Source organism: Arachis ipaensis, chromosome B10 (genome assembly GCF_059453495.1).
Source record: "Arachis ipaensis isolate K30076 ecotype BB chromosome B10, ASM5945349v1, whole genome shotgun sequence".
In the NCBI taxonomy this organism is placed as follows: domain Eukaryota; kingdom Viridiplantae; phylum Streptophyta; class Magnoliopsida; order Fabales; family Fabaceae; genus Arachis; species Arachis ipaensis.
In genome coordinates, this window is record NC_142435.1 from 76,697,313 (window position 1) to 76,769,401 (window position 72,089).

A 72,089-nucleotide genomic window follows, 5' to 3' on the forward strand; every position below is an offset into this window, starting at 1 on the left:
TGGAAAGGAGTAAGACTGATTGGATGAAGATAGCAGGAAAGCAGAGGTTCAGAGGAACGAAAAGCATCTCTATTCGCTTATCTGAAATTCTCACCAATGATTTACATAAGTATTTCTATCCCTATTTTATTATATTATTTTCGAAAACCCCATTACTATTTTATATCCGCCTAACTGAGATTTACAAGGTGACCATAGCTTGCTTCATACCAACAATCTCCGTAGGATTCGACCCTTACTCACGTAAGGTATTACTTGGACGACCCAGTGCACTTGCTGGTTAGTTGTGCGAAGTTGTGAACCATGGTATTGGCATCATGTTTTTGGCGCCATTACCAGGGAAAGAAAGAGCGATGAATTTTACATAATCAAAGTGTAATCACAATTTCTACGCACCAAGTTTTTGGCACCGTTGCCGGGGATTGTTCGAGTTTGGACAACTGACGGTTCATCTTGTTGCTCAGATTAGGTAATTTTCTTTTTGTTTTGCTTTCAAAAATTTTTCAAAAATCTTTCCAAAATTTTTCTTTTGTTTTCGAAAAAAAAAAATAATAATAATAAAAATAATGTTTTCAAAAATAAATTATTCTATGGCTTCAAAACTTTCAAGAATGAATTCTAGAGTTTCATGGTAACATGTTGAATCCTATCTGGCTGAAAAGCCATACCCAAACTCCTTTGGGATTGGTCTTCAACTAATCACCTCAATGGATGTAAATCCATTCTAAAGCTTGAATGGCTATTAAGCCATATCTGACCCTTTGATTGGAGCTTTAGACTAAAGAGCACAAGATTCCTAGAATTCATATTAAAGATTTTGAAATCCTTATTTTTGTTTTTCAAATAATTTTCAAAAAAATACAAAAAAAATTAGAAAATCATAAAAAATCAAAAATATTTTTTGTGTTCTTGTTTGAGTTTTGAGTCATGTTATAAGTTTGGTGTCAATTGCATGTGCATCCTGCATTTTTCGAAAAAATCATGCATCCATAGTGTTCTTCATGATCTTCAAGTTGTTCTTGGTAAGTCTTCTTGTTTGATCTTTGCATTTGCATGTTTTGTGTCTTTTCTTGTTTTTCATATGCATTCTTGGATTCTTAGTGTCTAAGTATTAAATAATTCTAAGTTTGGTGTCTTGCATGTTTTCTTTGCATTAAAAATTTTTCAAAAATCTGTTCTTGATGTTCATCATGATCTTCATAGTGTTCTTGGTGTTCATCTTGACATTCATAGCATTCTTGCATGCATTCATTGTTTTGATCCATAATTTTCATGCATTGCATCATTTTTCTTGTTTTTCTCTCGCTTCATTAAAAATTCAAAAATAAAAAAAATATCTTTCCCTTTTTCTCTCTCAAAATTTCGAAAATTAGATTTGACTTTTTCAAAAATTTTTAAAATCTAGTTGTTTTTATGAGTCAAATCAAATTTTCAGTTTAAAAATCTTATCTTTTTCAAAATCTTTTTCAAAAATCAAATCTTTTTCATTTTTCTTAGTTATTTTTGAAAATTTCAAAAATATTTTTCAAAAATCTTTTTCTTAATTTTACATCATATTTTCGAAAATAACAATAATAATTAATGTTTTGATTCAAAAATTTCAAGTTTGTTACTTGCTTGTTAAGAAAGATTCAAACTTTAAGTTCTAGAATCATATCTTGTGATTTCTTGTGAATCAAGTCATTAATTGTGATTTTAAAAATCAAATCTTTCTCAAAACTAATTTCAATCATATCTTTTCCAAAATATCTTCCTATCTTATTTTTTCAAAAATTTGATTTCAAAATATATTTTCTAACTTCCTAACTTCTTATCTTTTCAAAATTTGTTTCAACTAACTAACTAACTTTTTGTTTGTTTCTTATCCTTTTCAAAACTACCTAACTAACTCCCTCTCTCTCTAATTTTCGAAAATATCTTCCCTCTTTTTCAAAAATTCTTTTTAATTAACTAATTATTTTAACTTTTGATTTTAAAATTTTTGAAAAATTACTAATATTTTTCAAAAACTATTTTCGAAAATCACTAACTCTTTTTTAAAAATTATTTTCGAAAATTCTCCTTCTCTCTCATCTCATTCTATTTATTTATTCATCTGCTAACACTTCATCTCACCCAAATTCGAACCCTCTCTTCCATCTGTGTTCGAATTTCTTCTTCTTCCTTTCTTCTACTCACACTGGGACCTCTATACTGTGGTAAAAAGGACCCCTATTATTATTATTTTTCTGTTCTCTCTTTTTCATATGAGCAGGAGCAAAGACAAGAATATTCTTGTTGAAGCAGATCCAGAACCTGAAAGGACTCTGAAAAGGAAACTAAGAGAAGCTAAAATACAACAATCCAGAGATAACCTTTCAGAAATTTTCGAACAAGAAGAGGAGATGGCAGCCGAAAATAATAATAATGCAAGGAGAATGCTTGGTGACTTTACTGCACCTAATTCTAATTTACATGGAAGAAGCATCTCCATTCCTGCCATTGGAGCAAACAATTTTGAGCTGAAACCTCAGCTAGTTTCTATGATGCAGCAGAACTGCAAGTTTCATGGACTTCCATCTGAAGATCCTTTTTGTAAGACCCAGAACTTTTGAAAAGTCTTATTATGATCAGGTCTCAAATCATATAGTTATTTATAGCCTTAATTTCAGAGATTATTTTATTAAAGATAATTAAGGCAAGTTTTGATTTATTGAACTTGAGATAAGTTATGATTATTATCCAATTTTATAATTATTGGATTATTTTCTATATTTAAGGTATAAGGCTGGTAGTTATGAAATAATAAGGATTTTATATGATTTGGACTAGATAAGTAATATTTTAAATATTAATATTGCTATTTTGGAAAAATGAAGAAATTAAGTATATTATTTCTAATTATTTGATTTGGGCATTTTATTGAAAGTAATTTGTAAAAATTGATGAGCAAATAGTATTTTCTATATACATCTAGTGTTGGATTTAATTTGGGTTTCAATTACCATATTATTCCCAATTTTATGTGAAATTACCACAATGCCCTTAACCCTAATTTTCAAAATGAAACCCTAAAACCCTAACCCGATTACCCAGTTTCCCCATCAGCAACACACTCTCCCCCTTTCTCCAATTCGGTGCACAGCAGCAGCAATGTTTCCCCTCCCTGAACCAGCAGCAGAAGCTGCTGCCCCTCTAACCTAAATGTACACAGCTTCCCTTCTTGAACAAAGGAAAAGAACGAAGCAGAGAGGGAAAGGGCTTGGCGCCGCCGGCTGGGTACTGCCGCCGTGGCCGACGGACTACCGCACACGAGGAGCATCGTTCATCCCTGCCCAGTCGCAGTTCTTCCATCCGGCACTCAGTCTCGTCACCTGAGGAGAATCGCGAAGGTGAGAGAGGACTCGCGCCGCCTCCGCCACTGTTGATCCATCGAAGCTGGCGCGAGAGAAGAGGAGAAAAGGCACTGTCTTACGCTGTCGCCGCCTCATCTGGGCGCCGTTGCTGCAAGCTCACGTTGCCGCGTCGCCATGTCATCATCACACCATGGATCTTCTCTGTTCGCGACCTGAGCTAAGGGAGAAGAGATGAACGCGACAGGGATGGGTGAGTGAGCCACGCCGTCGACAGTCCTACTTGTTCTGTCGCCGGGAAACTCGTCGCTGTTGGGGTCTCACCGCCGCCGTTCCTGCTGTGGCTGGTGTCGCGCCGGAGAACCATCATCGCGGGTTGGGGCTAACCCTTTTTGCTGCCGTTTCATCGTTGCTGCGGCTGAGTTGCGGCCGTTGGATCTAATCGGAGAGGTAGGCGGTAACGGTGGTGGATGTTGGTGCTGGTTAGCGCCGTCACTGCAGCTGGCTGTTCGAGCTGCTCCGCCGTCTCTGCCGCCGGAGAATGTAGCTCAGTCGCCGGAGAACTCTGTCGGTAAGGGTTTTAATTTGTTGTTTCGGTCATTTTGGATCTTGATAAGGTTTTGATGCTGCGTGGTTTCTATAGTTGATCCACCAGAGCTTCTGGCCGCCGCCGGAGCTGTTGCCGGGGCCGGTTCAAAATCGCAGCTGCTTCGTGTTGAAATTCCGGTAAGAAATTATGTTTCAAAAGCCCTACGTTAGTGTCCCGTACGTGTATTAAAGCCTTTACGGTATTAATGTTCCTAGAGTTAGTAACTGAGGTTGCTTGTTGTAATTTAGAGCTGTTTATGCTGCTGCGAAAATGTGTGGGGCTGTGCTTTGAAGCTGCCTTTGATTTTGAGTTGAGGTGAAAAGAACTTATGAGGCGCTTGGATTATGGAATTGCGTTTTGAGGTAGGGGCGCTTTCCAAAAACTATATTTCTATATGTTGGAATTATTACATATGGATACTGATGTGAGAAAATGTGTATTTGGTGATTGTATCGGCCTTATGTATTATTTGATTGACTCGAATGTTTATGAATGTTGGTTTGGCTGAGTTGTTGTGCGGCTTTGTGAAATGTAATGTTTTGAAGCTGATTCTTTAAATATTTGAAATCTGAGTTTAATCCGTTGAGGATTGATTTGAATTGAATTGATTATTTTGATGATGTGAAAGATAGAATACCCTTGAAATTCAGCCTGGGTTGCTTTAATTGATTTGGTTTTGATAAATTATTTATTGCTGAACTGATTCTTTAAAGCTTTGGAAATGAGTTAAATCGGTTGATATTGAGTTGACTTTGAAATGGTTTTCTCGAGATATGCCACTGAGGCGACTGTTGGAATTTAGCTTGCTTTGAATTGGTTTCTGGTTTTGAGCTGTTGAAAAGGAATGAGAAACGGTTTAGTTGGGACCCGAACCGGGTGGCAAGAGTCCAAGTTTTAGGGGAGGTGCTGCCGAAATTTCTGCAAAATCCTAGTCATGTTTGAAAAGTTATTTAAAAAGGGCTGGATTTGAGAAATTGTATTAATTAATTTATTAAGAGAATATTTATGTTTTCAAGCTTAATTTATTTAATGAACTTTATGCGTTGAGTTCGGCTTATTTAGAAACGAACTATTTGTACAGTTTGAATCACTGAAGGAAAGAATGATGCTCTAATATTGATTTCAATATAAAAAGGAGCTTTTAGTGATTTTAAAGGAATTTAGACTTTTGATTGAGTAATCAAGTTTGAGGCATTTTGGAAGAGTTAGAAAAATGGGTTCCAAAAAGAAACCTGAAAGTGGTTTGATTCAAATGAACCGGTTCCGTTTCAAATGAGTTGATTTTTGGACCGGGTTGGAACTTGTGATTTTGTATGATCGGTTTCATAATAAATTCAGTTTTATTTACTTGAACCGAGAATCTATGATTTTAAAAGTTTCAATGAATTTTAAGGAATTTATATAAGTTGACATTCCCTAAAGACTTGGGACTCTGGCAAGAAACTTTTGTTATAAAATCCCATTGTTGGATGGGTGATTTTGAATGTTCCCAAAAAGAATCTTTAACTTTCCATGGTTTTGGAAGTTTTGGAAAGAGAATGCCGAGAGTGGCTTTGTTTTAAAAAGGGAACTCACTTTGAGTAAATTTGGCTTATGAGCCTGAGATGATTTGAGAAATGAGATCTTTAAAGCCAAGGCTAAAAAGAGTTGAAATTTGATTTCAAAGTGAAATGGCTTGAGAAAAGTGATTTATGGCTTAAATGCCAGTTTTATGAATTTGATGATGTTGAATGGTGGAAGTGTTGTTTTGTTGTGAGCCGGAATGGCCGTGTATGCTATTGAACTATGGCTGATTGCCGAATGAGTTGTGAGCCGTATGGCTGATTATGAATTATGAACTTAAGCCGAATGGCTATATTTATTGATAAATTGGCTGGTTCTGGATTGAACCGTGAGCCGGATGGCTGAGATGGATGGCGATCCATGGTTGAGTATAAATGCATGTATGCAATCGAATAAATTGTGAATTTAAGCCGGATGGCTGAGATGAATGTTGTATGCGAGTATGCTTGTGTTTTCTCTCTGGTTGTAAGGGTGACAGGGCACCGATACCCTCTAATGGCGACAGGGCGCAGATACCCTCTAATGGCGACAGGGCACAGATACCCTCTAATGGCGACAGGGCGCAGATACCCTCTAATGATAATAAAGCGCAACAGAGAGACTGTGTCCGGGTTAGCTACCGGACACGTCGGGTTGGCTTGGTAACCGACAGATGATATCATCAGCCACTAGGGACAGGCATGGATCATATGCATTTGTGTGACATTGGTTGGGTGTGCATATTATACTTGGTTTGTCTATGTGATTAATTGCTAACTGTTCTACGTGGAATAACTATTTGTTTGTGCTTGAACTTCCTATCTGTGTTTGCATCTAGGACTCTGTTGGATTGTGGTGATTTGGTTGATGGTTGGATTGTTTGGGCCTAGGGCCGTGGTTGGATTGAGATGGACCGATGGTTGATTTTGGTTTTGTGTTTCTGATTTGGAAAAATATGAAAGGCTATTTTGGTTCAGTATAGATAAACCTTTTTGAAAGGCTTTTGGTGTTTTTGAGAATTGAACAGTTCCTCCTTCAGAAAAGATTTCTGACTTTACCTTATTGAAAACTGTTGTTTTTGAGAAGAGGCATAAGACAGTTATTAATCACTGGTGCGGTTATCTTCATGTATCCTATTACAGTAATTCCCAAAAACCCTCTACTGAGAACCCTTTCGAGGATGATGTTCTCACCCCCCTACATTTTTCCCCTTTCAGGATATGGGCGCAGAAGTTACGAAGAGTTTATTTAGTTGTTGTTGAGAACTCTGTATTGCTTTAGTATATTTTGTACCCTCGCCTTTATCTTGATATGTTCTGTAAGAGGGATAGGAATTGTATTGGATAATGCTTGTAATATTATCTATGTATATAAGTGTATATATGTATGTACTCTTTATGAGTTTTTGTAAGTTGTATGGTATTTATGGATGTATGATATTGGATGAAAGTAATTTTGGATCGGTATTGCGGTTTAAAGATTTAAACAGGCTCATATTTTAGTATTAAATAGTATAAAAGTCGTCGTAATGCCCGAGCTATCAGAGTCGCGCAGCCGGAAGTGTGAACTTTGGTAGTTAGGGTGTTACATTATGGTATCAGAACAGTCCTTCCTGTAGAGCTTGAGGAATGGACCGACTATGCTTCAATTGCATACTCTGAGCGTTTGTCATGTATTAGGTCTTGTCGAATGATGAGAATTAGAGCTTTATGCACATGACGGTCTATTGATTAACGCTGTTAGTCTTGCATTACAAAATTCTTGGTATTAAGTTTGGCCGGCTTAATACTAGTGAATTATGTATATGAAAGCACTGATGGGTTATCATAGATGATATACGAGTTTTGAGCAAAGTGAATCGCGGGTTTTGGGAACGTTGGAAACTATTTCTCGAGGCTATTCAGTTGTGTGTCTTGAATTCTGTTCGGTCGACCTGTTCTTTCGTATCCTAATTTGTAGTTCTTGTTTGCTAATCTTTTTGAAAAGAAGTTTGATTTTTCAACTCTATTCCTCTATTCATATGCATTCTTGTTTGATTTTAATTGCATATGCTTGTTTGGAATCCTTGTTGCATCTATTTTCCTCTGTTTGAGTTCTTCTTGATTCAGGTATTTTTTTTTTATATAGCTTTGAACTTGTCTTAATGTGCTGTGCCTTTTAACTCCGGGTTCTGAGTCTATTCTTTGAGAAATTGTTGATTCCGTTTTTCTCTTACTTGACAGTGATCACAGCCAATTTTGAGATTTTATAAATTGCTGTTTATTAGATATATACTTTTCTATATATGAAACGTTGAGGTTACTTATACAGTTTAACAACTATTTCTTTCTAATACCTCGCCTGTACTTTTACTGGTTTACGGAATTACACTTACTTTAAAAGTAAATTGACTTTCTAGTAATTCTACTATAGCTCCAGTGCACATCTTCATTTGATTATGTATATGGGTATTTTTCAGAATTTCGGAAAGAAATGGATTCTTCGCTTTTATTCCGGTTGACTTTCGTTGATAAACTTTACCTAAATTTTTTTTTTTTTTGGCTTGAGTTTGGTTTATCATACTACATGGTTTATGCCATTATTCTTTTGAAAATGTTGGACTCATGGCTTTTTTTTTTCTTATGAGCGAACTCGTTCCTTCTTAAGCTTATCATCTCTATGAATGTCATACGTGATTCTGTTTTTAACTATACATCTACCTTTTGGGAGCACTACAATCAATCTCAGCTTTCTTTCTCTGGTGAATCTCATTCTTATGAGTTAGTTTGATTCGTTTCAAAATAGTGCATCGTTTAATCTCTCATTATCTCTACAAGAGTTTTAGTCAAAGATTCATCCTTGAGAAATTACTAATGATTGAGTTGTCTTTTCCTATGACTTTTGTATTCTTTTGAATCAATTGAAAGCTTGTTTGATGTTTCATGCCTAGTGAACCTTGTTTGAACTATCTTGGTTTAAGATCCTTTCTTGCATGGCTTGACTTCTTTCTAGTACATCTTAAACTTCTTGAATGTTCTTCTGAGATTGTGATTTTAAGAACACTTTTGGAGTCTTGTTTTGAACTTTTTAAAGAAGTTTTGAATTCTCTTGTAAGAAGTTTTAAACGGAATTTATTTTCTGTTGCTTGATTCAGATTGAAACCATTGTTCAATTTTGATGAAGTTAATTTAAAAATCGGCATGCGTTATTTTAAATGAGGCTTTGGAGAACTTCCTTGTTTAGTGGAAATCGGTTCGTTTGTAACGCACCACTTATTTCCTTTACCAAATTGTAAGCAAATTTTTACTTCTGAGTTTTTTTTTCTAAAAAGAGTTTAACTTCCTCTTTCGTACTTGCTATAAATGTTATACATGCTTGTTTGAATATGAAATTTTGAGAATTTTGAACAAGCATTTGATTACTTCCGAGTTTTTATGAACTGCTTTTGGTTAAGTTGTACATCTAATTATCTTTCTAAGATATTTGAGGAAATATTTTAGCTCTTAGCCAAAGTTGTGTGCATTTGTTTTTGGAACTCTACAAAATCTACTTCAACATGAAATTGTATTGAAGTAAAGCCACATTTATGCTTTTGTTACTCTCTTGAAGAATATTTGTTGTTTAACTTTTCTTTTAGACTGCGAGGTGATTTTCCTGCAAGTTTTCGATTCTTTTAAGAACAATGTATTCAGAAGTATTTTTAATCATGCTCTTGAGTTTTGTGAGCTTTGCCTTGGGTTTGAGATATTCTCTTTTGTGAACCTCATACTTCTTCGACTCAGCTTGAATTTGTCCAAACTGATGCAATAATTTTCTTCTTATTGATCCTATTGAACTTCTTCGATCAAAGGGTCATCTTTAAAGTTGTCAATTGAGTTGAGTCTAGCAAACTTCATTGCTTGAGAGTCCTTGTTTATCTGGATCTAGATACATTCTCCCAAATCTTTGAGTACTATCCTTGACATTTGACTCTCCTTTCTAAAGTCTTGTATCCTTCTGAGTAGACTCGAGAATTATTTTGATATCACGTGCGACTTGTAGACGTAGTAACGCGATGCGTTAGTTCTTTAAGACGTGATATGTGTATACGGAAGTTGAAGCGGTAGGTGTGCAACGTTATGAGTTGTGGGTGTTTTGTTCCTTGCGGACGGGTTTGCGGTTGTAAGGCTTGTGATCGAGTATGGGGATTGTAAAGTGCTTGATGGAGTTGGAAAGTTGAAACTTTGAGGTTGATATGAGATTAGTGTGTGGATGTTAAGCACGTCATTTTAACCCCATCCTATTTTATAGCCTTGATGCTTTGCCCTACTATCGTATGATTGACCCATGTTATCTTTTGCATTGAGCCTACCTTGTAACGTTTGCTTTGCAATCACACTCCTACCTTTGCACCCTTATGCATATGACAATCAAAGAATTTGACAATTGTATATATGATTATATTGTGAGATATTTTTGCTTCTTCCTTAAATGTGTTCAAGGGTGAACTGTTATGGAATTTCTTTCATTTTGTATCAATTTTCGAGGGCGAAAATTTTTATAAGGTGGGTAGGATGTAAGACCCAGAACTTTTGAAAAGTCTTATTATGATCAAGTCTCAAATCATATAGTTATTTATAGCCTTAATTTCAGAGATTATTTTATTAAAGATAATTAAGGCAAGTTTTGATTTATTGAACTTGAGATAAGTTATGATTATTATCCAATTTTATAATTATTGGATTATTTTCTATATTTAAGGTATAAGGCTGGTAGTTATGAAATAATAAGGATTTTATATGATTTGGATTAGATAAGTAATATTTTAAATATTAATATTGCTATTTTGGAAAAATGAAGAAATTAAGTATATTATTTCTAATTATTTGATTTGGGCATTTTATTGAAAGTAATTTGTAAAAATTGATGAGCAAATAGTATTTTCTATATACATCTAGTGTTGGATTTAATTTGGGTTTCAATTACCATATTATTCCCAATTTTATGTGAAATTACCACAATGCCCTTAACCCTAATTTTCAAAATAAAACCCTAAAACCCTAACCCGATTACCCAGTTTCCCCATCAGCAACACACTCTCCCCCTTTCTCCAATTCGGTGCACAGCAGCAGCAATGTTTCCCCTCCCTGAACCAGCAGCAGAAGCTGCTGCCCCTCTAACCTAAACGTACACAGCTTCCCTTCTTGAACAAAGGAAAAGAACGAAGCAGAGAGGGAAAGGGCTTGGCGCCGCCGGCTGGGTACTGCCGCCGTGGCCGACGGACTGCCGCACACGAAGAGTGTCGTTCGTCCCTGCCCAGTCGCAGTTCTTCCATCCGGCACTCAGTCTCGTCGCCTGAGGAGAATCGCGAAGGTGAGAGAGGACTCGCGCCGCCTCCGCCACTGTTGATCCATCGAAGCTGGCGCGAGAGAAGAGGAGAAAAGGCGCTGTCTTACGCTGTCGCCACCTCATCTGGGCGCCGTTGCTGCAAGCTCACGTTGCCGCGTCGCCATGTCATCATCACACCATGGATCTTCTCTGTTCGCGACCTGAGCTAAGGGAGAAGAGATGAACGCGACAGGGATGGGCGAGTGAGCCACGCCGTCGACAGTCCTGCTTGTTCTGTCGCCGGGAAACTCGTCGCTGTTGGGGTCTCACCGCCGTCATTCCTGCTGTGGCTGGTGTCGCGCCGGAGAACCATCATCGCGGGTTGGGGCTAACCCTTTTTGCTGCCGTTTCATCGTTGCTGCGGCTGAGTTGCGGCCGTTGGATCTAATCGGAGAGGTAGGCGGTAACGGTGGTGGATGTTGGTGCTGGTTAGCGCCGTCACTGCAGCTGGCTGTTCGAGCTGCTCCGCCGTCTCTGCCGCCGGAGAATGTAGCTCAGTCGCCGGAGAACTCTGTCGGTAAGGGTTTTAATTTGTTGTTTCGGTCATTTTGGATCTTGATAAGGTTTTGATGCTGCGTGGTTTCTATAGTTGATCCACCAGAGCTTCTGGCCGCCGCCGGAGCTGTTGCCGGGGCCGGTTCAAAATCGCAGCTGCTTCGTGTTGAAATTCCGGTAAGAAATTATGTTTCAAAAGCCCTACGTTAGTGTCCCGTACGTGTATTAAAGCCTTTACGGTATTAATGTTCCTAGAGTTAGTAACTGAGGTTGCTTGTTGTAATTTAGAGCTGTTTATGCTGCTGCGAAAATGTGTGGGGCTGTGCTTTGAAGCTGCCTTTGATTTTGAGTTGAGGTGAAAAGAACTTATGAGGCGCTTGGATTATGGAATTGCGTTTTGAGGTAGGGGCGCTTTCCAAAAACTATATTTCTATATGTTGGAATTATTACATATGGATACTGATGTGAGAAAATGTGTATTTGGTGATTGTATCGGCCTTATGTATTATTTGATTGACTCGAATGTTTATGAATGTTGGTTTGGCTGAGTTGTTGTGCGGCTTTGTGAAATGTAATGTTTTGAAGCTGATTCTTTAAATATTTGAAATCTGAGTTTAATCCGTTGAGGATTGATTTGAATTGAATTGATTATTTTGATGATGTGAAAGATAGAATACCCTTGAAATTCAGCCTGGGTTGCTTTAATTGATTTGGTTTTGATAAATTATTTATTGCTGAACTGATTCTTTAAAGCTTTGGAAATGAGTTAAATCGGTTGATATTGAGTTGACTTTGAAATGGTTTTCTCGAGATATGCCACTGAGGCGACTGTTGGAATTTAGCTTGCTTTGAATTGGTTTCTGGTTTTGAGCTGTTGAAAAGGAATGAGAAACGGTTTAGTTGGGACCCGAACCGGGTGGCAAGAGTCCAAGTTTTAGGGGAGGTGCTGCCGAAATTTCTGCAAAATCCTAGTCATGTTTGAAAAGTTATTTAAAAAGGGCTGGATTTGAGAAATTGTATTAATTAATTTATTAAGAGAATATTTATGTTTTCAAGCTTAATTTATTTAATGAACTTTATGCGTTGAGTTCGGCTTATTTAGAAACGAACTATTTATACAGTTTGAATCACTGAAGGAAAGAATGATGCTCTAATATTGATTTCAATATAAAAAGGAGCTTTTAGTGATTTTAAAGGAATTTAGACTTTTGATTGAGTAATCAAGTTTGAGGCATTTTGGAAGAGTTAGAAAAATGGGTTCCAAAAAGAAACCTGAAAGTGGTTTGATTCAAATGAACCGGTTCCGTTTCAAATGAGTTGATTTTTGGACCGGGTTGGAACTTGTGATTTTGTATGATCGGTTTCATAATAAATTCAGTTTTATTTACTTGAACCGAGAATCTATGATTTTAAAAGTTTCAATGAATTTTAAGGAATTTATATAAGTTGACATTCCCTAAAGACTTGGGACTCTGGCAAGAAACTTTTGTTATAAAATCCCATTGTTGGATGGGTGATTTTGAATGTTCCCAAAAAGAATCTTTAACTTTCCATGGTTTTGGAAGTTTTGGAAAGAGAATGCCGAGAGTGGCTTTGTTTTAAAAAGGGAACTCACTTTGAGTAAATTTGGCTTATGAGCCTGAGATGATTTGAGAAATGAGATCTTTAAAGCCAAGGCTAAAAAGAGTTGAAATTTGATTTCAAAGTGAAATGGCTTGAGAAAAGTGATTTATGGCTTAAATGCCAGTTTTATGAATTTGATGATGTTGAATGGTGGAAGTGTTGTTTTGTTGTGAGCCGGAATGGCCGTGTATGCTATTGAACTATGGCTGATTGCCGAATGAGTTGTGAGCCGTATGGCTGATTATGAATTATGAACTTAAGCCGAATGGCTATATTTATTGATAAATTGGCTGGTTCTGGATTGAACCGTGAGCCGGATGGCTGAGATGGATGGCGATCCATGGTTGAGTATAAATGCATGTATGCAATCGAATAAATTGTGAATTTAAGCCGGATGGCTGAGATGAATGTTGTATGCGAGTATGCTTGTGTTTTCTCTCTGGTTGTAAGGGTGACAGGGCACCGATACCCTCTAATGGCGACAGGGCGCAGATACCCTCTAATGGCGACAGGGCGCAGATACCCTCTAATGATAATAAAGCGCAACAGAGAGACTGTGTCCGGGTTAGCTACCGGACACGTCGGGTTGGCTTAGTAACCGACAGATGATATCATCAGCCACTAGGGACAGGCATGCATCATATGCTTTTGTGTGACATTGGTTGGGTGTGCATATTATACTTGGTTTGCCTATGTGATTAATTGCTAACTGTTCTACGTGTAATAACTATTTGTTTGTGCTTGAACTTCCTATCTGTGTTTGCATCTGGGACTCTGTTGGATTGTGGTGATTTGGTTGATGGTTGGATTGTTTGGGCCTAGGGCCGTGGTTGGATTGAGATGGACCGATGGTTGATTTCGGTTTTGTGTTTCTGATTTGGAAAAATATGAAAGGCTATTTTGGTTCAGTATAGATAAACCTTTTTGAAAGGCTTTTGGTGTTTTTGAGAATTGAACGGTTCCTCCTTCACAAAAGATTTCCGACTTTACCTTATTGAAAACTGTTGTTTTTGAAAAGAGGCATAAGACAGTTATTAATCACTGGTGCCGTTATCTTCATGTATCCTATTACAGTAATTCCCAAAAACCCTCTACTGAGAACCCTTTCGAGGATGATGTTCTCACCCCCCTACATTTTTCCCCTTTCAGGATACGGGCGCAGAAGTTACGAAGAGTTTATTTAGTTGTTGTTGAGAACTCTGTATTGCTTTAGTATATTTTGTACCCTCGCCTTTATCTTGATATGTTCTGTAAGAGGGATAGGAATTGTATTGGATAATGCTTGTAATATTATCTATGTATATAAGTGTATATATGTATGTACTCTTTATGAGTTTTTGTAAGTTGTATGGTATTTATGGATGTATGATATTGGATGAAAGTATTTTTGGATCGGTATTGCGGTTTAAAGATTTAAACAGGCTCATATTTTAGTATTAAATAGTATAAAAGTCGTCGTAATGCCCGAGCTATCAGAGTCGCGCAGCCGGAAGTGTGAACTTTGGTAGTTAGGGTGTTACACTTTTCAGTTCTTGACTGAATTCTTGCATATCTGTGATACTGTTAAGACTAATGGAGTAGATCCTGAAGTCTACAGGCTCATGCTTTTCCCATTTGCGGTAAGAGACAGAGCTAGAATCTGGTTGGACTTTCAACCCAGAGATAGCCTGAACTCTTGGGATAAGCTGGTCACGGCTTTCTTAGCCAAGTTCTTTCCTCCTCAAAAGCTGAGCAAGCTTAGAGTGGATGTTCAAACCTTCAGACAGAAAGAAGGTGAATCCCTCTATGAAGCTTGGAAAAGATACAAACAGTTGACCAAAAAGTGTCCTTCTGACATGCTTTCAGAATGGCCCATCCTGGATATATTCTATGATGGTCTGTCTGAGTTATCAAAGATGTCATTGGATACTTCTGCAGGTGGATCTATTCACCTAAAGAAAATGCCTGCAGAAGCTCAAGAACTCATTGACATGGTTGCAAATAATCAGTTCATGTACACTTCTGAAAGGAATCCTGTGAATAATGGGACGCCTATGAAGAAGGGAGTTCTTGAAATTGATACTCTGAATGCCATATTGGCTCAGAATAAATTATTGACTCAGCAAGTCAATATGATTTCTCAGAGTCTGAATGGAATGCAAGTTGCATCCAACAGTACTCAAGAGGCTTCTCCTGAAGAAGAAGCTATGATACTGAGAACCCTGTAATAGCAGAGGTGAATTACTTAGGTGAACCTTATGGAAACACCTATAATCCATCATGGAGAAATCATCTAAATCTCTCATGGAAGGATCAAAGGCCTCAACAAGGCTTTAATAATGGCGGAAGAAACAGGTTTAACAATAATAAACCTTTTCCATCATCGACTCAGCAACAGACAGAGAATTCTGAGCAGAATCCATCTAGCTTAGCAAATTTAGTCTCTGATCTATCTAAGGCCACTGTGAGTTTCATGAATGAAACAAGGTCTTCCATTAGAAATTTGGAAGCACAAGTGGGCCAGCTGAATAAAAGGATCACTGAAATCCCTCCTAGTACTCTCCCAAGCAATACAGAAGAGAATCCAAAAGGAGAGTGCAAGGCCATTGACATAAGCACCATGGCCGAACCTGTAAGGGAAGGAGAGGACATGAATCCCAAGGGGGAAGACCTCCTGGGACGTCCAGTGATCAATAAGGAGTTTCCCTCTGAGGAACCAAAGGAATCTGAGACTCATCTAGAGACCATAGAGATTCTATTGAACCTCCTTATGCCATTCATGAGCTCTGATGAGTATTCCTCTTCTGAAGAGAATGAGGATGTTACTGAAGAGCAAACTGCCAAGTTTCTTGGTGCAATCATGAAGCTGAATGCCAAATTATTTGGCATTGATACTTGGGAAGATGAACCTCCCTTGTTCACCAATGAACTAAGTGATCTGGACCAACTGACATTGCCTCAGAAGAAACAGGATCCTGGAAAGTTCATATTACCTTGTACCATAGGCACCCTAATCTTTAAGGCTCTGTGTGACCTTGGTTCAGGGATAAACCTCATGCCCCTCTCTGTAATAGAGAAACTAGAAATCTATGGGGTGCAAGCTGCTAGAATCTCATTAGAGATGGCAGATAATTCAAGAAAACAGGCTTATGGACAAGTAGAGGACGTGTTAGTAAAGGTTGAAGGCCTTTACATCCCTGCTGATTTCATAGTCCTGGATACTGGAAAGGAAGAGGATGAATCCATCATCCTAGGAAGACCTTTCCTAGCCACAGCAAGAGCTGTGATTGATGTGGACAGAGGAGAATTGATCCTTCAATTAAATAAGGACAACCTTGTGTTTACAACTCAAGGATCTCTCTCTGCATCCATGGAGAGGAAGCAGAAAAAGCTTCTCTCAAAGCAGAGTCAACCAAAGCCCCCACAGTCAAACTCTAAGTTTGGTGTTGGGAGGCCACAACCAAACTCTAAGTTTGGTGTCAAACCCCCATATCCAAACTCTAAGTTTGGTGTTGGGAGGTCTCAACAAAGTTCTGCACATCTGTGTGGCTCCATGAGAGCCCACTGTCAAGCTATTGACATTAAAGAAGCGCTTGTTGGGAGGCAACCCAATTTCTATTTATCTAACTATATTTTTCTTAGTTATATGTCTTTATAGGTTCATGATCATGAGGAGTCACAAAATAAATATAAAAATTGAAAACAGAATCAAAAACAGCAGAAGAAAAATCACACCCTGGAGGAAGCATCTGCCTGGCGTTCAACGCTAGAACAGAGCATGGTTCTGGCGCTGAACGCCCAAAATGGGCATCATCTGGGCGCTGAACGCCAAAATTGCACCCTGGAGAGGAGCTGGCGCTGAACGCCCAGAACAAGCATGGTTCTGGCGTTCAACGCTAGAAATGGGCAACAAATGGGCGTTGAACGCCCAAAATGGGCACCAACCTGGCGCTGAACGCCCAGAGTTGTGTGCAAGGGCATTTTGCATGCCTAAATTGGTGCAGGGATGTAAATGCCTTGACACCTCAAGATCTGTGGACCTCACAGGATCATCTCAGGATCTGTGGACCCCACAGGATCCCCACCTTCCTTCCTCATAATCCTAGTTTTTTTTTCCACATCTTCTTCTTCATCTATCCCTTATTCTTTTGCTCGAGGGCGAGCAACATTCTAAGTTTGGTGTGGTAAAACAATTATGTAAAGGATCTATAGCTCAGTGGTAGAACATGTGGCTGCAAATCAAGAGATCCCTGAGATACCTCAGGGGATGCACTTCCCTCCACATAGTTATTAGAAGCAACTGAGGATAGAAATACCAAAAATCACTAGGAATCAAGCCACAAAGGCAAGGAAGAGACATAGAAGAGCTCAAGAACATCATTGGTTCCTCAAGAAGGAAACGCCATCATCACTAAGGTGGACTCATTCCTTGTTCTTACTTTCTCTGTTTTTCGTTTTCTATGTTAAGTGCTTATCCATGTTTGTGTCTTCATTACATGGTCATTAGTAGTTAGTAAACATGTCTTAAAAGTTATGAATGTCCTATGAATCCATCACCTCTCTTAAATGAAAAATGTTTTAATTCAAAAGAACAAGAAGTACATGAGTTTCGAATTCATCCTTGAACTTAGTTTAATTATATTGATGTGGTGACAATGCTTCTTGTTTTCTGAATGTATGCTTGAACAGTGCATATGTCTTTTGAAGTTGTTGTTTAAGAATGTTAAATATATTGGCTCTTGAAAGAATGATGACTAGGAGACATGTTATTTGATAATCTGAAAAATCATAAAAATGATTCTTGAAGCAAGAAAAAGCAGCAAAGAACAAAGCTTGCAAAAAAAAAGGCGAAAAAAATAGAAAGAAAAAGAAAAAGCAAGCAGAAAAAGCCAAAGCTCTTAAAACCAAGAGGCAAGAGCAAAAAACCAATAACCCTTAAAACCAAAAGGCAAGGGCAAATAAAAAGGATCCCAAGGCTTTGAGCATCAGTGGATAGGAGGGCCTAAAGGAATAAAATCCTGGTTTAAGCGGCTAAACCAAGCTGTCCCTAACCATGTGCTTGTGGCGTGTAGGTGTCAAGTGAAAACTTGAGACTGAGCGGTTAAAGTCAAGGTCCAAAGCAAAAAAAAGAGTGTGCTTAAGAACCCTGGACACCTCTAATTGGGGACTTTAGCAAAGCTGAGTCACAATCTGAAAAGGTTCACCCAATTATGTGTCTGTGGCATTTATGTATCCGGTGGTAATACTGGAAAACAAAGTGCTTAGGGCCACGGCCAAGACTCATAAAGAAGCTGTGTTCAAGAATTATCATACTGAACTAGGAGAGTCAATAACACTATCTGAACTCTGAGTTCCTATAGAAGCCAATCATTCTGAACTTCAATGGATAAAGTGAGATGCCAAAACTATTCAAGAGGCAAAAAGCTATAAGTCCCGCTCATATGATTGAAGCTATGTTTCATTGATAGTTTGGAATTTATAGTATATTCTCTTCTTTTTATCCTATTTGATTTTCAGTTGCTTGGGGACAAGCAACAATTTAAGTTTGGTGTTGTGATGAGCGTATAATTTATACGCTTTTTGACATTGTTTTTAGTATGATCTAGTTACTTTTAGGGATGTTTTCATTAGTTTTCATGTTAAATTCACATTTCTGGACTTTACTATGAGTTTGTGTGTTTTTCTGTGCTTTCAGGTATTTTCTGGCTGAAATTGAGGGACTTGAGCAAAAATCAGATTCAGAGGTTGAAGAAGGACTGCTGATGCTGTTGGATTCTAACCTCCCTGCACTCAAAGTGGATTTTCTGAAGCTACAAAACTCAAAATGGCGCACTTCCAATTGGGTTGGAAAGTAGACATCCAGGGCTTTCCAGCAATGTATAATAGTCCATACTTTGCCCAAGTTCAGATGACGCAAACAGGAGTTCAACGCCAGCTCTCTGCCCAATTCTGGCGTCCAGCGCCAGAAACAAGTTGCAAAGTGGAGTTCAACGCCCAAACTGGCACCAAAACTGGCGTTCAACTCCAGGAATGACCTCTACACGTGTAACACTCAAGCTCAGCCCAAGCACACACCAAGTGGGCCCCGGAAGTGGATTTATGCATCAATTACTTACTTCTGTAAACCCTAGTGACTAGTTTATTATAAATAGAACTTTTTATCATTGTATTCACAGTCTTGGTTACTCCGGTTCCCCTCTGGGGCCGAGACCAATGAACTTCATTATCACTTATGTATTTTCAATGGTAGAGTTTCTACACTCCATAGATTAAGGTGTGGAGCTCTGCTGTTCCTCAAAGATTAATGCAAAGTACTACTGTTTTCTATTCAATTCATCTTATTTCGCTTCCAAGATATTCATTTGCACTTCAATCTGAATGTGATGAACGTGACAATCATCATCATTCCCTATGAATGCGTGCCTGACAACCACTTCCGTTCTATATTAGATTGAATGAGTATCTCTTAGATCTCTTAATTGGAATCTTCGTGGTGTAAGCTAGAATGATGGCGACATTCAAGAGAATCCGGAAAGTCTAAACCTTGTCTGTGGTATTCCGAGTAGGATTCAATGATTGAATGACTGTGACGAGCTTCAAACTCGCGATTGCTGGGCGTAGTGACAGACGCAAAAGGATAGTAAATCCTATTCCAGCATGATCGAGAACCGACAGATGAATAGCCGTGCCGTGACAGGGTGCGTTGACCATTTTCACTAAGAGGATAGGATGTAACCATTGACAAGGGTGATGCCTCCAGACGATTAGCCGTGCCGTGACAGGGCATTTGGATCATTTTTCCGAGAGAAGACCGAAAGTAGCCATTGACAATGGTAATGCATTACATAAAGCCAGCCATGGAAAGGAGTAAGACTGATTGGATGAAGATAGCAGGAAAGCAGAGGTTCAGTGGAACGAAAAGAATCTCTATTCGCTTATCTGAAATTCTCACCAATGATTTACATAAGTATTTCTATCCCTATTTTATTATATTATTTTCAAAAACCCCATTACTATTTTATATCCGCCTGACTGAGATTTACAAGGTGACCATAGCTTGCTTCATACCAACAATCTCCGTGGGATTCGACCCTTACTCACGTAAGGTATTACTTGGACGACCCAGCGCACTTGCTGGTTAGTTGTGCGAAGTTGTGAACCATGGTATTAGCATCATGTTTTTGGCGCCATTACCAGGGAAAGAAAGAGCGATGAATTTTACATAATCAAAGTGTAATCACAATTTCTGCGCACCAGACAGACAGGAGCGGGATCTCCGGATTTGCAGCCTCTATCTGGGGCATAACCTCCTGATGCGGGGCAGCCTGCTCTGTGGCTACCTGCTGATGAGTCTCCGCCTGGGAATGAGGCTCCTCCTCGTGCTCATCCTCCTCCTCGTGCTCATCCTCTGATGGCTCTGAAGGGGTGTCGGGCTCGGAGGGGAGTTATATTTTTGAATCCACGCGGCCGCATGGGGCACGCGGTCGCGTGGTTGGGACGAGAATGGGAGTGACGCGATCGCGTGGGGTGCGCGATCGCATGAGAGGGGGAAAGAAGGGTGACGCGATCGCATGGGTCGCGCGATCGCGTCGCTGGAAGTCGTGCGAAACGCACGACTCCAGCGCCGTTTTAGCGCAACTCTCTGTCTCCTTTTGGGGCGATGTGCAATCCATGCGACACGATCGCGTCGCTCACGCGGCCGTGTGGGATTGGTATTGGGTACGTGACGCGATCGCATGGGGCATGCGATCGCGTGGGCCAATTTGTGCGAAACGCACAAGGGCCGCACGATTCCAGCCCAACTTTCTGTTTGTTGGATCCTTATGCCGATATATATATCACGCGGCCGCGTGGGTCACGCGGTCGCATGGGTGGTGTTTTTCGCGATATGACGTGATTGCATGGGGCACGCGGTCGCGTCGTGCAACCTTCTTTTTTTTTATATGCATGAAAAATGCAGAATGCAATGACTATCATGAATGCTTATGCATGATTCCATGTTTAATAAATAAAAGGAAAAATTAAAGCAATTAACAAGAAATAAATTGAAAAAGAAGCGACCATACCATGGTGGGTTGTCTCCCACCTAGCACTTTTAGTTAAAGTCCTTAAGTTGGACATTGGAAGAGTATCCTATTATGGTGGCTTGTGTTTAAATTTGTCCAAAAATCTCCACCAGTAATTGGAATGCCAATAGCCTCCGGGGTCCCAAACTAGGCATGTAAAGCTTCTGCGCAGCTTTAAACAGATATCCAGCCTCCCGGGATGACGAATGTCAGAACATAATCCATGATCCCAAGCTGTGTTTTTTAGATCCGCCTTCATTTTGATTTGTAAGTTTCCATTCGGGCGGGTTAAAGAATAGAATCTCACCGTGGTGACCAAACGTTCTCCGTGATCCATGCAATTGAGCACGATACCAATCCGTGTACTTCGGGGTGAAGCGTGGAACCTTATTGAACCTGGTGCACCAGCTCTGAATACGAGCCATTTCCCTCTTACTCTTAAAGCCGCAGAGAGCTCTAAGCTGGCCATCTGTTTCAAGCAAACCATATTCAAGTGAATAAGTAAAATTATAAGTTAAGGATTGTACCCACTTGAAGCTTGTATTGGGTGGTAATGGCCTTGGGATAGGTGTTTTTGGTGGTTCTGCGAGTTCCGTGTCCTTGTGCTCTTCTGTGAATTCTTCCACTTCCTTGCAAAGATCTTCAATTGTATCTGTATTCTGGTCAAAGTATTCTATGTCTTCCTTATCACTCGAGTCATAGATTGGAGGTTGAGAGAAATCTACCTCCGCATCATCTTCATATTCACTTGGGGAAGATTCTTCGATCTCAGAGAATTCACTTGCGGACGCAAGTTCATCACTAGGAGCACTAGACTTGTGACTATTATTATCAAGGAAATTTGCTTCTTGGATTATTCCGTCTGATTCTTCGTAAACGACTTGCCTTGGAGATTGTATGGTATCCTCCTTAGCATCAACTGTAGTGTCTTGGACGGAGTTTTCCTCAATTCTGTATTCCCAAGGAAGTTCAGCATCGCCTAGATCTTCAACCAACTCTTCTTTTTGAACAATGACAGCTTCTTCCACTTGTTCTAGTACGAATTCATTTTCTGTCTTGTCCACTGGAGTCTCTAGTATTTCTTTCATGCTACGCTCTTCATTGGGCTGTCCACATGGAGCTGTGGTTGATCCTTGTATATTTGAGCGCCTAGTGGCCCATTGAATTAGTGCTTGCTCCAGTTGTTAAATGGTTGTTTGAAATTTAATCATTGTTTCTTTCAGGCGATCCTTTGCTTCGCGGTTTGCCAGACTTGGACATGATACAAAGGAAAGTGGTGATGATTGGGAACGATTGGATTGGTATTGGGGTAAGGAAGGATCATATGATGGCAAATGGTGAAGAAAAGCTTGTGAGTGTGGTGGTTCGAGGTTATGTTGAAAGGATGGTTCATATGCACGGGGTGGGGCTTGTTGGTAGTTACAAGGTTGTCCACTATGTCTTACAGCTGGGTATGCACGGTAGAATGGTCTTTGTCCAGGATATCTCGGAGGGTGTTGCTGCCTAAAGGGTTGATTAGATCCTCTTGGCTCCATCCATCCTTGATTGGTCTGACCTTGATGCACATTCCTGCTATAACCTCTATTTTCTTTAACAATATTAGAACCAAACTCAAAGCGAGAAGGGTGAGAGTTCATAGTAGCAAATAAAGAGAAAAAGGAAAAACAACAATAATTAAACAAGCAAAAGAAAAATATTTACAATAACCAATAATAAGGCACACGTTAGCAGTTCCCCGGCAACGGCGCCATTTTGAAAGAGCAGAAGATTGATGGTTTAGAGGTTATAAAAACTCTCGTTGTGAGTATAGTTACTAAACCAAGCAATCAACCTTTCTTACAAACGTGTTGGGTGTCACAAGTAACAAACCCCTTTAAAAATTGTTAACCAAGTATTCAAACCTCGGGTCGTCTTCTCAAGGAACTGTGAGGAAGTATGTTCTTATTATTGGCTATAAAGGTTGTAATCGGGGTTTAGAAGGTGAGAAGCAAGTAATTTAAATGACGAGTGAATTAAATGGCAAGTAAAAATAAATAATGACTGTAAAACAACTTTTGGCAAGATAAGGGAAATTAGAAGTCCAACTTAGTTATCCTTCTCAACAATAATGAAAGTTGTACCTTAATTCCACTTGGTCAACCTTTACCAGAGCAAAGGAAAGTTAAGGGACTAATTAAATTGACCTTTGAATCCTAATTATTTCCTAAGAAAAGGTTGGGATTAATTAAGTTCAACTCAATTAGCAAGGTAACGATTATCAATTATATTGAGTTTAATAACTGTTGAGTTACTGAATTCTAAACCAAAACCAAAAGTGGAAAAAGTAAATTGCTGAAATAATAAAAGTGTCCTTAGATGGGAAGCAATGGCAACTTAAATCAAAGAGAACAATCATAAACTGAAAATACATCAAATTATCATTACACTACAAGAAAATACGCTTTTTGCCACGCTTTAAAAGCGTGCCGAAAAGTGCAAAAAAGCGTGCCGATAGCTTTTCGCCACGCTTTTTGAGCTATCGGCACGCTTTTGAAAGGGTCACATCTGCCAGCGTGCCGGTTGCTCTATCGCCACGCTTTTCTGGATCTATCGGCACGCTTTTTTTGTTGGCACGCTTTCTTTTCTTGCCACGCTTAAAAGCGTGGCCATAGGTTTTAACCTTTCGGTACGTTTTATAAGCGTACCGAAAATGCACGTATCGCCACGCTTTTAAAACGTCCCAGAATGTATGCTTTGGGTACTCTTTAAAAGAGTACCAATAGGGGAAGATATGGCTACACTTTTTAAACGTGCCAATAGGGTAAACGTATGAGGATATGGGCACGCTTATAAAACGTCCCAGTAGATGAGGATACGCTTTTAAAGCGTGCCGATTGCGAAGTTATGGCCACGCTTATTAAGTGTGCTTGTTGAGCCCAAAATTAAGGTATAGCCACCCTTTTTAAGCGTGCCCATAAGTTTGGTCAGAATTTTTTTTTTTATTAATCTTCCTAATATTTCGTGCAAAATTCATATAAAATTTTAAAATTATAGACAAAAATAAAATTATATATATTGAACTAATCCAACAAATATAAACTTTCCCATAAAAAAGACATACATATAAAATTGTCACCATAAAAGTAGGTTTTGATGACAAAGTACCAAAAAATAGTCATAACAAGTAAATAAGAATTGTCATTCCAACAAGTGTCACATATCTACTTCTATATACTTAGTTACAAAATATCAAATTTCATGAGTAGTGTGATCATCCATTATGAGCTCCATTGTTTTTATCACTGCCCTGCAGAATTTTAAATAATCTTGTGTTAGTACATGTTATAAAATCGACTTCAATTAAGTCCAACAAATCCAATTCCAAATCCAAATTGATTAAACATGAAAATGGCAAAGCAACTTTAATTAGATCCCACAACATTGCATATTCAGCCATTAGAACAAAAAACACATATCAAACACAAAAGAAATAGTCCCCTATACATGGTCACAAAAGGAGCTGTTCACACAAATTTCAAATTATTGGAGCAGAGGAACAAACATTTACATGAGTAAAAAATTTTCAGAATTCTGGTTACATTTTGTTTTTTATTATTATCCATTAGCAGATTTGGTGTGTGGAGTCAAAATTGAGTAAGCTAGAAATGAAAGAGGCAAGGAATAACAAGCAAGTCGGAAGAGAAGAGATGGTGTAAAGTGGAGTCGCAGGTAACAAGTAATTAAAAGCTAAAAAGAATGCTACAATTCACAAGTGCATCATCATCATGCAATTGGTTTAGCTGAATGGTAAGCAACCCATCTATAACTAAAATCCATATTCCTTTTCCCTAATTAATGCTACACTACCTCAGGATAGTAGTAATTAAATTTAAATGACAAGAAAGAAAAGGGAAAAACTGAGCAAGAGAAAATGACAAAGGAGAATATATGGTCAAAACTCAATAAAAAAAGGGTTGTGGGCATGTTAGAGCGCTTTATTCCCAACCGCAATCAACGGCTTCCGCCGAAAATGAGATTAAATTGCCAAATCTCTTTCTTTCACACACCCTCTATCTCAATTCTCAATTCTCAATTCTCAATCAACAGTAATTCAATTCAGCCAGCTACTTAAATTCTCAATCAACAATAATCAACAGTTCTCAATTCTCAATTCAGCCAGCATAAATTCTCAATCAACAATAATTAACAATTCTCAATTCTCAATCAACAATTCTCAATTCTCAATTCAGCCAGCAACATAAATTCTCAATCAACAATAATCAACAATCCTTAATTCTCAATTCAGCTAGCATAAATTCTCAATCAACAATAATTAACAATTCTAAATTCTCAATTCTCAATTCAGCCAGCATAAATTCTCAATCAACAATAGTCAACAATTCTGAATTCTCAATTCTCAATTCAGCCAGCATAAATTCTCAATCAACAATAGTCAACAATTCTCAATTCTCAATTCAGTCAGCATAAATTCTCAATCAACAATAGTCAACAATTCTCAATTCTCAATTCTCAATTCAGCCAACAACATAAATTCTCAATCAACAATAATCAACAATTCTCAATTCTCAATTCAGCCAACAACATAAATTCAACATGAAAAATGAAATTCTATAATCTAAATCAAGAGAATGACAATAATACAAGGCTAGGACAGTTACTTACATCATCGGTTGGTGGAATGTGAGTTGCTTCAGAGGAGTGGGGAGTATTTCTTGGTCTACTACTTGAGGCATCCTAAGTTCAGTTTTTCCATTGAAAGATCTTTTATTATGCCTCCACGGGTGATTCATGGGTAAAAATCTTCGATGATCCATATAAACAGTCTTGTGACTATGTTTCAAATAGATAGAAGAAGTCTCATCATTACAACACGGACAAGCCAGTTTTCCCTTTGTACTCCAGCCAGATAACATAGCGTACGCAGGGAAGTCATTAATTGTCCATAAAAGACATGCTCTCATGTTGAATGTTTTGTTTTTTGAAGAGTCATATGTTTCTACACCTGACTCCCACAATTCTTTTAATTCTTCAATAAGCGGTTGAAGAAAGACATCAATGTCATTTCCTGGTGATTGTGGTCCAGGAATGAGTAAAGAGAGCATAAAATAATCAGGCTTCATGCTCATCCAAGGGGGTAGATTGTACACCATCAAAACAACAGGCCATGTACTATGTGTACTGCTCAAAGTTCGAAACGGATTGAACCCGTCGCTTGCTAAGCCTAGTCTCACATTACGAGGATCCTTCGCAAAATCTTCATATCGACTGTCAAATGCTTTCCATGATTCACCATCAGTAGGATGCCTTAATGAGCCATCTTTAACACGCTCATTATGATGCCAAGACATAGCTTCAACCGTCCTTGTGCACATGAAAAGTCTTTGAAGTCTGGGAATCAAAGGGAAATGCCTTAGAGTTTTTGCAGCAACTTTACGAGACTTTCTTGATGAGGTTACATCATCCTCTTCCACAGACATGGCATGATACGTCATTCTCATGCCCCTTTCGATACAACATGCAGTCATTAGGACATGCATCGATCTTTTGGTAGTCAAGACCCAAATTCTTTATCATATTCTTGGTTTTATCAAAAGAAGTAGGGATATTCAAATATGGCATTCCTTCTTTTAATAATTCCAAGAGAGAAGTGAACGACGCGTTACTCCAACCATGCAAGCATTTTAACAGGTAAAGACGGATAGTAAAAGATAATCTTGTGAATCCTTTACACCCGGGGTATAGTTCTTGGCTTGCCTCGTCCACCAATTTATAAAATTCCTTTGCACATTCGTTAGGCCCTGTATTTTGTCCATCAAAGTGCGTAGTATCTCTGAATCTATCACGTATCAGCTCATCAATGTTATCATTAAAATTATATTCACCGTCTGTGTCACTGTTAACATCCATAGCAACAAGTGATTCTCCATGATTAAACCACCGCCTATAACCTTCTACAAATCCGTGGCATATTAAATGGTTATACACGTCATCTCTCTTTAACCAAAGTCTATTACAACACTTTTTACATGGGCATTGAATTTCTTCCCCTTGAGGAATTTCCGCTGATGAAAAAGCAAAATGTAAAAAGCTTTCTACACCAAGTTGATATTCTTTCAAATGGCGGGGCGTATCCATCCAATCCTTGGAGACATCCATCGAAAACCTATGTATTTCAAATAGATAGCTAAGTTCCTATTCTAAAAGTCCTTAATTGATTTTAGTCTCACTAACTGCAAATCTAGCTTCCTATGTAACTAATAAGAGAGAATGTTTTCCCAACCTCCAAAATACTTTGAAAATATCTAACAAAAAATATCAAAGAAAATTGAGTTTTAACAATTCTTAAAGAAAGCCTTAAAGTGACTGCCTCGAGAAAGCACTTAAGTAATATACACAACATGAATAACAAATTAAGTAGTATACATAACCTCTAATGATAGAGGTTCTGATCTATTACATGACCTCTAATGATAGAGGTTCTATTAAGTAGTATACATAACCACGATCACATGACCTCTAATGATAGAGGTTCTATTACAAAACAAATAAGTTATAACAACTATAATAAGTTATACGAGGTTAGGACATAAATAACCATGATCACATTAGCGTAGTTGCCTCTATAGAAGCTGTCAGAATTTTTAAAATTAAACTAAAATAAAGATAGTAGCTAGTCAACTAGCACTGCAGAAACTAAATCCGTACCCTAGCAGCAACGGCAGTACCAGAGCAGAAGCAAACCAAGAGACGTGGCAGCAGCAACAGCAGCGAAAAAACAACTATTAAAAGCCTGTATTAAAAAAAAGACTTAAATCAACACTAATAAGATTCAGTAGCAACCAAGCAAACACAAGATTCAGTTCAAGCAAATAAACACTGTTTTCAATTTTACTGTTGTATATATTGACTAGTATATGACATGGCAAACAAAGGTAGAAAAAAGTAAATACTAGTTTTGTGTAATGATATATGCAGGTTCTGAGTACTTTAATCCAAGTACTTTAATCATTCATGGGAATTAGTAACCTCTTGAGGCAAAAAAAGATTGTGAGTATGATATTTAACAACTTAATTACACATAGGATAGCCAAATCATGAAAACAAGGGGACCAGTAGTAGGCCACATCTCTTTACTTTCCCATTAATTCAAAGAAAAAAAACTCTTGAATCAAGAAAAAACCACTGGCTAGATACCACATCATGATAGATCATACATCTCTAATATCTCTCACGAAACAATAACTGCAGATTCCTCCAAAGTTTTGTGAATAAATATTCTAACACTATAGACAAAACAAAAACAATGCTTCAAATCCCAAGTCCCAATCTGCTACAATTTCTTCCATGTAAGGCATTAGCCATTATTTGTTAGGCTGAACTCTCAAGCAGAAAAAGAAGCAAACTTTTTCAACAATGAGCAAACCAAAACCTTTTAAACCAATAGTGACTAAGCATATTAAAATATTAAAGTTGAAGAGGGCAATAATCATACCTGTTCACTAGTAGGTACTTTCCTCTTCAAGCAGTTTTCATGCAGTAGCTACATAACCGAAAAGTAAAACAAATTAAAATGAGAATGTAATAAACCATGTTCAACTTTTTGGCTTTTTACAATTAGTAAGAAATAATGGCAAACCTGGTAAGCAACTTCAGATTGGTTATATTCACATCTTCTTCCCCAATCACCAACCACCAAAAAATCAAGAGAACCGTCACTTTTACATATTTGTGTAAATCTCTGAAGCTCTGCAGATGCATAAAGAACCCACAAACCAAAGCTAATAACAACAATAATCGTGAAGAGAAGAAAAGATTTAGACATGGTTATTGTGAGTCTTGAAACAAATGCAAAACCAAAGAGGAAAGATCACTCTATTTTTGAAAAACGGTTGCTGTTTTCCTACATTTATATATATATAACCAATCCTCAATGTAACCTCCTTAGAAGAATATTAATAATCAAGGTACTAAGTAACACAAATTAATGTTAGATCTTGTGAAACTGTGAAAGCGACAGCAATTGTAAGCCACTGGAATTTTTCTATTAACAGTTAATTCCAACTCAATTTTCAAGGAGCATATCTTAGTAATATTTTAATTTTACTATATTTGGCAATTGACATTAGAATCAACTTGAGAGAAACTTGTAATATTTTAATTTCACTTTTAATGGCAACTGCAAAAACCAAACAAGTGGTGCGGTTGATCAGGAAAATAACATGGGTTTGCGAATTGGGAGGCATTAGTTGGTTATATCTGAGGGAATATGCCCAGCATAACTCTTTGCAAATGGATATTCCAACGAATATCCAATAACATATTCGCATATCTATATATAATTAATATATAATATTCTTACAGAATGTTGTTGATGCCTTGTGTTCCTGATCCATTGCTCAAGTATGGTAAACTAAGGGCCTGAAATAATATCCAAGGAATTTTTTTTAATAAAAAATAAATAATTTAACATAGTTTTAGAACTTCAATAAATAATAAAGAGTGTGTTGTAGAAAAAAAAAGTAAAGTGAACCTTTAACAGCGTGCTATATACACACACACACTATATATATATATATCACTGACTCATCATAGTTGTTTGGGAAACCTGATTATTAGTAAAGGAATGTGTATGTATGGTACAAATATGTGAGAATTGAAGGAACATAATGACCTCAATTTGACTCTGAAGGAATCTGATATACCCAATAGCTTTTAACAACACTGAGGCTGTGTCAGTCTGCAAAAAAAGTAAAATATAAATACCACACACCATAAAATTTAAATCCTCCATAGTCATATAATAAAGCATCATTTGAGTTTTCATAACCTGTATTCAGTCAGTTTAAATCCTCTAATTAAATGTTAAGATGTTTCAGAGCTCATCTTAACATAACATTTAATTTGCTTTGCAAAAGATCTCTTCATAACCCCAATTTTCAATCTCAGATCAGATCAGCCCAGATACATTTTTAATCCATTGAACATTCAGGAAACAGCAACATTGATAATTCACATACATGTAAATGCAAGAGAAAAGGTTTACTAGAACTTTCAAAGAATTACCTCTTCTACAAGATCCCCAGCAATTCCTCTAACAAGTTCACACAGAATGTTTTCAGTAAATGATTCCTTGATCCAGAAACTGATGTCCTTGTAACAAGGAGGATACTGTAGAAGAAAAAGAGAGAGAAAAGAATTAAAATTCACAGTTAGAATTTAGTAAGCACATGACATGATATGTGTATTTGTTAACAAAAATAAAAAAGATCAATAGATCCATAGTGCATACTTAGGAGCTTCAATTTATCTCCGAATTGTAATGTATCTTCCTTGTTCTATATAACAATACAAGCAAAAAATATCCTTCAAATGCCCCAATAAAAATGTGCAATTTTGCCTTAAAATTTATAACAGGCAAGATCAAATTAAAGTAGGATATCAGGCATGAAGAACAGAAAACCACCATGCTCATCATTGCTCCTATGAGAAAAGCTATACTCATCATGAACAGGTTAAATGCAAAATGCTTTCCAGAGATGTTTAAATTTGAAAATCAAAATTGCTATCTCAGGTAGATGTAAGAGCAGTTTTCTTTTCCATACAATTCTAAACTCCTAAAGTAAAAGCAATAATGCAGCACCAATGACCAATCACCATCCAGAAAGTAACAGAAAATGATCCGCAATGGAATAATAAGCAGAGAATTAACATTGAAAGAACGCATCAAGCATAATCCCAAGTAAACAAAATCAATAAAGCTAGAAAAAACAAACCTTGATGCTAGATGCGGGATGAGAGGCGAGCAGAACCGCGACACAGAGAGAGGCGAGCAACACCACGACCAGGGCTGGGTTGGAGATGATGAGGCTGAGCAGAACCGCGACAGAGAGAGGCGTGCAGGACCACGACCAGGGTTGGGTTCGAGAAGATGAGGCGAGCAGCACCGCGACAGAGACAGGCGAGGAGCACCGCGACAGAGAGAGGCGAGCAGAACCACGACCAGGGTTGGGTTCGAGAAGATGAGGCGAGCAGCACCGCGACAGAGACAGGCGAGGAGCACCGCGACAGAGACAGGCGAGGAGCATCACGACCAGGGCTGGGTTCGAGAAGATGAGGCGAGCAGCACCGCCACAGAGACAGGCGACCAGGGCTGGGTTCGATCGCGACGATGAAGCTGACAGCGCCTTAGCTTTTAGGGTTCGAGAGGGTTCGAGCCAGAGAAGATGAATTTTTAGGGTTTCTTTGTTTTAGTGTGTAAGTTATTAGTGTGGGTTGTTGGGTAGTAAAAATTGATAACTTAGAAAAAAAAAAGGTTAAGTGTGGGAAAAATAGGTGGGAAACTAAATTTTTGAGGAGGGAACTCTATCGGCACGTTTTTTTGGGGTGCCAAAATACACAAGGTATAGCCACATTTATTAAGCGTACCGGTTTCTTTCTATGGCCACGCTTTTTAAGCGTGGCCAAAAAAAAGCGTGGCGAAATATCAAATCAGTGGCCACTCTCGTAAAAGCGTGCCGATTTCTCTCTATGGGTACGCTTTTCAAGCGTAGCAGTAAAAAAGCGTGGCCAAATTTCAAATAAATGGCCACCCTTAGAAAAGCGTGCCGATTTCCCTCTATGGCCACGCTTTTAAGCGTGGCAAAAAAAAGCGTAGCCAAATCATAAATCGATGGCCACCCTCGCAAAAGCGTGCCCATAGACCATTTTTGGGCACGCTTTTAAAGCGTGGCAAGAAAAAAGGGTGCCGATAGGCCTTTTTTCTTGTAGTGTTAATTCAATTAGAAATCTGTAACATGGAATAATTCTTAGATCAATTTATAATAATAATCAATTCAAATGTTGGAATAAATAAAAGTAAAACTAAAAGAACATTAAACCTGGATCCAGAGTTACTCTTAAAACAAGAAGAAATCCTAAATCCTAAAAGAGAGAGAGAGAAGATCTCCCTCTCAACTAAATCTAAATCATTGAAAGGTGAAAATATGCGAGCTCTCTTTGAATGGAAGCATTCCCACACTTTATAACCTCTGGTATGCTGTCTGTACCTGGATCTGGGCCAAAAAGGGCTTCAAAATTCGCTGGGGGCATATTCTGTAATTTCTGGTGCGTGGCCTCTATCACGCGTCCGCGTGGGTCACGCGGTCGCATCATTCGGAGCTTTTCCTTGCCACGCGGTCGCGTCAGTCATGCGACCGCGTCATGTGTATTCTGCTTAAGGCGCGCGGTCGCGTCAGTCATGCGGCCGCGTCGCTGCTGATTCGTGCTTGGCACGCGATCGCATCATCCATGCGATCGCGTGGATACCAGTTTCCTTAAAGCTCTGTTTTGCTTCTTCCTTCCATTCTAGTATGTTTCCTTTTTCATCCTTTAAGTCATTCTGCCTTTAGAAAATCTGAAACTACTCAACACACTAATCACGGCATCGAATGGAAATAAAGGTAATTAAAATAATTAATTTTTAAAGCTTAGAAAACATGTTTTTCATTATATGACATAATGAGGAAGGGAAAGTAAAACTATGCAATTAATGTGAATAAGTAGGTGAAGAGTTGAATAAATCACTCTAATTAAGCACAAAAGAACTCATGAAATATGGGTTTATCACCCACCCCCCTCCCTTTTAAATCGACATTCGGCCTCCCTCCTCTCATCCACCATTCAATACTAGCTCTCCTTCTATCCCTCTCCTTTCTTTTCTTTTGCTTGAGGACAAGCAAACCTCTAAGTTTGGTGTGTTTATCCGTGATCACTAAATTATACCCACTAAGATCATGGCTCCGAAAGGAAAACAAACCACTCCAAGAGGCAAGAAAGAGAGTATTCCAAAACCACTTTGGAATCAAGAGAAGTTCTTAACCAAAGAACATTCAGACCATTACTACAAAATAATGGGTCTAAGATTAGTGATCCCGGAAGTCAAGTTCGATCTGAAGGAAGATGAATATCCGGAGATCCAAGAGCAGATTCGAAACAGGAACTGGGAAGTCCTAGCTAATCCTGAAACAAAAGTGGGAAGGAATATGGTTCAGGAATTCTATGCTAATCTATGGCAAACAGACAGGCAGAGAATATCTGGAACTGCCCTCTATGACTATCGGACTATGGTCAAAGGAAAGATTGTTCACATCCACCCTGACAAAATCAGGGAGATCTTTAAGCTACCTCAACTGAAAGATGACCCAGACTCCTTCAATAGGAGAATGATGAGAACAAACAAGGGCATGGATAAGATTCTAGAGGATATATGCATCCCTGGAGCCAGGTGGACCACCAGCAGCAAGGGTGTCCCAAATCAACTCAAGAGAGAAGATCTCAAACCAGTCGCCAGAGGATGGCTGGACTTCATTGGGCGTTCTATATTGCCCACTAGCAACCGTTCTGAAGTCACCGTTAAAAGAGCAGTGATGATCCATTGCATTATGTTGGGAAAAGAAGTGGAAGTTCATCAATTGATTCCATCTGAATTTTACATACTTGCAAACAAGAACTCAAAGGATGCCAGGTGGGCTTATCCAAGCCTAATCTCTATGCTCTGCAAGGATGCTGGAGTAAGGATGGGAATAACGGAGTACATCTCAGTGGAGCAACCAATCACTAAAACCACAATGGAAAAACAACAAGTGCAGGATGACCCCATCAAGAGGAGGGCGCAAGAATTTCTCCCGGAAGTCCCTCAATTTGAATATTGGGAATAGCTTGAAGCATCTGTTACCAAGTTGCAAGAATCTATGGATCAAATAAAGGAAGAACAGCAAAATCAAAACAGTATGCTCTGCAAACTGCTCAGGGAACAAGAAGAGCAAGGGCGTGACTTAAAGGAACTGAAGCGTCAGAAGTTATCTCTTGAAGGACCAATCACCCCACAGACTAGAGAAACATCCACATCCCAAACTCAAGGTTGTTGAGTTCTAATCTTAGCCTTAACTCTGTGATAATTTTTCTTATTTGAGTTTTACCTTAGAAGTTATAGTAGTAATTAGTAGTGATTTTATCTCCAATTAAGCTATAATTTATTTTTCTCATTATCATTAAACATGAATAAAATAGAAGATTTTCATTAGAATAAGGAGGCAATATTTTTCGAGTCTTTAATAAAACAAATTCTAATTGTTTACATGTGGTGTCAATGCTTTCTGCCTTCTGAATGAATGCCTGAATAGAGCATATGTCTTTGGAATTTGATGTTCTTGAATGTTAAATATGTTGGCTCTTGAAAGAATGATGAACATGAGACATGTTATTGATAATCTGAAAAATCATAAAAATGATTCTGGAAGCAAGAAAAAGCAGTGAACACAAAGCTTGCAAAAAAAAAAAGAGCAAGCAGAAAAAACCAATAGCCCTTAAAACCAAAAGGCAAGGGTAATAAAAAGGATCCAAAGCTTTGAGCATCAGTGGATAGGAGGACCTAACCATGTGCTTGTGGTGTGAAGGTGTCAAGTGAAAACTTGAGACTGAGCGGTTAAAGTCGAGGTCCAAAGCAAAAAGAAGAGTGTGCTTAAGAACTCTTGACACCTCTAATTGGGGACTTTAGCAAAGCTGAGTCACAATCTGAAAAGGTTCACCCAATTATGTGTTTGTGGCATTTATGTATCCGGTGGTAATACTGGAAAACAAAGTGCTTAGGGCCACGGCCAAGACTCATAAAGTAGCTGTGTTCAAGAATCAACATACTGAACTAGGAGAATCAATAACATTATCTAAATTCTATGTTCCTATAGATGCCAATCATTCTGAGCTTCAATGGATAAAGTGAGATGCCAAAACTGTTCGGAAGCAAAAAGCTACTAGTCCCGCTCATCTAATTAGAATCTGAGCTTCACTCAAGAACTCTGAGATATTATTGCTTCGTGACTTATCTGTATTCTATTTTATTTGTCTAGTTGCTTGGGGACAAGCAACAGTTTAAGTTTGGTGTTGTGATGAGCGGATATTTTATACGCTTTTTGGGGTTAATTTCATGTAGTTTTTAGGATGTTTTAGTTAAGTTTTTAGTATATTTTCATTAGTTTCTAGGAAAAATTCATATCTCTGGACTTTACTATGAGTTTGTGTGTTTTTCTGTAATTTCAGGTATTTTCTGGCTGAAATTGAGGGAGCTAAGCAAAAATCTGATTCGGGCTGAAAAAGGACTGCTGATGCTGTTGGATTCTGACCTCTCTGCACTCGGAATGGATTTTCCGGAGCTACAGGAGTCCAATTGGCGCGCTTCCAATTGCGTTGGAAAGTAGACATCCAGGGCTTTCCAGAAATATATAATTGTCCCTACTTTTCTCAAGGATAGACGATGTAAACTGGCGTTCAACACTAGTTCCATGTTGCAATCTGGCGTCCAGCGCCAGAAACAGGTTACAAGTTGGAGTTCAACGCCAGAAACAGGTTACAACCTGGAGTTGAACGCCCAAAACAGCCCATGCATGTGAGAAGCTTAAGTCTCAGCCCCAGCACACACCAAGTGGGCCCCAGAAGTGGATTTCTGCACTATCTATCATAGTTTACTCATTTTCTATAAACCTAGGTTACTGGTTTAGTATTTAAACAACTTTTAGAGATCTATTTTGTATCTCATGACATTTTAGATCTGAACTTTGTAATCTCTGACGGCATGAGTCTCTAAACTCCATTGTTGGGGGTGAGGAGCTCTGCTGTGTTCCGATGAATTAATGCAACTATTTCTGTTTTCCATTCAAACATGCGTGTTCCTGTCTAAGATATTCATTCGCGCTTAATTATAGAGAAGATGATGATCTGTGACACTCATCACCTTCCTCAATTCATGAATGTGTGTCTAACAACCACCTCCATTCTATATCAGATTGAATGAGTATCTCTTAGATTCCTTAATTAGAATCTTTGTGGTATAAGCTAGATTGATGGCACTATTCATGAGAATCCAGAAAGTCTAAACCTTGTATGTGGTATTCCGAGTAGGATTCTGGGACTGGATGGCTCTGACGAGCTTCAAACTCGCGAGTGTTGGGCATAGTGATAGACGTAAAAGGATCAATGGATCCTATTCCAGCATGAGTGGGAACCGACAGATGATTAGTCGTGTAGTGACAGCGCACGTGGACCCTTTTCACTGAGAGGACAGATGGTAGCCATTGACAACGGTGGTCCACCAACACACAGCTTGCCATGGAAGGAACTTTGCACTTTTGCATGCATGAGGGAAGAGGAATACAAGAGAAAAGTTGAAATTCAGAAGACAAAGCATCTCCAAAACCCCAACATATTCTCCATTACTGCATAACAAGTAACCTTTACTTCATGCTCTCTTGTTCATTTGCAAGTCAATTGATAACCACTAATTAATATCCTGACTAAGAGTTGTAAGATAACCATAGCTTGCTTCAAACCAACAATCTCCGTGGGATCGACCCTTACTCACGTAAGGTATTACTTGGACGACCCAGTGCAATTGCTGGTTAGTGGTACGAGTTGTGAAAAGTGTGATTCACAATTCGTGCACCAATTCTCCTCTACATGAATTAGAAAAGCTACTAGTTTTGGACTCACATAATTAAACAATCAAATAGAAAAATATAATTGGATGAGAATGTAAAATTTATTTGTACTGCACCTGAGTTATGTAAATTCTTTTATAAAGTTTTGATATTGAGATCTGAGTTTCTTCTATTTTGCAACAGCTTGAAGTATGTGCCTGGCTTCATTGAGAGAGCTGAGGAGCTAAAAGAAAAGGGTGTGGATGAATCAATTTAGGTAAAAAAACATTTGTCGTATATTATTTTTTATTCGTGCACAATCTCACCTAATTTCAGTCTTGGGATATCTTATATATAAAAAAATATTGATGAATTAATTTAGGTTCTGATTCTTTTTAATTATTTTTAATATTGAATTGTCATTACTAATTTTTTCTGGTATTTTTTCTTGGCAGATTACTGATAACTTGGAACAAAGACTTTACAAGAATTTACGTAATGAAAACTTGGCTTCAGTGAACGTTAGTCTTGTGTATATATAAAGAATTGTTATAGTTGTATATTTATAGTTAAAAAATCATGTTATGTTTGATACTTTGTATACGAATTATTTTTTTATTTCCAATACTAAAAAATCATATATTATGTTTAATACTTTGTTCATGAGCTATATAATATTTTGTTTATAGATTATAATTTTTTGTTATTGTGAAATTTTAATAAAAAAATTATTTGTTTAACGCGATAAAAATGACTGTAAAAATTGCCTTTTAAATGATAAAAATTGTCACTTTTATTTGGTAAAAAGGGCGGTTTGTAGCTGCCATTTTAAATAGCATGAAATGTAATTTTAATTCGGTAAAAATGGCGATTTCAAATGCCATTTTAACCAATAAAAATACTTCATCAGGGTAAAAATGGCGGTTTAAAATGCCATTTTAACCTGTAAAAATAGCGGTTTCAAATGCCATTTTAACCAACCAAAAATGTCACTCTATCAAGGTAAAAATTGCGGTTCATAAACGCCGTTTTAACCCACAAAAAATGCCGTTTTACGCTGGAAATAATGGCGGTTTGAACTGCCGTTTTAACCAACAAAAAATGCCGTTTTATCCTGAAAATAACGGCGGTTTGAACCGCCATTTTAACACAACACAAAAACTGCCGTTTTAACCCAACTCAAAAACCGCCGTTTTAACCAGGTAATTGTGGCAGTTTTTCAAAAATCGCCGTAATAACCAAATGGTACTTCAAATTATGGCGGTTTTTCTTGAGCGCCATTCAAGGTAATAATGGCGGTTCAAACTGCCGTAATAACCTTAAAAAATTGCCGTTCTGATGGTTTTGGATGTTGTTGAATCATGATTATGATGTGTGATGATATACGTTGATGATGATTATTGGTATTTAATGAGTATGAAAGTTGATGATGAATGTGTGAATTATTATTGTTGGTGAGGGTTTGTTGATATAGTTGATGATTGATGATGAATATTGATGTTGTTGGTAGTTTGAAGGTGAGTGTTAAGATTGTTGATAAATGATATGGGTTATGAAGTTAAGATAATGATTGTTGAGAATTATTGGTGTTAATGAGTTTTATGATGGATTTGATTAATGTTAGATATTGTTTAGTGATGATTACTGCAATTGATGAGGATTTGTTTTGGATGTTGAGGTTTTGAGGTTCTTGGTAAAAACAGATTTTTGGTGAAGTTTGACGGATCATAACTTGTGCCTCAGTTTTCAAAATTTGTTGAAAGTTGTTTAGAATTAAAGTTCATTGAAAAGTCTTCAAATTGGTATAAAGTTTGTAAAATTTGGACTTTTGAAAGGATAGTTATGATCATTCAAAGTTTGGTGTCAAAATCTGAAATTTTGCAATGTTGCAGAATTTTGTGATTTCTGGTTTGTGTGCGCACACACAGCCTTGTGCGCACGCACACCCCTGTGATTTTTGAACCTGTGCGCATGCACAGCCTTGTGCGTACGCACACACAGGGGAAAGCCTTCTGTTGAGAATGCTAGCACAACCTGTGCGCGCATATAACCAATGAAGTTTTACAACCTGTGCGCACGCACACGTTGGAAGGTGCACTCTGTTGAGGGCGTTTGCACGCCTTTTGCGAGCGAACAGAGTTTGGAAAATTTTGCACTTGTGCGTACGCACACCTCTATGCGTACACACACTTTTTAAAATCTCCTTGGGCGTGCGCACGCACACCCTTGTGCGTACGCACATGCCCTGTTTTTCAACTAAAATCTTGTTTTTAACTGTTTCCCCTTTCCAACCAGCTTGTAAACTTCTGTGACACCTATTTAATACTTTTTGGCTTGTTTTTGGATGTTAACCATACGGAAGGTCTTGGGTGAAATTATTTGGGTATTTCCTTGAAAAGTTAGAGAACGGAGGTTTAGGTTTCTGGTGTATTGAGGATGAATTTGGTTGAGAGAGAAGGAAGAGTAGGGGACTCGGTAATTACTGACAACGAATTGAAAAATTGATGAACTAAGGAGTTCGGAATGGAAATTATGAATGATTATGGTAGATGGAATGAGTATGAGTGGAAGTGTGCAATGAGGAGTGGCCTCTGAGATTGAATATGTGATTTCGATATGCATTGTTCTCCGTCGTAGGGGGTGTGGCAGTCTCCCGCCTATGTTCGGATGTGAGGCTTGAAGTTGGATTTCTCACTCATATTTATCGCTTAAGAGGATGGTGGTAGGGCACTCTCCCTTGGAATGTTTCCCTCTGAAAGGAGAAGGTGGTAGGGCACTCATCCCTCGGAATTTTTCCTCCTGAGCATGGATTTCTCTCTGGTTGCAAGGTGGTAGGGCACTAACCAACAGAATCATGCAGCATCTAGAGGAAGGTGGTAGGGCACTCTCCCTCGGAACATTTCCCTCTGAAAGGAGAAGGTGGTAGGGCACTTATCCCTTTGAATTATTCCTCCTAAGTATGCGCAACAGAGAGACTAATAAGGGAGTTGCCGTACAGATTTTCTGTCGGGTTTGGCACAATAACCGACATGTGATAATTTATAAATAGGACAGATTTTCTATAAACCCTAGGCTACTAGTTCTCTATAAATAGGACATTTTACTATTGTATTTTCATCTTGGTTCTTCAGGTTCCTTCTCTGGGGCCGAAGCCAATGACCACCATTATCACTTTTGTATTTTCAACGGTGGAGATTCTACACACCATAGATTAAAGTGTGGAGCTCTGCTGTTCTTCATGAATTAATGCAAAGTACTATTTGTTTTTCTATTCAACTCAAGTCTATTTCTTCTCCAAGATATTCATTCGCACCCAAGAACATGATGAATGTGATGATTATGTGACACTCATCACCATTCTCACCTATGAACGCGTGCCTGACAACCACTTCCGTTCTACATGCAAACAAGCTTGAATGTGTATCTCTTGGGTTTCTAATCTAAGATTAGAACCTTCATGGTATAGGCTAGAATTATTGGCGGCCATTCCTGAGATCCGGAATGTCTAAACCTTGTCTGTGGTGTTCTGAGTAGGATCTGGGAAGGGATGATTGTGACGAGCTTCAAACTCGCGAGTGTTGGGCGTGTGACAGACGCAAAAGGATCAATGGATCCTATTCCAACATGATCGAGAACCGACAGATGATTAGCCGTGCGGTGACAGCGTGCTTAGAACATTTTCACTGAGAGGACGGGAAGTAGCCATTGATAACGGTGATGCCCAACATAAAGCTTGCCATGGAAAGGAGTATGAATGATTGGAAGAAGGCAATAGGAAAGCAGAGGTTCAGGAGGAACAAAGCATCTTCATACGCTTATCTGAAATTCCTACCAATGAATTACATAAGTATCTCTATCTCTATCTTTATTTTATGTTTTATTTATCTTTAATTATCAATCCTTCATAACCATTTAAATCTGCCTGACTGAGATTTACCAGATGACCATAGCTTGCTTCAAGCCGACAGTTTCCGTGGGATCGACCCTTACTCACGTAAGGTATTACTTGGACGATCCAGTGCACTTGCTGGTTAGTTGTGCGGAATTGTGACAAAGTGTGATTCACGTTTGAGACCTCCAAGTCTTTGGCGCCATTGTTGATGATCACAATTTTGTGCACCAAGTTTTTGGCGCCGTTGCCGGGGATTGTTCGAGTTTGGACAACTGACGGTTCATCTTGTTGCTTAGATTAGGTGCTTTTCTTTTTATTTTTCAGAATTTTTAAAGAATTCTATAGTTTCAAGGTGATGTTCTTATCATCACAAAATCTGATTGATTCTCATTAATTTAGCTGCTGAATGTAATGTCCTGCTGAAGCTTGGCTAGCCATGTCTAATCTTTTTAGACTGAAGCTTTAGACTAACATTGCATTATTCCTGGAATTCTTATTAAAAGTTTTGAATCTCTTTATTCTCTTTTCCATATGATTTTCGAAAAATCACAAAAAAATTTATAAAACCATAAAAATCAAAAATATTTTATGTTTCTTGTTTGAGTCTAGTATCAATTTTTAAGTTTGCTGTCTTGCATGCGTTGTTTATTTGATCCTAGTTGCATTTTTTTTTTGTTTCTCATCATTAAAAATTCAAAAAATTTTTTAAAATTGTGTCTTTTCAAGTCAATAATACAGAAAATTGAAGATTTAGAACATTCAGCAGAGGAATTAAACAGAAAAAGCTGGGCGTTTAAAACGCCCAGTGAAGAAGGAAAACTGGCGTTTAAACGCCAGCTAGGGTACCTGGCTGGGCGTTTAACGCCCAAAAAGGTAGCATTTTGAGCGTTAAACGCCAGAATGGATACCATTCTGGGCGTTTAATGCCAGGATGACACTAGAGGGAAGATTTTGTTTTTAATTCAAATTTTTTTCAAATCTTCATAATTTTTCAAAATCAAATCTTTTTCAAATCATATCTTTACAATCATATCTCTTCAAAATCAATTTCTTTCCATTTTTTTATTTATTATTATTTTCGAAAATCCTTGCTACAATTAATGATTTACTTCAAAATTTTCAAGTTGTTACTTGCCTATTAAGAAAGGAACAAATTTTAAATTTTAGAATCATATCTTCTAATTTCTTGTTAGTCAAGTAATCAACTTTAATTTTAAAACTTTCTCTTTTTAATTTGATTTTCAATCATATCTTCTCAATTATATCTTTTCAATCACATCTTTTTCAAAATTAAGTTTCAATCATATCTTTTTGATTTCTAATTTCAAAATCTTTTTCAAAAATCACTTAATTTCTTTCCCAATCTTAATTTTCGAAAAACCTTTACCAAATTTTCAAAATTTCTTTTAATTATTTCAAAATCTTTTACTTTAATTTCGAAAATTCTTCCCCTCTTCTCACATCCTTCTATTTAAGGACTAACACTCCTCTACTATCAACAATTCGAACTCTATCCCTCTTGATAAGTTCGAATTCTTCTCTTTCTACCTCCTCTTTCTATTTTTCTTTTCCTCTGACACCTTAAGGAATCTCTATACTGTGACATAGAGGATTCCATACTTTCTTCTTCTCTCTTTCATATGAGTAGGAGTAAGGACAAAGACATTCTGCTTGAGGCTGATCCTGAACCCGAAAGGACCTTGAAGAGAAAGCTGAGAGAAGCTAAAGTACAACTCTCTGTAGAGGACCTAACAGATCTTTTCAAACAAGAAGAAGCCATGGCAGCCAAAAACACCAACAATGTAAGGAAGGTGCTTGGTGACTTTACTGCACCTACTCTTGACTTCTATGGGAGAAGCATCTCTATCCCTGCCATTGGAGCAAACAATTTTGAGCTCAAGCCTCAATTAGTTTCTCTAACGCAATAGAATTGCAAGTTTCATGGACTTCTATTGGAAGATCCTCATCATTTCTTAGCTGAATTCTTGCAAATCTATGACACTGTCAAGACTAATGGGGTTGATCCCGAGGTCTACAAGCTTATGCTTTTTCCCTTTGCTGTAAGAGACAGAGCTAGAACATGGTTGGATTCACAACTTAAAGAAAGCCTGAACTGTTGGGAAAAGCTAGTTAATGCCTTCTTGGCAAAGTTCTTTCCACCTCAAAAATTGAGCAAGCTTAGAGTGGAAGTCCAAACCTTCAGACAGAAGGAAGGTAAATCCCTTTATGAAGCATAGGAAAGATACAAGCAATTGATCAGAAGGTGTCCTTCTGACATGCTTTCAGAATGGAGCATCATAGGTATCTTCTATGATGGTCTGTCTGAACTGTCCAAAATGTCATTGGACAGCTCTGCTGGAGGATCTCTTCATCTGAAGAAGACGCCTGCAGAAGCTCAGGAACTCATTGAAAAGGTTGAAAATAACTAATTCATGTACACTTCTGAAAGGAACCCTATGAATAATGGGACAAGTCAGAAGAAAGGAGTTCTTGAGATTGATACTCTGAATGCCATATTGGCTCAGAACAAAATATTGACTCAGCAAGTCAATATGATTTCTCAGAGTCTGTCTAGAATACAAGCTGCATCAGTCAGTACTAAGGAAGCTTCCTCTGAAGAAGAAGCTTATGACCCTGAGAACCCTGCAATGGAAGAAGTGAATTACATGGGAGATTCCTATGGAAACACTTACAATTCTTCATGGAGAAATCATCCAAATCTCTCATGGAAGGACCAACAGAGGCCTCAACAAGGCTTAAATAACAATAATGGTGGAAGAAACAGGTTTAGCAATAGTAAGCCTTTTCCATCATCTTCTCAGCAACAGATAGAGAATTCTAAGTAGAGCCACTCTGACTTAGCAACTGTAGTCTCTGATCTATTTAAAACCACTCAGAGTTTCATGACTGAAACAAGGTCCTCCATCAGAAATTTAGAGGCACAAGTAGGTCAGCTGAGTAAAAAAGTTACTGAACTCCTTCCTAGTACTCTTCCAAGCAATACAGAAGAGAATCCAAAAGGAGAGTGCAAGGCCATCAACATGACCCACACTGCCGAACTTGGAGAGGAGGAAGAGGCAGTGATCTCCACTGAGGAAGACCTCACTGGACGTCTACTGGCCTCCAAGGAGTTCCCTCATGAGGAACCATGGGAATCTGAGGCTCACACAGAGACCATAGAGATTCCATTGAATTTACTCCAGCCATTCATGAGCTCTGATGAGTACTTTTCCTCTGAAGAGGATGAAGATTGTAACATCCCACATTTTTGAAAATCTAATTATAAATAAATTATGATTTTATCTTATTAAGTTTAAACTTTATAATTTTAGAAATTATTTTGTTAGAGATAATTAAATAAGATTCGGAGATAGTTTTATTTCGAATCAATTAATATTTTTAAGTAATCTAATTATAATGGAATATTTTGTATAATTTTAGTAATTGAAAAATAATAAAGAATTGTACAATTTAATTTAAGTAACTTTTATTCTGAAAAGGTTACGATTTATTTTATTAATTTGATATCTTATTTTATAAATTAATCAATTGAGAGTAATTAAATTAGTTTTATTAATATTTGGAGTTTAAGTTGATTAATATTCTTATGTAATTTTTATAATTGGTTATTTCGAATGCTTTGGAAATAAAATTTAGTAATGAAAGTATTATATAATTTAATTTAGGTAATTTCTAATATGAATGAATTATGGTTTATTTTATTAGTTTGAACTTTTAGAGATTAATTTATTAGGAATGATTAAATGGATTTTTATAAATACTTTAAGTTTAAGTAATTTTATTATTATTAGATATTTTATAAATTGAAATTAAAGTTTCAGTGATAGAAAAATAATAAAAAGTTATATCATTTAATTTGACTAATTAGTATTGAGTTTAAACTGTATTTTATAAAAATGTGATTAATATGTTTATTTTATAATGTAAATTAGAAATAATTGATTGAACTTAGCAATATGTTGATAAATAATGTTCCTAAATATTTTTAATAGAGTATATTTGATTCTAAAATTACTCTATCTTTCAATTTTATCAAAATATCTATTCATATCTATCTATATTACTTTATAAAATCCCTAATTTCTAACCCTAATTCCCAAATTGAATCAGAAACTCTAATTTCCCAAATTGAGAAAACCTAACCCTAATTTTTCCCCTTTCCCCAGCCTTTGAAACGCAGCCCACACCCCCCTTTCATCACCTTCAACGTAAACAGCACACACATAAAATAGGGGAGGACTTCTGAGAGAGCTGAGGGAAAGAGAGGAAGCGAGGATTGTTCACCGTCACTGCCGCCGTCCTGGAACACGCCGCCGACGCCGTTGCAGAGAGAAGCGGACGAAGTACCATCGTGCTCCTTGCCGCTGCTGTCGAACAGACCCGTTCGAGAGGAGAGAGTGCCGCGAGCCGGGGACGACGTGAGGAAAAAGAGGAGTCGTCGCACCCAGCCGCTGTGTAGCTCGCCATCACCGGCGTCTCACCGCCATCGCTATGGAGACCGAACGTCGTCGATCTTCCTGCCGCAACCTTGGAGTCCGCCCCGTCATTGAGGAAGACAGAGATGAGGGAGGAGCTGTGAATGCGCCGTGGTGGTTGCCGTCGCCACTGCCTAGGTTCCTGTGGTCCAAGTCGCCATTGATGGAGAAGACGCCACTGAGGAGCAGAGCCTCTATTTCGCGTCAGTCACGACGGAGCTACTATGGATGTTGCTATCTTGCTGCCACTGAAGGTCCATAGCCGCCAATCCACGCCGCTGCTGAAGATGGTAAGCCAAACTGTCGTCCTTGTTGCTGGAGAAGACCACCGGAGTTGCTGTTCTGGCTCTGGTCTATTACTTTATTTGATTCTATTCTATTTACACACTTCCTTTGTCACTGCCATCCTTGTTAACGATTTAACTTTTTAGTACATTCCCTGTCCTGAATTTTCCAGAGTTGTGTTTGCTCTTGCTTCCTATTCGATTCAAATCCTTTGTCCTGTTGCAACCATCGGCGCTGCCTTAAGAAAATGAGACTGTTATTATTCCGGTTAGTGCTCCTGCTGCCGCCGCTTCCTCGTTCTGTTATTATTGTCTAATTGAGGTAAAGCATTCTGGCTCTTGCTTCAATTTGAGTTAGCATGGAGTTTACAGAATTTTTACTATTATCCTATTTGAATTCACCGTTTCTAATTGCTGCCGTGACCACCTCATGATGCTGCTGGTTCTGTTTGAAAATGGATGCTACTTCTGGAATCCCAGATCGGAGAGGAGAGGAGGCGTTTAACTTTGTCATTGTTGCTGCCATGGAAATAGATGCTGGAAACTGCTAATGGAGCAGCTGCGTTTAGTGATTTTGACATTGAGGTAGGGGGTTTAAAACGGTTTCAATTTAAGAATGCCTACAAGGTTTATTGAATAACTGCAAATAGATTTAATAGCTGTGAGTAATTGATTGATTATGTAATTATTGAATTGTGGCTGAAATTGTGATTGGAATGGTTGAGATTTTGATTTGGAATTGTTGATTTGTGATATTGAATGATTATGTGGATTGGGAATTGCTTGATGACTAATTGTTGAGAATTTCTGAATTTTAATGGGTTATGTGGGATTTGTTACCGTTGAGTTGTTATTTGGTATATTGTAATGTTAATGAACTTGGTTGGTGGCTGATTTGGAATTGGTTTTGAGGGGTTTTGAAGGGTTGGATTTTGAATACTAAATAGATTGCTGAAAAACTGATTTTTGAAATAAAAAGGTGACTTTGGAAGTGAATTAGTTATTCAACGATCATCGAAATGATATAAGAGCAAAGGCTGAGTAAATTATAATAAAAGTTGTTGTTGGGACTCAATTTTGAGAAGTTTGAATTAATTATAGAACTAGTTATGATTTTTCAAAGTTAAAATGTAAAACTTGATTTTCTGCATTATTTTTAAAGGAAGCCGGAAACTTTGAAAAACTATAACTATTTCTGTGATTATCGGAATTGCGTGGAACCAAGTTTGGATTGAGCTTGGGGATATAGGGAACTGGACTGCTGAATTTGAGACTTTTTCACTAAGTTTATGATTTATGGTGAATTTGTGAATCATGGATGTCAAAACTGGTTTTTCTGCAGAACGTTTAACGCAGCAGCAACTTGATTCCTCTATTGGAAATTCTTCAGTTTGACCTTTGAAATGGAACCAATTTTAAATAAAACTTTATTCCTATTATTTTAATGCCGTAAAATTTCAGAACAATTAGACCTGTAGTTTAAAAGATATGAATTTTTGAAGGATGATGCTTTATGCAGAAAAAGCCAGATTCTGTTTCCTTAAATTAGTAACTTTGGGAGTTTATAACTTTTGATCCTGGATAGATATTGAGATGCAACCAATTGGAGGTGAAAATTAAGTATGTTTAGTATATGTGATTTAAATTTCAGGATTTTCCATGTTTTAATAAGTGAGTTATGGGACTTGGAAGAGGTTGTGTTCAATGATTTGTAAAACAGAATTCTGCAGAAAATTACCTAACTTCCAAGCTATGTAACTCCTTAATTAAAAATGGTATGACCCTGGAACCAATTGAGATAGAAATTTGGATGAGTTATGTTTAACCACATTAATTTTGAAGGTGGTTGGATTTAATTTGGATTTTATATGAAATTTCAAATGTTGTATGGTACTGCTGTCTTTTGGATTTAAAATACTGCAGAACAGTCACGGTTTTGCTTATATTCCTAAAGCTAGAGACAATGAAAAATTATGATTTTTAATTTAATAGAAAGTTTAATCCGAGACGGTCGCATGGATTTAAAGTTTGCGTAATTCCAAATTCATTTGATATTTTAAAAACAAAATGGAAATCAGGCTGCCAGGTTGTGTTGGTAATTATTTTGGATATGGAATTTAAGAAATAGATTTTCTATTATCAAATGTTTTTGAGAATATATTTCTGTGGCAAATGCTGAAAGAGGCTGATGAACTGTTGAGAAAGAAGGAACCCGTAAGGGTGGATAAGTCCTATTTTTAAAGGAGATTATGTCCAAATTTTTATAAAAAATATAAGGACTTAATCAAAATAAATATTCAAGGCTTATTTAATAATAATAACTTCAATAATTCTTTTAAGAAAAGAATATTTGGTTTATGAGATTGTTGGTAGGGGCGTGGGTCTAGTCCCGCTTGCTCAGTGCGTAAACTATTATGCAGGGATGGTGATTTTGTCCCGCCTGCAGTGAGGGCGGTGGTTTAATTCCGCTTGCGTGTTCCGGGCAAGGATGGTGGTTTAATTCCCGCTTGTCTATGGAACCTACGGATAAGGATGGTGGTCTAATCCCGCTTATCCGAGTCGGGTCTGGCAACATAACCGACGCGTGAGCTCATGGCCAGTAGGACAGGCATGCATCATATGCATCTATGTGACATTGTTTGGGTGTGTATATTGTAATTGGTTTGCCTAAGTGAATAATTCTGTTAACTGCTAATTGCTATACTTGATATAATTGCTCTTGATTGTGTTTGAACCTCATTACTTGTGTTTGTAACTGATTGGCTGGATTGTGGTGAATTGGGTGCTGGTTGAATTGCTTGGGCCTGAGGCCGTGATTGAATTGTGTTTGAGGTTTAGTAAGTATGAAAGATTGAGCAGGTTCAGCATACACTTAATGAACCTATGCTTGGAACAGATTAGTCATTCATACGGTCTAGGAAAACTTTTAAGATTTTTATAAAGGAAAATATGGGTTTAGAATTTTGGATAATTAACTGATGCTTTATAAGATTTTGGATTTTTGAATGTTATGCGGTTGGTTTTCAAAATAAAAGGTTGACACGGCGAGTAAAGATCACTGCAAATGAAAACAGTTTTCTTTTAAATACTTTTGAGTGAAATTAACTATTTGCATTTTATTCTTTACTTTCACGGCATTCTCGACCTCTACTGAGAACATGTGGTTTGGTTCTCACCCCCAAATTTTCCACCCTTTCAGCGACAGGTTTGAAGATGCAATTTGAAGCTGCGAGCGATCAGTAGGCTTTCTTTATGGTTTTAATTGCTTTCATAGAGTCCCCTCACTATTGTCCTTTGAGATTTTATTTTACATAGAGGGGTAGGTTTAGTATATTGTATTTGAGTTTTATTTGGTCTCTTTTGTTTAAGAATTATTATCAATAATATTTATGTGATTATTATTATTTGTGAATGTTTGAATTATGACTTTAATGAATAAAAAACAAAATTTTCTGGAATTTTCTTAAAACTGAAACGCGAACTCGATACAAAGGCTCGATAATTAAGTAGTCAATACTAGAGAAGGTTACGTAATGTTCTTTCTAGTGGAAATACCCTGACTTAAGCAAGGTATTTTGCTGGACGGGACGTTACAATATGGTATCAGAGCAGTCTTTCCTGTAGAGCCTTGGGAGTGGACTGACTATGCTTCATTGCATACTCTGAGTGTCTGTCATGCTTTATAGCTTGTTCTGATGACAAGAGTTTGTGTTTTATATGCATGACTGTCTGATGATTAACGCTATTAGTTTACCTTTGCATACCTCATGGTATCATGTTTGGCCAACTTAATACTAATGATTTATGTATATGGGAACACTAATGGGTTATCATAGACGAAATAGAAGTGATAGGTTAATGCGAATCACGAGGTTTTGGGGACGTTAGAAACTAAGTTCTAGAGATTAGTTCCGTTTCGACGTATAATCTTTATTCGTGCTTGACGTTTTCTCTTTCCTTATCAATTGCATTGAAGTCTCTAGTTCTTGATCTCTTTCTTGGAATGTGTCTTCTATATTTTCTCATATCTCGTCATTCATATATATCCTTGCTTGATTATGTTCCTAATTGTTGCTTGAATCGTTTGAAACATTTATCCTATACCTTACCAACTCTATGCTGCTTGCTTTGAACTTGGATTTATTTCGGTGCAACATATCATTTCTTGAAATTTCCTTCTTGAGTACTTGTTTCAGATTCTCTTCGAAAAAAATTTCAATTTAAATCTTTTTTTACTTGGCTGTATCGACAACCCTTGCTTAAATTTTGATGGGATTGTTTTTAATTCAGCCTAGACTTTCTTACATAAACTTTGAAACTTCTTTATGTAGTTTAATCTTGTTTATCTGTGATATACTACTTATCTTTTATTGATTTATAGAAAATTTTATTTCAGAATCTATTCTTTAAATAGAAACTGATTTTCTTCCAACTTTATTATACTTTTATAGCTATTCTTACCTAATTATGTATTTAAGTATCCTCCAAGATTTTTAAAGAAAATATTTTGCCCTTAACACCAAACAAGCTTTAATTTACAAACCATGCATGATTTGCTTGATCTGAAATTAAAATCGGTATAACGTATTATTTATACTAAGTTTAGTACTTTTGAAAACTGTTGGGATTAAATATTTTCCTTTGAAAAAGATAAACTAATTCCTTCTGTTTCAAGTTGAAATTGTTCTACATTGCTGTACTATCTTTTCTATTACTGTTCATATCAAAACTCTTTAATTCAAAATCCTTTCTTAAGCTTTCAATTTAATTCTCCTTCCGGTATATTTCATTGTTTATATATATCCTTGTTGTTTGATAATCTCACGTATTCCTTTAAATCCTTGTGAAATACCATCTTTGTCCAACTGTGAACTTGAGTATTCTTCCAATTTCTCGCATAAACCTTTCGTGCCGTTTGTCTTTCTCTTCTCAAGTTTCGTATTCCTTATATGCGGTAGTTCTTAGGGACAAGATTTGTGCATACGGAAAGTGAATCTGGTCAGTATACGAAGTTATAAGGAGTTGTGGAGTTTTGAAGCGACAAGAGGAAGTTATCATGCTTTGTTAAGAGTTCTGAACGAACATTGTGTCTATTTAATTTTAGATTTTGAAATTTGGTTTGCATCACCTAATATATTCTCTTCTATGTTTATGTTATATGGTTTTCTTGGTATCTTTAAAATATTCGAAAGGGGATGTGAATATGAATCTTTTCTCCATCTTATATCAATTTTCGAGGGCGAAAATTTTTGTAAGTTGGATAGAATGTAACATCCCGCATTTTTGAAAATCTAATTATAAATAAATTATGATTTTATCTTATTAAGTTTAAACTTTATAATTTTAGAAATTATTTTGTTAGAGATAATTAAATAAGATTTGGAGATAGTTTTATTTCGAATCAATTAATATTTTTAAGTAATCTAATTATAATGGAATATTTTGTATAATTTTAGTAATTGAAAAATAATAAAGAATTGTACAATTTAATTTAAGTAACTTTTATTCTGAAAAGGTTACGATTTATTTTATTAATTTGATATCTTATTTTATAAATTAATCAATTGAGAGTAATTAAATTAGTTTTATTAATATTTGGAGTTTAAGTTGATTAATATTCTTATGTAATTTTTATAATTGGTTATTTCAAATGCTTTGGAAATAAAATTTAGTAATGAAAGTATTATATAATTTAATTTAGGTAATTTCTAATATGAATGAATTATGGTTTATTTTATTAGTTTGAACTTTTAGAGATTAATTTATTAGGAATGATTAAATAGATTTTTATAAATACTTTAAGTTTAAGTAATTTTATTATTATTAGATATTTTATAAATTGAAATTAAAGTTTCAGTGATAGAAAAATAATAAAAAGTTATATCATTTAATTTGACTAATTAGTATTGAGTTTAAACTGTATTTTATAAAAATGTGATTAATATGTTTATTTTATAATGTAAATTAGAAATAATTGATTGAACTTAGCAATATGTTGATAAATAATGTTCCTAAATATTTTTAATAGAGTATATTTGATTCTAAAATTACTCTATCTTTCAATTTTATCAAAATATCTATTCATATCTATCTATATTACTTTATAAAATCCCTAATTTCTAACCCTAATTCCCAAATTGAATCAAAAACCCTAATTTCCCAAATTGAGAAAACCTAACCCTAATTTTCCCCCTTTCCCCAGCCTTTGAAACGCAGCCCACACCCCCCTTTCATCACCATCAACGTAAACAGCACACACACAAAATAGGGGAGGACTTCTGAGAGAGCTGAGGGAAAGAGAGGAAGCGAGGATTGTTCACCGTCACTGCCGCCGTCCTGGAACACGCCGCTGACGCCGTTGCAGAGAGAAGCGGACGAAGTACCATCGTGCTCCTTGCCGCTGCTGTCGAACAGACCCGTTCGAGAGGAGAGAGTGCCGCGAGCCGGGGACGACGCGAGGAAGAAGAGGAGTCGTCGCACCCAGCCGCTGTGTAGCTCGCCATCACCGGCGTCTTACCGCCATCGCTATGGAGACCGAACGTCGTCGATCTTCCTGCCGCATCCTTGGAGTCCGCCCCGTCATTGAGGAAGACAGAGATGAGGGAGGAGCTGCGAACGCGCCGTGGTGGTTGCCGTCGCCACTGCCTAGGTTCCTGTGGTCCAAGTCGCCATTGATGGAGAAGACGCCACCGAGGAGCAGAGCCTCTATTTCGCGTCAGTCACGACGGAGCTACTATGGATGTTGCTATCTTGCTGCCACTGAAGGTCCATAGCCGCCAATCCACGCTGCTGCTGAAGATGGTAAGCCAAACTGTCGTCCTTGTTGCTGGAGAAGACCACCGGAGTTGCTGTTCTGGCTCTGGTCTATTACTTTATTTGATTCTGTTCCATTTACACACTTCCTTTGTCACTGCCATCCTTGTTAACGATTTAACTTTTTAGTACATTCCTTGTCCTGAATTTTCCAGAGTTGTGTTTGCTCTTGCTTCCTATTCGATTCAAATCCTTTGTCCTGTTGCAACCATCGGCGCTACCTTAAGAAAATGAGACTGCTATTATTCCGGTTAATGCTCCTGCTGCCGCCGTTTCCTCGTTCTGTTATTATTGTCTAATTGAGGTAAGGCATTCTGGCTCTTGCTTCAATTTGAGTTAGCATGGAGTTTACAGAATTTTTACTATTATCCTATTTGAATTCACCGTTTCTGATTGCTGCCATGACCGCTGCCATGACCACCTCACGATGCTACTGGTTCTGTTTGAAAATGGATGCTACTTCTGGAATCCCAGATCGGAGAGGAGAGGAGGCGTTTAACTTTGTCATTGTTGCTGCCATGGAAATAGATGCTGGAAACTGCTAATGGAGCAGCTGCGTTTAGTGATTTTTGCGAGTTTCGACATTGAGGTAGGGAGTTTAAAACGATTTCAATTTAAGAATGCCTACAAGGTTTATTGAATAACTGCAAATAGATTTAATAGCTGTGAGTAATTGATTGATTATGTAATTATTGAATTGTGGCTGAAATTGTAATTAGAATGGTTGAGATTGTGATTTGGAATTGTTGATTTGTGATATTGATTGATTATGTGGATTGGGAATTGCTTGATGACTAATTGTTGATAATTTCTGAATTTTAATGGGTTATGTTGGATTTGTTGCCGTTGAGTTGTTATTTGGTATATTGTAATGTTAATGAACTTGGTTGGTGGTTGATTTGAAATTGGTTTTGAGGGGTTTTGAAGGGTTGGATTTTGAATACTAAATAGATTGCTGAAAAACTGATTTTTGAAATAAAAAGGTGACTTTGGAAGTGAATTAGTTATTCAACGATAATCGAAATGATATAAGAGCAAAGGCTGAGTAAAGTATAATAAAAGTTGTTGTTGGGACTCAATTTTGAGAAGTTTGAATTAATTATAGAACTAGTTATGATTTTTCAAAGTTAAAATGTAAAACTTGATTTTCTGCATTATTTTTAAAGGAAGCCGGAAACTTTGAAAAATTATAACTATTTCTGTGATTATCGGAATTGTGTGGAACCAAGTTTGGATTGAGCTTGGGGATATAGGGAACTGGACTGCTGAATTTGAGACTTTTTCACTAAATTTATGATTTATGGTGAATTTTTGAATCATGGATGTCAAAACTGGTTTTTCTGCAGAACGTTTAACGCAGCAGCAACTTGATTCCTCTATTGGAAATTCTGCAGTTTGAATTTTAAAATGAAACCAATTTTAAATAAAACTTTATTTCTATTATTTTAATGCCGTAAAATATCAGAACAATTGGACCTGTAGTTTTAAAGATATGAATTTTTGAAAGATGATGCATTATGCAGAAAAAGCCAGATTCTGTTTCCTTAAATTAGTAACTTTGGGAGTTTATAACTTTTGATCCTGGATAGATATTGAGATGCAACCAATTGGAGGTGAAAATTAAGTATGTTTAGTATATGTGATTTAAATTTTAGGATTTTCCATGTTTTAATAAGTGAGTTATGAGACTTGGAAGAGGTTGTGTTCAATGATTTGTAAAACAGAATTCTGCAGAAAATTACCTAACTTCCAAGCTACGTAACTCCTTCATTAAAAATGGTATGACCCTGGAACCAATTGAGAAATAAATTTGGATGAGTTATGTTTAACCACATTAATTTTGAAGGTGGTTGGATATAATTTTGATTTTATATGAAATTTCAAATGTTGTATGGTGCTGTTGTCTTTTGGATTTAAAATACTGCAGAACAGTCACGGTTTTGCTTATATTTCCGAAGCTAGAGACAACGAAAAATTATGATTTTTGATTTAATATAAAGTTTAATCCGAGACGGTCGCATGGATTTAAAGTTTGCATAATTCCAAATTCATTTGATATTTTAAAAACAAAATGGAAATCAGGCTGGCAAGTTGTGTTGGTAATTATTTTGGATATGGAATTTAAGAAATAGATTTTCTATTATCAAATGTTTTTGAGAATATATTGCTGTGGCAAATACGGAAAGAGGCTGATGAACTGTTGAGAAAGAAGGAACCCGTAAGGGTGGATAAGTCCTATTTTTAAAGGAGATTATGTCCAAATTTTTATAAAAAATATAAGGACTTAATCAAAATAAATATTCAAGGCTTATTTAATAATAATAACTTCAATAATTCTTTTAAGAAAAGAATATTTGGTTTATGAGATTGTTGGTAGGGGCGTGGGTCTAGGCGCTTGCTCAGTGCGTAAACTATTATGCAGGGATGGTGGTTTTGTCCCGCCTGCAGTGAGGACGGTGGTTTAATCCCGCTTGCGTGTTCCGGGCAAGGATGGTGGTTTAATTCCCGCTTGTCTATGGAACCTACGGATAAGGATGGTGGTCTAATCCCGCTTATCCGAGTCGGGTCTGGCAACATAACCGACGCGTGAGCTCATGGCCAGTAGGACAGGCATGCATCATATGCATCTATGTGACATTGTTTGGGTGTGTATATTGTAATTGGTTTGCCTAAGTGAATAATTCTGTTAACTGCTAATTGCTATACTTGATATAATTGCTCTTGATTGTGTTTGAACCTCATTACTTGTGTTTGTAACTGATTGGCTGGATTGTGGTGAATTGGGTGCTGGTTGAATTGCTTGGGCCTGAGGCCGTGATTGGATTGTGTTTGAGGTTTAGTAAGTATGAAAGATTGAGCTGGTTCAGCATACACTTAATGAACCTATGCTTGGAACAGATTAGTCATTCATACGATCTAGGAAAACTTTTAAGATTTTTATAAAGGAAAATATGGGTTTAGAATTTTGGATAATTAACTGATGCTTTATAAGATTTTGGATTTTTGAATGTTATGCGGTTGGTTTTCAAAATAAAAGGTTGACACGGCGAGTAAAGATCACTGCAAATGAAAGTAGTTTTCTTTTAAATACTTTTGAGTGAAATTAACTATTTGCGTTTTATTCTTTACTTTCACGGCATTCTCGACCTCTACTGAGAACATGTGGTTTGGTTCTCACCCCCAAATTTTCCACCCTTTCAGCGACAGGTTTGAAGACGCAATTTGAAGCTGCGAGCGATCAGTAGGCTTTCTTTATGGTTTTAATTGCTTTCATAGAGTCTCCTCGCTATTGTCCTTTGAGATTTTATTTTACATAGAGGGGTAGGTTTAGTATATTGTATTTGAGTTTTATTTGGTCTCTTTTGTATAAGAATTATTATCAATAATATTTATGTGATTATTATTATTTGTAAATGTTTGAATTATGACTTTAATGAATAAAAAACAAAATTTTCTGGAATTTTCTTAAAACTGAAACGCGAACTCGATACAAAGGCTCGATAATTAAGTAGTCAATACTAGAGAAGGTTACGTAATGTTCTTTCTAGTGGAAATACCCTGACTTAAGCAAGGTATTTTGCTGGACGGGACGTTACAAAGATGTTACTGAAGAGCAAGTTGCTAAGTACCTTGGAGCAATCATGAAGCTAAACGCCAAGTAATTTGGTAATGAGACTTGGGAGAATGAACCTCCAATTCTCACTAAAGAACGTGATGACTTGACTAGGCAGATATTACCTCTGAAGAGACACGATCCTGGAAAGTTCTCAATACCTTGCACCATAGGCACCATGACCTTTGAGAAGGCTCTGTGTGACCTAGGGTCAAGTGTAACGACCCAATTTCTGGTACGTCAAGATCATACTAGAAACTGAGCGCTACCAACTTGTCTCCCTAATTATTGTCTATTATTTATTATATGAGCCTGATTCGTTGTTAAAAACGTAGTTATTTTGTGAGGTACTTTTTTTTAAAACGTTTGGATTAACAAACAGAATCATTCATATTCAATTCATAAATAATAACGGATAAAACAGTTATAAACAACCACACATAAATACATCTCAAGTAGTTAACAACATTCAGTGATTCATCCTTTATTAGAGTATATAGTTTTAGTTAGAACACCCCTAGATATAGCTAAATAATAACTATATACATATATACATACAACATCCCAAGCCCTGACCTGTTCAAGAAGTCCCTAAGCTGGCGCCCAGGCTAGCCTAGACTCTATACTCACCTAGTCCCTCTAAACTACTAAAGCGAGGGAAAGTACGTTCTAGGTCTTCAAAACTCAAGTCAGGTGGATCGTCATCAAAAGGTGGAACATCATCCTCTACTCCTCTGCACGATCAGATATTGCCATATGACATCACTCCAGTACCTCATCAAGTAGCCACATAACAAGAGTCTCGTACATAGGATTTAGGTTAAAGTTCGCGTACAAACGGGGTGCAGATGTTGGCTGGTCTCACCATATATACATATGAACAGAGAACGGGATTCACCCTAGACTCAGAAGACTACCTAGAGTGGAATCCTCTTTATGAACGGTCATCAGCGAACTACGGAAGTGTACCCAAGCTTCCATCTGAAGGGGGAAGGGAGAGAGAAGGGGTAAGAACTTGGGAGTTCTTAGTAGGGCCGGGGTTATTAGTTACGTTCATTAATTCTGTGTTGTTTAGCAGATAAATAGCAGAATACCGAGAAGCAGTGAACAGAAGAAGCAAAAAACTAGAGAAAATAGAGAAAATAGAAAGTAAAACAAAAACAAGAGAATACAAGAAAATAAAACACAGACACAGTGAATAGAATACAAACAAAGAAAGCATACATTCAAACAACAACCATAACAGAGTAAATGCGCAACCAAATATGATGCATGTCTAGCCCTAGTGCAGGTAATGAGCTCATCTGTCGGTTACATACCCGCTCCCGACGTTACCCAGCAACCTCTGTCTGGATAAGGCTTTCCTGTTGGCAATATCCACTGCAAGCAACCTTTGTCTTGTAGGGTATCCACTGCAAGCAACCTTTGTCTTGCAGGGCGGCACTTATTAGCCGATATATGCCCAACAGACTCACTGTAAGCAACCTCTGTCTTACAGGAGCAACAACATACTCACTATAAGCAACCTCTGTCTTATAGGAGCAACAACACACTCACTGTAAGCAACCTCTGTCTTACAGGAGCACACTCATCTCGATACCTCTGTAAGCAACCTCTGTCTTACAGCAAAGCATTATAGCAAGGTATCCCAGGAAAGCGTTCTCAGTGGTTGTACCACCATCTATCTGACTGCCTCTCTACTGCAGATTCTTACATAATCATTCTCATTATCATCATTCATTAACATTCTCATTATTCATCATCACTTTCACATTCTTATGCAGTACCTCTTTCTTTCTCTGTTCAATCGTGCTATACAAACTCTACAGCTTTGACTTTTACAACATCTTAACTCAAACTATTTCTCTTTATCACATTACTCTTTTCTCTTTGTCTTTTTACTTTGCTCTGATTACTCTTTTCTCTGTATCCCTTTATTCTTCTCTGGTTATTCTGTTCTCTGTGTTTCTTTACTCTGCTTTGATTTCTCTGCTTAACATATGTATTTAAAGCTTATGTAAATGTCGGTATGAATAGTTAGTCTGTTCCAAGTATAGGTTCATTAAGTCTATACTGAAACAGTTTAACTTTTCATATTATACCTAACCCTAGTCGAAACTCAAGAACTAACTATGTTGCCCTAGTTCGTTCACTAATCTCTGTCTATTTTTCTGTCATTAAAACTTTACAGACTTTTTCTTCGACTTTTATCTTTTCTTCAACTTTTTATCTTTCTTTTATCTTTGCCTCACTAACATGTTATTACCACTCCCTAAGTGTTTTATGAAGGTAATTATGAGATTCTGCGCTTAAAGTTGTCTTTCTAAAGCTTTTACAGAAAACTGCCTTTTCCGCATTATTTTAATATTTTTATTAAAATATTATTTTTAATTAAATATTATTATTTAATATTTTTTTATTTTTTTATTATTTTATCATTAAATTTTTGAAAATTAACTTACTTTTACTTTTAACCTTTAAAATTCACTTTTTACCACCCGTAACTTTTAATATTTCTACTTTTACCACCCTAACTTTCAGAAATTACCAAATAACTCCCCAAACACCAAATTAATTACTTCCTTGCCCTTTTATGAATCAAAAAGGTGTTCTTCATTGTTCTTCATCACACTCAAAGTGTTCTTCATGTTCTTCATAAATTCTTCAGATTCCTTCTCTGTTTTTACCCGTTTTTCAGTCTTTTCAGAAACCGATTTTTACTATAATTCATAATAAATTAGCAGCCACTAAAACCCCATCTTTTCTACATGATTTCAACACAAATTGAACCTCAATTTAAGCTTAGGGTTTCATTTTTCCAGCTGCCCAAGAATATGAACTTTAAAGCTTGAATTTCATCAAATTTCATCAAAATTTCACCAAATTTTCACCAAGAATCAATCATATATGCAACCAATTTTTAGCACAGCCAATTTATACAACATTCACACAACTAAAACACAAATAGTCAAGATTAATTTCGTGACACCCTACCTGGTTTTTCTGCTCCTAATTCAATTAAACTTTCAGGTGGTCCTTAAGCACTTTTTCCTCCTAAATCACATCAAGAAAACACATATTTAACCATGTTTCCTTGAAACCGAATCAAAAGAGAGATGGTGCAGCCAACTCACCTTGATTCCAGCCTTGATAAGTCATACGATCATGTAGAGAAAGAAGAGAGGATCATTTTGGTCGGATTGGAATTTTGATTTGAGTTTTAGTTCAGCAGAAATCAAGCTTTGAAGATTTGGAACTAAGAACATTTCTCTCTTTTTCTCTCTACCTATTTTTGGCCACAAAGTGAAAATAAGCCAGGCTTGAGGGTTTTGGGGGTGTAGGGTGAGTTGTGATTGGTTGGCTTGGAGGTGGATTAAAATAATATTAAAATATCTCAGGTGTATAACTACTAAAACTAGATGTATCGGAACACTTGCAAAAACATCTCTAAAAATTATTTTCTGAGCTACTAGCATAAATGACACTAGTAACATGTTTATTATGAGAATAAAACACGAATAATGAGGCCTTAGCATTGCTAAAGTCATCAGAGAGTGCTGGTGCTAAGCTGCACCAGTAAATTGAGAACCCGGTTAAACCGATTTCCTGTTTTTAACTAAAACAGACCAAGTAACCTTATAATATTATTCAAGAAGCTTCTAATACTAATATAATGATAATATTATACTATTATCTCTCTCCTCTCATGAATCGAGTCCAGTTCGTCAAACAGAGACTATTTACGAAAATCAGAATCAAAACTGCCAACTGATACGGTTCAAAAATTAGGTTCTTCGCAATTGCATTATCGAGCTTGCCTCAGAAGAGGTTCTAGCTTAAAGATGACATAATGACAATGAGGATTGAGATACTTGATGATATAGAAGAGGTGTTCCCTTTACTTATTTTCCGGAGAAATCCGTGCCTTCGGAAAAGATCTCGCATACTCGAAAATCAGGGTTGTTACATCAAGTATAAACCTCATGCCTCTCTCTATAATGGAGAAGCTAGGGATCATTGATGTACAAGCTTTAAGAATCTCACTAGAGATGGCAGACAGTTCAAGGAAACAAGCTTATGGACTTGTAGAGGATGTCTTGGTAAAGGTTGAAGACCACTACATCCCTGCTGATTTCATAATCCTAGACACTGGGAAGTGTATAGATGAATCCATCATCCTTGGTAGACCCTTCCTAGCCACAGCAAAAGTTGTGAGTGATGTAGACAGAGGAGAATTAGTCCTTCAAGTGAATGAGGACTCCCTTGTGTTTAAGGCTCAAGGATCTCCCTCTGTAACCATGGAGAGGAAGCATGAAAAGCTTCTCTCAATACAGAGTCAAACAAAATCCCCACATTCAAACTCTAAGTTTGGTGTTGGGAGGCCACAACCAAACTATAAGTTTGGTGTTGAGAGGCCATCATCATGCTCTGAGTATCTGTGAGGCTCCATGAGAGCCCACTGTCAAGCTACTGACATTAAAGAAGCGCTTGTTGGGAGGCAACCCAATTTTATTTATTCTCCATTGTTATTTTATGTTTTCTGTAGGTTGATGATCATGTGAAGTCACAAAAACAATTGAAAAAGCAAAAACAGAAGGAAAAACAGTATTAAAAATAGAACACCCTGGAGGAGAAACTTACTAGCGTTTAAACGCCAGTAAGGGTAGCAGAATGGGCGTTAAACGCCCAGTCTGGCACCATTCTAGGCGTTTAACGCCAAAAATGGGCACCAGACTGGCGTTTAACGCCAGGAATGGGCAAGAAGCTGGCGTTAAACGCCAAAAATGGGTAGCAACCTGGCGTTTAACGCCAGGATTGGCAGAAAGGGGCATTTTTGCACGCCACTTGGTGCAGGGATGAGATATCCTTGACACCTCAGGATCTGTGGACCCCACAGGATCCCCACCTACTCCACCTCTCTCTCTCTTCTTCACCCATTCACCAATCACCTCAATACCTCTTCCCTAAAAACCCCTCACCTATCAAATCCCACCATTCTCTTCACCACTCACATCCATCCTTCATAAAACCCCACCTACCTCACCATTCAAATTCAAACCACTTTCCCACCCAAACCCACCCATAATGGCCGAACCATACCCCCCTCTCCACTCCTATATAAACCCATCTTCACTCCTTCATTTTTACACAACATACACACTACTTCTCCCCCTTGGCCGAAACACTAAGCCCCCTCCATCTCCCTTATTTCTTCTTCTTCTACTCTCTTCTTTCTTCTTTTGCTCGAGGACGAGCAAACCTTCTAAGTTTGTTGTGGTAAAAGTGTTACTTTTTGTTTTTCCATAACCATTTATGGCACCTAAGGCCGGAGAAACCTCTAGAAAGAGGAAAGGGAAGGAAAAAGCTTTCACCTCCGAGTCATGGGAGATGGAGAGATTCATCTCAAGGGTGCACCAAGACCACTTCTATAAAGTTGTGGCCAAGAAGAAGGTGATCCCCGAGGTCCCTTTCAAACTCAAAAAGGGTGAATATCTGGATATCCGACATGAGATTCGAAGAAGAGGTTGGAAAGTTCTCACCAACCCCATTCAACAAGTCGGAATCTTAATGGTTCAAGAGTTCTATGCCAATGCATGGATCACCAAGAACCATGATCAAAGTGTGAACCCGGACCTAAAGAATTGGCTTACAATGGTTCGGGGAAAATGCTTAGATTTTAGTCTGGAGAATGTAAGGTTGGCATTCAACTTGCCCATGATGCAAGGAGATGCACACCCCTACACTAGAAGGGTCAACTTTGATTAAAGGTTGGACCAAGTCCTCATAGATATTTGTGAAGAGGGCGCTCAATGGAAGAGAGATTCAAGAGGGAAGCCGGTTCAACTAAGAAGGCATGACCTCAAGCCCGTGGCTAGGGGATGGTTGGAGTTTATCCAACGCTCAATCATTTCCACTAGCCGGTTCAACTAAGAAGGCATGACCTCAAGCCCGTGCCATCATGATTCATAGCATCATGACTAGAGAGGAAGTAGAAGTTCTTGAGGTTGACTAGAGAGGAAGTAGAAGTTCATGAGGTTATCTCCCAAGAACTCTACAAGGTGGTGAACAAGCCCTCTACCTTGGCAAGGTTAGCCTTCCCTCATCTTATTTGTCACCTTTGCAATTTAGCTGGAATTGACATAGAGGAAGACACCCTCATTGATAAGGATAAGCCCATCACTAAGAAAATGATGGAGCAAACAAAAGATCCCACTCATGGACAAGAGCATGAGGAAATTCCTCATCATGAAGTCCCTGAGATGCCTCAAGAGATGCATTTTCCTCCACAAAACTATTGGGAGCAAATCAACACCTCCCTAGGAGAATTAAGTTCCAACATGGGACAACTAAGGGTGGAGCACCAAGAGCATTCCATCCTCCTCCATAAAATTTGAGAAGACCAAAGAACCATGAGAGATGAGTAACAAAGGCAAGGAAGAGACATTGAGGAGCTCAAGCACTCCATAAGATCTTCAAGAGGAAGAACAAGCCGCCATCACTAAGGTGGACCCGTTCTTTAATTTCCTTGTTCTTTATTTTTTGGTTTTTTTTCGAATTTTTATGCTTTATGTTTATTTATGTTTGTGTCTTTATTACATGATCACTAGTGTCTAAGTGTCTATGCCTCAAAGATATGAAAATGAATCCATCACCTTTCTTAAATGGAAAATGTTTTTAATTAAAAAAGAAAAAGAAGTGCATGAATTTTGAATTTTATAACAGATTAATTATTTTGATGTGGTGGCAATACTTTTGTTATATGAATGAATGCTTGAACAGTGCATATGTCTTTTGAATTTGATTGTTTATGAATGTTAAAATTGTTGGCTCTTGAAAGAATGATGGAAAAGGAGAAATGTTATTTGATAATCTGAAAAATCATAAAATTGATTCTTGAAGCAAGAAAAAGCAGTGAATACAAAAAAAAAGGAAAAAGAAAAAGCAAGCAGAAAAAGCCAATAACCCTTTAAACCAAAAGGCAAGGGTAAAATAAAAAGGATCCAAGGCTTTGAGCATCAGTGGATAGGAGGGCCCACAGGAATAAAATCCTGGCCTAAGCGGCTAAACCAAGCTGTCCCTAACCATGTGCTTGTGGCGTGAAGGTGTCAAGTGAACACTTCAGACTGAGCGGTTAAAGTCGTGGTCCAAAGCAAAAAAAGTGTGCTTAAGAGCCCTGGACACCTCTCACTGGGGACTTTAGCAAAGCTGAGTCACAATCTGAAAAGGTTCACCCAGTCATGTGTTTGTGGCATTTATGTATCCGGTGGTAATACTGGAAAATAAAATACTTAGGGTCACGGCCAAGACTCATAATGTAGCTGTGTTCAAGAATCAACATACTTAACTAGGAGAATCAATAACACTATCTGGATTCTGAGTTCCTATAGATGCCAATCATTCTGAACTTCAAGGGATAAAGTGAGATGCCAAAACTGTTCAGAAGCAAAAAGCTAAAAGCCCCGCTCATCTAATTAATATTGGCCTTCATAGATATTTTTGGAATTCATTGTACATTCTATTCTTTTTATCCTATATGATTTTCAGTTGCTTGGGGACAAGCAACAATTTAAGTTTGGTGTTGTGATGAGCGGATAATTTATACGCTTTTTGGCATTGTTTTTTTAAGTTTTTAGTATGTTTTAGTTAGTTTTTATTAGTTTTTATTTAAAAATCACATTTCTGGACTTTACTATGAGTTTGTGTATTTTTCTGTGATTTCAGGTATTTTCTGGCTGAGATTGAAGGACCTGAGCAAAAATCTGATTCAGAGGCTGAAAAAGGACTGCAGATGCTATTGGATTCTGACCTCCCTGCACTCGAAGTGGAATTTCTGGAGCTACGGAAGCCCAATTGGCGCCCTCTCAATTGCGTTGGAAAGTAGACATCCTGGGCTTTCCAGCAATATATAATAGTCCATACTTTGCCCAAGAGTTGATGGCCCAAACCGGCGTTCTAAGTCAGCTTAAGAATTCTGGCGTCAAAACGCCAGAACTGGCACAAAAGCTGGAGTTAAACGCCCAAACTGGCACAAAAGCTGGCGTTTAACTCCAAGAAAAGTCTCTACATGTGAAAGCTTCAATGCTCAGCCCAAGCACATACCAAGTGGGCCCGGAAGAAGATTTCTGCATTAATTACTTATTTCTGTAAACCCTAGGCTACTAGTTCTCTATAAATAGGACCTTTTACTATTGTATTTTCATCTTGGTTCTTCAGGTTCCCTCTCTGGGGCCGAAGCCAATGACCACCATTATCACTTTTGTATTTTCAACGGTGGAGTTTTTACACACCATAGATTAAGGTGTGGAGCTCTACTGTTCTTCATGAATTAATGCAAAGTACTATTGTTTTTCTATTCAACTCAAGTCTATTTCTTCTCCAAGATATTCATTCGCACCCAAGAACATGATGAAAGTGATGATTATGTGACACTCATCACCATTCTCACCTATGAACGTGTGCCTGACAACCACTTCCGTTCTACATGAAAACAAGCTTGAATGTGTATCTCTTAGGTTTCTAATCTAAGATTAGAACCTTCGTGGTATAGGCTAGAATTATTGGCGGCCATTCCTGAGATCCGGAACGTCTAAACCTTGTCTGTGGTATTCTGAGTAGGATCTGGGAAGGGATGACTGTGACGAGCTTCAAACTCGCGAGTGTTGGGCGTGTGACAGACGCAAAAGGATCAATGGATCCTATTCCAACATGATCGAGAACCGATAGATGATTAGCCATGCGGTGACAGTGTGCGTAGAACATTTTTACTGAGAGGACGGGAAGTAGCCATTGACAACGGTGATGCCCAACATAAAGCTTGCCATGGAAAGGAGTATGAATGATTGGAAGAAGGCAATAGGAAAGCAGAGGTTCAGGAGGAACAAAGTATCTTCATACGCTTATCTGAAATTCCTACCAATGAATTACATAAGTATCTATATCTCTATCTTTATTTTATGTTTTATTTATCTTTAATTATCAATCCTCCATACCATTTAAATCTTCCTGACTGAGATTTACAAGATGACCATAGCTTGCTTCAAGCCGACAGTCTCCGTGGGATCGACCCTTACTCACGTAAGGTATTACTTGGACGACCCAGTGCACTTGCTAGTTAGTTATGCGGAATTGTGACAAAGTGTGATTCACGTTTGAGAGCTCCAAGTCTTTGGCGCCATTGTTGATGATCACAATTTCGTGCCCCATTCATCATATGCATTTTTTTTATACTTGCCTGCTTTAATTACTTGAGTTTGCCTAATTATATATATAATATGCCTACTTGCTTCCTGAATTACTTGTTATATGTATGATACTACTTGTGCTTTTCCATGCTTGCATTATCTATGTTTGTTTGGTGTTGAGGAGGTTAGGTAGGCGGTGGCGATGGGATCGCACGGAGGGTAGGTTGGTGAAGGCTGTGGGATAGCGATGAATAGTTTTAGTTAGAAATTCCTTAAGATTAGATACCTTGTATATTATTTACGGTTAAAGTTATTTATTTTTACTAAGCTTGAATATCTGTTTGGTATGAAGATCTAGGATTGCCTCTGGCATCCCGGGGTCTTACATCTTACATTACTGGGTACTGTTACCATACTAAGAACCTCCGGTTCTCTTTCCATACGTTGTTATTATTTTTTAGATGCAGGTCGCTGATGAGATATTTTGATGAGAAACGAATCTCTCCCAAAACACCACAAATCTAACCGGCAAGTGCACCGGGTCGCATCAAGTAATAAAAACTCACGGGAGTAAGGTCGATCCCACAGGGATTGAAGGATTGAGCAATTTTAGTTTAGTGGTTGATTTAGTCAAGCGAATCAAGATTTGGTTGATGGTTTTGTGACTTGCAGAATTTAATTGCATTGAATTAAAGAGAATAAGAATTAAAGGGCTGAAACTTAAAGAACAAGAAATTAAATGGCAGAAACTTAGAGTGCAAGAAATGTAAATTGCGAAATCTTAAAGTGCAAGGAATGTAAATTGCTTGAAATGTAAAGGGGATTGGGATGTGGATTTGCAGAAATTAAACAAGGAAAAATTAAATTGCATCAAACAGAAGGGAAAAAGGGAATTGGGATTGAACCGGATATGTAGCAGAAAAGTAAATGAACATAAGAAAGCAAGAAACAGAATGTAAATTGGAGATTTGGATCTCAGGACCCAGAGACTAGAAAACCAAGTCTAGATCTCAATGCCTTCCTAGATCCAACAAGAACAATAGCAAGGAAATTGTAAATTGCAAAGAAAAGAGATGAAGAACAATGAACTGGAAATGGAATTCAATTAACTGTAAAGAAACAGAGAGATCCAAGATTGAGATTGAAACAGAATTTCTTCAATTCTCCAATCGAAGATCCAAGACAAATGTAAAATGAAATTGAAAGCAATGAAAGCAAGAAATTAAAGTTCACTCAAGTTCAAAAGCTCTCCGAAAACTATTATGAAAATTCTAAAAGGAAAGCTCCCTTAATAACTTGAATTCTATCCTATTTATACACTTTCCAAAATGATCTTCAAGCCTTGAGTTGGGCCTTTGTTCTTGGTGGAATTGGGTTGAAAGAGGCCTTGGTTGATTGCTCTTGAAGTTTGAAGAAGAACCGAAGTGAACCAATTGAACCGGTTTTGAAGTTAGCCAAAGTTGGTCCCAACGTTAGGGCCAAAGTTAGGGGTCTAACTTTGACCCTAACTTTTCATAGCAGCAAGCATAATTCTCTGGTTTGGACGTTGGTGCCAACGTTAGGGGTCTAACTTTGACCCTAACGTTGGCCTTGCTTAGTGCTAGTGGCGCCAACGTTAGCCTCCAAGTTAGGGGGCTAACGTTGGCGCAAACGTTGGTGCCCCTCCCTTTGTGATTCATGTGCCAACGTTAGCCTCCAAGTTAGGGGGCTAACGTTGGCGCAAACGTTGGCCTTCTCCCCCTTTATAACTCATGTGCCAACGTTAGCCTCCAAGTTAGGGGGCTAACGTTGGCGCAAACGTTGGCTTGCCCAGGGATGAATTTCAAGTTCCAACGTTAGCCTCCAAGTTAGGGGGCTAACGTTGGAGCTAACGTTGGCCTCTTCCTTCCAATGTCATGTGCCAACGTTAGCCTCCAAGTTAGGGGGCTAACGTTGGCTCAAACGTGGGGAGCCCAGGGAGTGATTTTCATGCCCAACGTTAGCCTCCAAGTTAGGGGGCTAACGTTGGGGCTAACTTCATGCCTCCAGGTTCAATTTCACTTATTCCATTCTTCACTTCTAGCCATTCCTCTTTGCTTCAACCTTTCTCCAAGCTTTCTTCACCTATCATTAATCAACCAACTCATCAAAGCTATGCTCAAAATCATGAGATATTCAATCTTTCATAATATGCAACAAATATAGCACAAAACCTCATGAAATGGCATGAATTCATATATGGTTGGTTCAATCAAGGGAAACATGAAAATCTACTCAATTAGCTTGCTTGTAGCTCAAGAAAGTGCATAATTCTAATGAGAACAAAAGAAAAAGACTAGCTAAAATAGGCTAAGATGACTTGTCATCACAACACCAAACTTAAAGCTTGCTTGTCCCCAAGCAAGAAATGAATTATGCTCAGAGATTCTTTCAATTAAGATGGATTGAGGAATACTTGTAAAGTGCAGTGAGTGAAGTGACCAAGTATCAGTGGGGTGAACTCTAAATCATATGCTCACGCAAGGGCTTCAGTGCTCACTAGTCCTTACATATTGGGAGTCGTAGGTCTTAGGATTTTCATCCAAATGGTATCATGGAGATCTCTTTATATGTAATCACCTTGAAGCAGTTTATAGTTTCTGTGCTTTGGCCTCGACTCTAAGTATCATGTCTCAAAGCGGCTCTTTAGATAAGCTTTCAATCAATACTCCTAAACCAGTTGGTTTTAAGGTATTAGGTGTTAAAGCACCCCTAAGGATTTACTTGCTCAAGCCTCTTTCCTTGACACACTTCAACCACAAGCATTTACTAGGATAACAACTCTTTGAGTTTTTGTTTCTTTCTTTCTTTTTCTGCCTAGTAATTGATGCTCAGAGCCTTGGGCCATATTCTTTTTGTTTTTATATTTTCTTTTCTTTCTTTTGTTTTGTTTGCTGCTTCTTGGATCAATAAATTTTTGAGAATCTCCACAATACTTCCTTGAACTTCATGTCCCGCCTATGAGCTCCCATGCAAGTTTTCACAAGCATGCAACCTCAATACATAATCATACAACTAGAACCACCACTTCTCCTAATCTTTTGCTTGCCTCAAAATTGTTTAATTCCTCAATTCTTCCTTTCAAAGAACTTTCATGTGACGCATTCTTGGAAATGGAGTGCAAACAAGTTTTGAAGATAAGAATGTTGTGAATGATCAGACACCTTGCTTATTGAATTATAAAGAAAGACTATGCTATGCAGGCAGGGGTAAATAATAAAAAAAACTATGCTATGCAGATAGGCAGGGCAGATCAGGATACAATCCAACTTTCAATCACAGCAATATTTGATGTAAAACAATCACTTAACAATACAACCTGTTGGAGTTCAATTGCTTTCCTTTTTCTCATCATCATTGTTGCTGACCTTCATGTTCATCTTTCTCCTTTTTGATGATGTTCAAACCTCCAAAAGCTTGTATGACATTCTGCAATGATATTTGAAAGTTGCTTGTTCCCCAAGCACTTGGAAACAATGGTTAGCATGCAGGATTTATTTGTGGGCCTTTGTACTTACTTTGGTGTGGGAACACCAAACTTAGTACCTTGCCAACGGTTCTTGTGCATCAGATTAACCATGTGTAAAACCCTTTTTCTCTTTCAAAAGTAATAAAACTGAAAACTAAAGAATAGCAAAATAGTTGACTAGTTTATCTAACTGCTTGAAGCTAGCATTATGCATAAGGTGAGAATATGTTTTATGATGAAATTTTGGTGAAACACCAAACTTAGAATCATTCATTCTCCCTTAGATTGTTTTGGTGTGCAACACCAAACTTAGCTTCTTGCAATATAGATAAAACTAAGTAACCTTTTTATTGAAATAGCTATGAAAAGAAAGTTACCTCAGGTTGGGTTGCCTCCCAACAAAGCGCTTCTTTATTGTCACTAGCTTGACATCCTTCATTCTTTGATCATGGAGGCTGAAAATCATAGTGCCTCAGCTTTTCTCCTCTCACTATGGACTTCCTTCCGGTCTCCTCCATTTCTTGGTGCCCTTCTTCAGAAATTCCAGAGGTGGAGAACTCTCTCCTGGTTCATGTCATACAACCAAAACAGCAAAGATGCACAGAGCATTCTGTAGCTTGAGTGCAGTGGGGGTTAGTAGAGATAAAGTCTCAAACAGTTAGTGTGCATGTCAAAGATTAAAGAAACAGAAAAAAAAATGCTTGATCTAGATCACCACCTCACTTAATCATTGTCAATCTATTCAATCCCCGGCAACGGCGCCAAAAACTTGATGAGATATTTTGATGAGAAACGAATCTCTCCCAAAACACCACAAATCTAACCGGCAAGTGCACCGGGTCGCATCAAGTAATAAAAACTCACGGGAGTGAGGTCGATCCCACAGGGATTGAAGGATTGAGCAATTTTAGTTTAGTGGTTGATTTAGTCAAGCGAATCAAGATTTGGTTGATGGTTTTGTGACTTGCAGAATTTAATTGCATTGAATTAAAGAGAACAAGAATTAAAGGGCTGAAACTTAAAGAACAAGAAATTAAATGGCAGAAACTTAGAGTGCAAGAAATGTAAATTGCGGAATCTTAAAGTGCAAGAAATGTAAATTGCTTGAAATGTAAAGGGGATTGGGATGTGGATTTGCAGAAATTAAACAAGGAAAAATTAAATTGCATCAAACAGAAGGGAAAAAGGGAATTGGGATTGAACCGGATATGTAGCAGAAAAGTAAATGAACATAAGAAAGCAAGAAACAGAATGTAAATTGGAGATTTGGATCTCAGGACCCAGAGACTAGAAAACCAAGTCTAGATCTCAATGCCTTCCTAGATCCAACAAGAACAATAGCAAGGAAATTGTAAATTGCAAAGAAAAGAGATGAAGAACAATGAACCGGAAATGGAATTCAATTAACTGTAAAGAAACAGAGAGATCCAAGATTGAGATTGAAATAGAATTTCTTCAATTCTCCAATCCAAGATCCAAGACAAATGTAAAATGAAATTGAAAGTAATGAAAGCAAGAAATTAAAGTTCACTCAAGTTCAAAAGCTCTCCGAAAACTATTATGAAAACTCTAAAAGGAAAGCTCCCTTAATAACTTGAATTCTATCCTATTTATACACTTTCCAAAATGATCTTCAAGCCTTGAGTTGGGCCTTTGTTCTTGGTGGAATTGGGTTGAAAGAGGCCTTGGTTGATTGCTCTTGAAGTTTGAAGAAGAACCGAAGTGAACCAATTGAACCGGTTTTGAAGTTAGCCAAAGTTGGTCCCAACGTTAGGGCCAAAGTTAGGGGTCTAACTTTGACCCTAACTTTTCATAGCAGCAAGCATAATTCTCTGGTTTGGACGTTGGTGCCAACGTTAGGGGTCTAACTTTGACCCTAACGTTGGCCTTGCTTAGTGCTAGTGGCGCCAACGTTAGCCTCCAAGTTAGGGGGCTAACGTTGGCGCAAACGTTGGTGCCCCTCCCTTTGTGATTCATGTGCCAACGTTAGCCTCCAAGTTAGGGGGCTAACGTTGGCGCAAACGTTGGCCTTCTCCCCCTTTATAACTCATGTGCCAACGTTAGCCTCCAAGTTAGGGGGCTAACGTTGGCGCAAACGTTGGCTTGCCCAGGGATGAATTTCAAGTTCCAACGTTAGCCTCCAAGTTAGGGGGCTAACGTTGGAGCTAACGTTGGCCTCTTCCTTCCAATGTCATGTGCCAACGTTAGCCTCCAAGTTAGGGGGCTAACGTTGGCTCAAACGTGGGGAGCCCAGGGAGTGATTTTCATGCCCAACGTTAGCCTCCAAGTTAGGGGGCTAACGTTGGGGCTAACTTCATGCCTCCAGGTTCAATTTCACTTATTCCATTCTTCACTTCTAGCCATTCCTCTTTGCTTCAACCTTTCTCCAAGCTTTCTTCACCTATCATTAATCAACCAACTCATCAAAGCTATGCTCAAAATCATGAGATATTCAATCTTTCATAATATGCAACAAATATAGCACAAAACCTCATGAAATGACATGAATTCATATATGGTTGGTTCAATCAAGGGAAACATGAAAATCTACTCAATTAGCTTGCTTGTAGCTCAAGAAAGTGCATAATTCTAATGAAAACAAAAGAAAAAGACTAGCTAAAATAGGCTAAGATGACTTGTCATCAGTCGCAACCCACCTCAGTGAGTTGCTTGATGGTAGCAGAGCAGAGGATCTTATTCTATTTTGTTGTCATTTTGGTTATTTTGATTAGTACTCTCACTTTTGTATTTACTTTTGCCTTAGAGGCTTACTTTGAGAGTGATATTCTGTATAAGCTGTTTACTTTCAGAAATCTGTATTTCAGTATTTAACTAGTCGTCCCAAACTCCGCGGGTTATGGCTAGTATCTTATGATTAATATACTCTTATATAATTACATATATCTTGTTACCTTACATAGTGGATCTTATGTTTTACGCTTTTAGCTTCGTGTGAACGTTCGCACTTTGTAATTCTGTATTAGAGCTTACTTCCTTCATCGGGCTTCTAGAATTATTATTCCTTCTATATATATATTTGTGTCTGAGCCTTAGAATTGTCGTAACCCTTGATTCCTTTGCTTTACGGCATGAGGTAAGGCTTAGGGTAATTAGGGTGTTACATTTAGTGGTATCAGAGCAGTTCATCCTCGTGAGCCTGAGGGGATAGACCGATTGTGCTTCATTTCATACTCTGGGTCATTTTTCTTTCATGTTATTTAGGTTATCTACTTGATATTTCATAGCATGCTTGTTTGTGAGTGCCTTTTTGGGATAATTGAAGCACTTGGCTTTTGATATTGAGACTGATCACCTTGATATCAAATGTTTGGTGTAAATAGGACCCCTAATGGCTACTCATGGATGAGGTCTGATAAACCACTATTTTATGGTTTATATTGTGCTAAATTGAGTGGTTTTTCATCCATTATTCTCATGCTTATTCATAAGAATCGCATGTTTTACATTTTCCTTCCTGATTTTGTGCTATGATTGAAAACATGTTTCTTTGACCTTAATTTTATTAATTTTAATGCTTCCTTTGTATCATTCGATGTTGTGATATGTGTGTTAAGTAATTTCAGAGTTTACAGGACAGGAATAGCTCAGAGGATGGAAAGGAAGCATGCAAAAGTGGAAGGAATACAAGAAGTTGAAGAAATTGCTAAGCTGTCCAACCTGACCCTCTCGCACTAAAACAGTCATAACTTGAGCTACAGAGATCCAAATGAGGTGGTTCCAGTTGTGCTGGAAAGCTAACATCTGGAACTTCAAAATGATATATATTTTGCCATAGTTTCCCTGAGGATAAGTGACGCGAACGCGTGCTTCACACGGATGCGTCGCAGTGACGAAAATCAGCATCTTTGAATTCGCAACCAGCGAATTCTGGGCTGTTTCTGGC

The 72,089-nt window shown here is 37.6% G+C and overlaps 1 protein-coding gene and 1 pseudogene across 1 annotated transcript; both read right to left on the reverse strand.

Moving 5' to 3' along the window:
• Positions 1-25,630: 25,630 nt before the first annotated feature.
• LOC110267390 (uncharacterized) lies at positions 25,631-27,107 on the reverse strand (annotated as a pseudogene).
• Positions 27,108-27,641: 534 nt separating this feature from the next.
• On the reverse strand, positions 27,642-28,853 carry LOC107624361 (uncharacterized). Its single transcript, XM_088487137.1, has 3 exons — positions 28,609-28,853; positions 28,465-28,512; positions 27,642-27,762 (listed from the first exon to the last, which is right to left on the reverse strand). Exons 1-3 carry the CDS (start codon positions 28,792-28,794, stop codon positions 27,679-27,681), a joined length of 318 nt encoding a protein of 105 aa, XP_088343263.1. The 5' UTR covers positions 28,795-28,853; the 3' UTR covers positions 27,642-27,678.
• Positions 28,854-72,089: the final 43,236 nt, after the last annotated feature.

Bases quoted from the DNA above. Each gene is read 5' to 3' on its own strand.
- LOC107624361 (XM_088487137.1), bottom strand. From the start codon at position 28,794: ATGTCTAAATCTTTTCTTCTCTTCACGATTATTGTTGTTATTAGCTTT. The intron at 28,513-28,608 runs GTTTGCCATTAT...TCGGTTATGTAG, and splicing joins AATCTGAAGTTGCTTACCAG to CTACTGCATGAAAACTGCTT. The intron at 27,763-28,464 runs GTATGATTATTG...TTTTTAATACAG, and splicing joins AAGTACCTACTAGTGAACAG to GCTTTTAATAGTTGTTTTTT.